At 41.1% G+C, this 72089-nt stretch overlaps 1 protein-coding gene across 1 annotated transcript; it reads left to right on the top strand.

Moving 5' to 3' along the window:
- Window positions 1–15601: 15601 nt before the first annotated feature.
- On the top strand, window positions 15602–53021 carry LOC149467535 (uncharacterized). The gene is made up of 15 exons (XM_089671497.1): window positions 15602–15732; window positions 15835–15902; window positions 17021–17074; window positions 21393–21449; window positions 22783–22833; window positions 25979–26044; window positions 31072–31119; window positions 31548–31589; window positions 32165–32212; window positions 36621–36671; window positions 40541–40597; window positions 44372–44443; window positions 46040–46075; window positions 50691–50764; window positions 52834–53021. Exons 1-14 carry the CDS (start codon window positions 15639–15641, stop codon window positions 50724–50726), a joined length of 780 nt encoding a protein of 259 aa, XP_089527623.1. The 5' UTR covers window positions 15602–15638; the 3' UTR covers window positions 50727–50764; window positions 52834–53021.
- Window positions 53022–72089: the final 19068 nt, after the last annotated feature.

Genomic DNA, 72089 nt, shown 5'->3' on the forward strand with positions numbered 1-72089 from the left:
GCTGCCAGGTCCACAGTGTGTCATGGGTCCCTGTAACGCCTCCCATTGCTGCTGTCTCCATCGCCACACTCTGCCATGTGCCACTTTCAGGTGTCCTCACACTCCTGCTGGATTCCATTTCGTCATAGGATGCTGGCAGATTACGGGCGTCTCCCATTGCTGCGGCCAGGCCCCTAATGTGCCATGGGCCCCTGTACCGCCTCCTCATGCTGCTGCCAGGTCCACAGTGTCATGCCATTTGCCACTTTCAGGTCTCCTCACACTCCTGCTGGATTCTATTTTGTCATAGGATGCTGGCAGATTACGGGCGTCTCCCATTGCTGCGGCCAGGCCCCTAATGTGCCATGGGCCCCAGTACCGCCTCCTCATGCTGCTGCCAGGTCCACAGTGTGTCATGCCATGTGCCACTTTCAGGTCTCCTCACACTCCTGCTGGATTCCATTTTGTCATAGGATGCTGGTAGATTACGGGCGTCTTCCATTGCTGCGGCCAGGCCCCTAATGTGCCATGGGCCCCTGTACCGCCTCCTCACGCTGCTGCCAGGTCCACAGTGTGTCATGGGTCCCTGTACCGCCTCCCATTGCTGCTGTCTCCATCGCCACACTCTGCCATGTGCCACTTTCAGGTGTCCTCACACTCCTGCTGGATTCCATTTTGTCATAGGATGCTGGCAGATTACGGGCGTCTCCCATTGCTGCGGCCAGGCCCCTAATGTGCCATGGGCCCCTGTACCGCCTCCTCATGCTGCTGCCAGGTTCACAGTGTGTCATGCCATGTGCCACTTTCAGGTGTCCTCACACTCCTGCTGGATTCCATTTTGTCATAGGATGCTGGCAGATTGCGGGCGTCTCCTATTGCTGCGGCCAGGCCCCTAATGTGCCATGGGCCCCTGTACCGCCTCCTCATGCTGCTGCCAGGTCCACAGTGTGTCATGCCATGTGCCACTTTCAGGTGTCCTCACACTCCTGCTGGATTCCATTTTGTCATAGGATGCTGGCAGATTACGGGCGTCTCCCATTGCTGCGGCCAGGCCCCTAATGTGCCATGGGCCCCTTTACCGCCTCCTCATGCTGCTGCCAGGTCCACAGTGTGTCATGCCATGGGCCACTTTCAGGTGTCCTCACACTCCTGCTGGATTCCATTTTGTCATAGGATGCTGGCAGATTACGGGCGTCTCCCATTGCTGCGGCCAGGCCCCTAATGTGCCATGGGCCCCTGTACCGCCTCCTCATGCTGCTGCCAGGTCCACAGTGTGTCATGCCATGTGCCACTTTCAGGTGTCCTCACACTCCTGCTGGATTCCATTTTGTCATAGGATGCTCTCAGATTACGGGCGTCTCCCATTGCTTCGGCCAGGCCCCTAATGTGCCATGGGCCCCTGTACCGCCTCCTCACGCTGCTGCCAGGTCCACAGTGTGTCATGGGTCCCTGTACCGCCTCCCATTGCTGCTGTCTCCATCGCCACACTCTGCCATGTGCCACTTTCAGGTGTCCTCACACTCCTGCTGGATTCCATTTTGTCATAGGATGCTGGCAGATTACGGGCGTCTCCCATTGCTGCGGCCAGGCCCCTAATGTGCCATGGGCCCCTGTACCGCCTCCTCATGCTGCTGCCAGGTCCACAGTGTGTCATGCCATGGGCCACTTTCAGGTGTCCTCACACTCCTGCTGGATTCCATTTTGTCATAGGATGCTGGCAGATTACGGGCGTCTCCCATTGCTGCGGCCAGGCCCCTAATGTGCCATGGGCCCCTGTACCGCCTCCTCATGCTGCTGCCAGGTCCACAGTGTGTCATGCCATGTGCCACTTTCAGGTGTCCTCACACTCCTGCTGGATTCCATTTTGTCATAGGATGCTGGCAGATTACGGGCGTCTCCCATTGCTTCGGCCAGGCCCCTAATGTGCCATGGGCCCCTGTACCGCCTCCTCACGCTGCTGCCAGGTCCACAGTGTGTCATGGGTCCCTGTACCGCCTCCCATTGCTGCTGTCTCCATCGCCACACTCTGCCATGTGCCACTTTCAGGTGTCCTCACACTCCTGCTGGATTCCATTTTGTCATAAGATGCTGGCAGATTACGGGCCTCACATTGCTGCGGCCAGGCCCCTAATGTGCCATGGGCCCCTGTACCGCCTCCTCACGCTGCTGCCAGGTCCACAGTGTGTCATGGGTCCCTGTACCGCCTCCCATTGCTGCTGTCTCCATCGCCACACTCTGCCATGTGCCACTTTCAGGTGTCCTCACACTCCTGCTGGATTCCATTTTGTCATAGGATGCTGGCAGATTACGGGCGTCTCCCATTGCTGCGGCCAGGCCCCTAATGTGCCATGGGCCCCTGTACCGCCTCCTCATGCTGCTGCCAGGTTCACAGTGTGTCATGCCATGTGCCACTTTCAGGTGTCCTCACACTCCTGCTGGATTCCATTTTGTCATAGGATGCTGGCAGATTGCGGGCGTCTCCTATTGCTGCGGCCAGGCCCCTAATGTGCCATGGGCCCCTGTACCGCCTCCTCATGCTGCTGCCAGGTCCACAGTGTGTCATGCCATGTGCCACTTTCAGGTGTCCTCACACTCCTGCTGGATTCCATTTTGTCATAGGATGCTGGCAGATTACGGGCGTCTCCCATTGCTGCGGCCAGGCCCCTAATGTGCCATGGGCCCCTTTACCGCCTCCTCATGCTGCTGCCAGGTCCACAGTGTGTCATGCCATGGGCCACTTTCAGGTGTCCTCACACTCCTGCTGGATTCCATTTTGTCATAGGATGCTGGCAGATTACGGGCGTCTCCCATTGCTGCGGCCAGGCCCCTAATGTGCCATGGGCCCCTGTACCGCCTCATGCTGCTGCCAGGTCCACAGTGTGTCATGCCATGTGCCACTTTCAGGTGTCCTCACACTCCTGCTGGATTCCATTTTGTCATAGGATGCTGGCAGATTACGGGCGTCTCCCATTGCTTCGGCCAGGCCCCTAATGTGCCATGGGCCCCTGTACCGCCTCCTCACGCTGCTGCCAGGTCCACAGTGTGTCATGGGTCCCTGTACCGCCTCCCATTGCTGCTGTCTCCATCGCCACACTCTGCCATGTGCCACTTTCAGGTGTCCTCACACTCCTGCTGGATTCCATTTTGTCATAGGATGCTGGCAGATTACGGGCGTCTCCCATTGCTGCGGCCAGGCCCCTAATGTGCCATGGGCCCCTGTACCGCCTCCTCATGCTGCTGCCAGGTCCACAGTGTGTCATGCCATGGGCCACTTTCAGGTGTCCTCACACTCCTGCTGGATTCCATTTTGTCATAGGATGCTGGCAGATTACGGGCGTCTCCCATTGCTGCGGCCAGGCCCCTAATGTGCCATGGGCCCCTGTACCGCCTCCTCATGCTGCTGCCAGGTCCACAGTGTGTCATGCCATGTGCCACTTTCAGGTGTCCTCACACTCCTGCTGGATTCCATTTTGTCATAGGATGCTGGCAGATTACGGGCGTCTCCCATTGCTTCGGCCAGGCCCCTAATGTGCCATGGGCCCCTGTACCGCCTCCTCACGCTGCTGCCAGGTCCAGAGTGTGTCATGGGTCCCTGTACCACCTCCCATTGCTGCTGTCTCCATCGCCACACTCTGCCATGTGCCACTTTCAGGTGTCCTCACACTCCTGCTGGATTCCATTTTGTCATAAGATGCTGGCAGATTACGGGCCTCACATTGCTGCGGCCAGGCCCCTAATGTGCCATGGGCCCCTGTACCGCCTCCTCACGCTGCTGCCAGGTCCACAGTGTGTCATGGGTCCCTGTACCGCCTCCCATTGCTGCTGTCTCCATCGCCACACTCTGCCATGTGCCACTTTCAGGTGTCCTCACACTCCTGCTGGATTCCATTTTGTCATAGGATGCTGGCAGATTACGGGCGTCTCCCATTGCTGCGGCCAGGCCCCTAATGTGCCATGGGCCCCTGTACCACCTCCTCACGCTGCTGCAAGGTCCACAGTGTCTCATGGGTCCCTGTACCGCCTCCCATTGCTGCTGTCTCCAACGCCACACTCTGCCATGTGCCACTTTCAGGTCTCCTCACACTCCTGCTGGGTTCCATTTTGTCATAGGATGCTGGCAGATTACAGGCCTCAAATTGCTGCGGCCAGGCCCCTAATCTGCCATGGGCCCCCGTACCGCCTCCTCACGCTACTGCCAGGTCCACAGTGTCATGCCATGTGCCACTTTCAGGTCTCCTCACACTCCTGCTGGGTTCCATTTTGTCATAGGATGCTGGCAGATTACGTGCCTCCCATTGCTGCGGCCAGGCCCCTAATCTGCCATGGGCCCCTGTACCGCCTCCTCATGCTGCTGCCAGGTCCACAGTGTGTCATGCCATGGGCCACTTTCAGGTGTCCTCACACTCCTGCTGGATTCCATTTTGTCATAGGATGCTGGCAGATTACGGGCGTCTCCCATTGCTGCGGCCAGGCCCCTAATGTGCCATGGGCCCCTGTACCGCCTCCTCATGCTGCTGCCAGGTCCACAGTGTGTCATGCCATGTGCCACTTTCAGGTGTCCTCACACTCCTGCTGGATTCCATTTTGTCATAGGATGCTGGCAGATTATGGGCGTCTCCCATTGCTTCGGCCAGGCCCCTAATGTGCCATGGGCCCCTGTACCGCCTCCTCACGCTGCTGCCAGGTCCACAGTGTGTCATGGGTCCCTGTACCGCCTCCCATTGCTGCTGTCTCCATCGCCACACTCTGCCATGTGCCACTTTCAGGTGTCCTCACACTCCTGCTGGATTCCATTTTGTCATAGGATGCTGGCAGATTACGGGCCTCACATTGCTGCGGCCAGGCCCCTAATGTGCCATGGGCCCCTGTACCGCCTCCTCACGCTGCTGCCAGGTCCACAGTGTGTCATGGGTCCCTGTACCGCCTCCCATTGCTGCTGTCTCCATCGCCACACTCTGCCATGTGCCACTTTCAGGTGTCCTCACACTCCTGCTGGATTCCATTTCGTCATAGGATGCTGGCAGATTACGGGCGTCTCCCATTGCTGCGGCCAGGCCCCTAATGTGCCATGGGCCCCTGTACCGCCTCCTCACGCTGCTGCAAGGTCCACAGTGTCTCATGGGTCCCTGTACCGCCTCCCATTGCTGCTGTCTCCAACGCCACACTCTGCCATGTGCCACTTTCAGGTCTCCTCACACTCCTGCTGGGTTCCATTTTGTCATAGGATGCTGGCAGATTACAGGCCTCACATTGCTGCGGCCAGGCCCCTAATCTGCCATGGGCCCCCGTACCGCCTCCTCACGCTACTGCCAGGTCCACAGTGTCATGCCATGTGCCACTTTCAGGTCTCCTCACACTCCTGCTGGGTTCCATTTTGTCATAGGATGCTGGCAGATTACGTGCCTCCCATTGCTGCGGCCAGGCCCCTAATCTGCCATGGGCCCCTGTACCGCCTCCTCACGCTGCTGCCAGGTCCACAGTGTGTCATGGGTCCCTGTACCGCCTCCCATTGCTGCTGTCTCCATCACCACACTCTGCCATGTGCCACTTTCAGGTCTCCTCACACTCCTGCTGTATTCCATTTTGTCATAGGATGCTGGCAGATTACGGGCCTCACATTGCTGCGGCCAGGCCCCTAATCTGCCATGGGCCCCTGTACCGCCTCCTCATGCTGCTGCCAGGTCCACAGTGTGTCATGCCATGTGCCACTTTCAGGAGTCCTCACACTGCTGCTGGGTTCCATTTTGTCATAGGATGCTGGCAGATTACGGGCCTCACATTGCTGCGGCCAGGCCCCTAATCTGCCATGGGCCCCTGTACCGCCCCCTCATGCTGCTGCAAGGTCCACAGTGTGTCATGGGTCCCTGTACCGCCTCCCATTGCTGCTGTCTCCATCGCCACACTCTGCCATGTGCCACTTTCAGGTCTACTCACACTCCTGCTGGGTTCCATTTTGTCATAGGATGCTGGCAGATTACGGGCCTCCCATAGCTGCTGCCAGGCCCCTAATCTGCCATGGGCCCCTGTACCACCTCCTCACGCTGCTGCCAGGTCCACAGTGTCTCATGGGTCCCTGTACGGCCTCCCATTGCTGCTGTCTCCATCGCCACACTCTGCCATGTGCCACTTTCAGGTCTCCTCACACTGCTGGTGTGTTCCATTTTGTCATAGGGTGCTGGCAGATTACGGGCCTCCCATAGCTGCTGCCAGGCCCCTTATCTGCCATGGGCCCCTGTACCGCCTCCTCATGCTGCTGCCAGGTCCACAGTGTGTCATGCCATGTGCCACTTTCAGGTGTCCTCACACTGCTGCTGGGTTCCATTTTGTCATAGGGTGCTGGCAGATTACGGGCCTCACATTGCTGCGGCCAGGCCCCTAATCTGCCATGGGCCCCTGTACCGCCTCCTCATGCTGCTGCCAGGTCCACAGTGTGTCATGCCATGTGCCACTTTCAGGTGTCCTCACACTGCTGCTGGGTTCCATTTTGTCATAGGGTGCTGGCAGATTACGGGCCTCACATTGCTGCGGCCAGGCCCCTAATCTGCCATGGGCCCCTGTACTGCCTCCTCACGCTGCTGCCAGGTCCACAGTGTCTCATGGGTCCCTGTACGGTCTCCCATTGCTGCTGTCTCCATCGCCACACTCTGCCATGTGCCACTTTCAGGTGTCCTCACACTGCTGCTGGGTTCCATTTTGTCATAGGGTGCTGGCAGATTACGGGCCTCACATTGCTGCGGCCAGGCCCCTAATCTGCCATGGGCCCCTGTACCGACTCCTCATGCTGTGACGTTGCAACAAGGTGGAATTCAACCCTACATATGTTAGACCGCCTTTATGATCAGCGAAAGGCCATCACCGATTTCCTGATGTTACAAGCGGATAAAGGTACTCCCCTGTGTAACTTAGATGTCAGCCATTGGCAGCTCATGCGTGACACCTGCCGCTTGCTCAGGCCCTTTGAGGAGGCCACGCTATTCGTGAGTCGGCAGGACTATGGGATGAACGACGTCATTCCTCTGTTGCACGTCCTGGAACAAATGCTGTTAACAATGGCTGGTCAGGGTGCGGTAGACGTGGCGCACAGATCTCAACGCCACATGACCCCTGTGGGGGCAGGAAAGGAAGAAGAGGAGGAGGTAGAGGAGGACATTTGTGCTCAGGAATTTTTGAGTGAAATGGGTGGTTTTTCCACTCAGCGGACAGGAGTGGAGGAGCAGGAGCATCTGGTAGAGGAGGAGACAGAGGACCCAGACGCACCGTGGCAGTATGCTGTGGAGATGGAGGCAGGGAGTCCCTCGCATTCCTTGGCACAAATGGCCCATAGCATGCTCGGTTGATTGCGTAGCGACAGCCGAATAATAACCATCAGACAGAGGGATGACTTTTGGCTGTCCACCTTGTTGGACCCTCGCTACCGTTCAAAAATGGTGGCCTTTTTAACACCTGCTGAGAGGGAGGCCAAAATTACGTACTATAAAAACCACCTATGTAGTCAGTTGGTCTCTGCCTTTCTGCGCCAACGTCCATCCTCAGACACTGTGGGCCCTGTGCGCTCGCGTTCCGCTGCCATGGCAGCAGGGGAGGGGTGGGGTGGTAGGAGCAGTGGCAGCTCCACCAGCAGCGTGGGTCCCTGTACGGCCTCCCATTGCTGCTGTCTCCATCGCCACACTCTGCCATGTGCCACTTTCAGGTCTCCTCACACTGCTGCTGGGTTCCATTTTGTCATAGGGTGCTGTATGGCCTCCCATTGCTGCTGCCTCCACCGCCACACTGTGGCTCCACACTCTGGTTTTGGCCCCGTGACTGGCTAAATGAGTGAAGTGTGCGGTGATTCTAAGATCGACGGCACTCATCTGCATGTCATACTGACTGACAGTATTATTTCTCTTCACCAGCAGACTCCAAGGGCATTTAAATTAAAGGTACAGTGTTCTGCAGTAATATAAAGGCTCTCTGAAGCCTAGAAACACCCTTTTATAAGTTAAAATCGCAGCGAATATATTCGACTCGAATCAAATTTTTTTCACGAATTCGCCGAATCAGTCGAATCGAATTTTTGAATACTTCGCTCATCTCTAATCGTAAACTCAAAGTTAGTCATAAATTTAAGCCAAAATGTATTCTGCTACATGTTTTTGGTAAAAAATCCCATGCATTAGCGGGCAAACTGGCGCTATATGGGAGGGGCGCTAACACTATCGGAAGTCACCAGTGACACTAATACAGTGATCAGTAAAAATCTGTTCACTGATCAGTGACACTGTTGACAGGGCAGTGAAGGGGTTAACTCGGGGGGGGGGGGGATCAAGGGGTTAGACGGGATCACTGGTGTATTAGCGGGAAATCTGGCGTTATCTGGGAGGGGCACTAACACTATCGGAAGTCGCCAGCGACACTGATACAGTGATCAGTAAAAATCGGTTCACTGATCAGTGACACTGGTGACAGAACAGTGAAGGGGTTAACTGGGGGGGGAGAGATTAAAGGGTTAAATGGGATTACTGGTGTACTAGCGGGCAAACTGGCGCTATCTGGGAGGGGCGCTAACACTATCGGAAAGTCGCCAGTGACACTGATACAGTGATCAGTAAAAATCGGTTCACTGATCAGTGACACTGGTGACAGGGCAGTGAAGGGGTTAACTGGGGGGGGGGGGGGGGCGATAAAGGGGTTAAACGGGATTACTGGTGTACTGGCGGGCAAACTGGCGCTATCTGGGAGGGGCGCTAACACTATCGGAAGTCGCCAGCGACACTGATACAGTGATCAGTAAAAATCGATTCACTGATCAGTGACACTGGTGACAGGGCAGTGAAGGGGTTAACTGGGGGGGGGCGATCAGGGGGTTAAATGTGACCTAGGTGTGTTCTAACTGTAAATGTGTAGTGTTTTACTCACGTTTACTGTGTCTTCTTCTCTGTCTGGAACGGAATGTGTCCAGGCAGAGAAGAATGACATCATATCCTGTCCTGTGTAAATGTCAACACAGGACAGGATAGGACAGGGACTGATCATCTGATTTCAGCCAGACATCACTGGCTGAAATCTATTGATTGATCCCTCCGGGATCGAATGGTGTCACCCGCGGGTCGGCGGGAGCGCACGCGCGCCCCCCTGCCGGCGAAAACGTCGGGAGCGCGGAACCCATTTTAAAACGTGGTTTTGCGCCCCAGTGCCGCCCTGCACACGTATATATACAGTGGCAGGGCGGCAAGCGGTTAAACAAACGTTTTCCAGATGTCAGTTTCCATCGTTCAGTGTCCCATGTACATGGGGCCTAACAGTGTAGATAATCTTCTTTTCACTGAAATCAAGCAGTCTTGGATTACCTGTCGTCATTACGAGCTACTGCCACCGCTCCTGGCCTATTTCCATACGTTGACACTGTAAAGATGCCACACCACCTTTCTGAAGCCGGATGTCAACTGACAAATTTCTAATGTTTGCTTCAGTGTAAATCCTGCATTGTGCATCAAAGTTTGCAGCCTAGTTCTCTGCCTAGGGACTGTAAAGGTGCCACACAATGTTTCTGCAGCTGGGTTTCAGTCGTTTCAGCAAATTCCTAATTTTGCTGCAGGTTGAATCTTATGCTGTGTGTTAAAGTTTGCAGCCTAGTCCTGTGCTCCAGCACTGTAAAGGTGGCACACAAAGTTTCCATAGCTGGACCTCAGATGCCAAATTTCTAATGTTGACGGTGTCAAAAGAGCAAAAGTTTGTGTCAGTAGGGTAGAAGATTGTGTCAGTAGAGCAGTGCTGTCAGAAAGGCAGTGGATGATGTCAGTAGGGCAGTGGATGGAGTCGATAGGGCAGTGGATGGTGTCAGTAGATTTGTATTATTTTATTATTTTTATAATTTTATTTTTTTAACCACTTCAATACCGGGCATTTTTACCCCCTTCCTGCCCAGGCCAATTTTCAGGTTTCAGCTCTCTCACACTTTGAATGACAATTGCGCGGTCATGCAAGTCTGTACCCAAACTAAAATGTTATCATTTTGTTCACACAACTAGAGCTTTCTTTTGTTGGCATTTAATCACCACTGGGGCTTTTATTTTTTGCTAAATTAACAAAAAAAGACTGAAATTTTTGTTAAAAAACCCACGTGTTTCTTTGTTTCTGTTATAAACGTTTACAAATAAATAATTGTTCTTCAAAAATTTAGGCCAAGATCTATTTTGCTACATTTCTTTGGTGAAAATAACCCAAATCAGTATTTATTATTTAGTTTGTAGGAAAGTTATAGAGTTTAAAAACTATGGTATATACAGTATATCTGAAAATTGATCAATCCTGAAGTACTGACGGCCAATCTAATTTCTTGAGGCCAAAACATGCCAGAACAGTACAGATGTTCCCAAAATGACCCCTTTTTGCAAAGTAGACAGTCCGACGTATTTCATAAGAGGCATGGCGAGTTTTTTGAAGTTGTAATTTTTTTGTCATAATTTATTTTATTATTATTTATTTATTTATTTTTTTAATTACATTTTTTCTCTTTTTTTAAGATTTTCTTTTCATATTATACTATGATCAAAGTAGTATAATGTTACCTTAGTAACATTGCGCTACTTTGGGGAAGTGATCAGTATTTATTTATTTTTTTATTCCTTATAGCAAATAATTTCTTTGCAATAAGCAAGCATTTAACTGAATGAAATTGATTCATTCAGGTTTTTTTGCTGTGATTAGCTGTGATTGACTATGGCTAATCACCTGACACAGATGGGCTGTGATTGGTCCAGCCTGTGCATGTGATCACTGTTTACAGCTAGACAGACTTGTATACAATGAATGGCATGAAAGGAAGCCATCCATTGTTTACAATTGTCATGTGACCTTCTGTGATTGGTCACAGCAGGTCACATGGTACTGGCAACAGACCGATACATAGGCCTGTCATCGGCTATGTCCGAGGTACAGAGCCAGTGACAAATCTTGCCACAGCGTGGTCCTGCAGGCACGCGCAAGGCACGATCCGGGAAGGACGTCATATAACACCCACCCGGATCGAAAAGAGTTCCGCCCGGCCGTCATTTTCCTATTGGTCGGGCGGGAAGTGGTTAATTATGTTTTTTGATTTGGTAAAATATCAGGGGTCCAAACAGACCCCCAATTTCTCAGAAGGGGAGTGCTCTGTGCTGAGCAGCTTCCTGTTCATTCATAAACTGAAGCATAATAAACACAGTTTACTATACATCAGTTATGAATGAGCACACTGAGTGATTGTTACTGATATAAATGACATATTTACTGTCCCTTTCCCCTGATCCTCATCCTGAAAAGATTCCCCACAGCAGCCGGCAGGAGAAGAGAAGAGGGAAGCTGGCAGGGATGTGGGGGGACAGAAGGCAGGGGAGTACACTGGGAGGTCCAGACAGCAGAAAAAAGAGTAACAGGGATAGGAAAGGTGAGGGTATCATTTACTGGAACCGACCCTCTGGATTTTCCTCCTGCAACAACTGAAGAAGAAGAGAAGGAGAAGATGGCATTCAGCTACTGCAGGAGGGAAATACAGGGGATTGATTCTTGAAATGCCACCCCCCCATCCTGTCCAGATTCTAGGGAGAGCCAAGGAAAAAAGCGACAGGTAGATTGCAATTCACAGATGCTGACCCTCACTTTAATGGATAAAAGACACTGCTGGCCGGATGTTGTAGTGAACCAAGAATTGCCTGAGCACCAGGAAGCAGTGATCTCTGTAGAATGCAGTGCCAGACTGGGAGTGACATCATACGCCGGTGGAATACAAGTGGACATACTTACGCATTTCAAAGCTGCCTAACTCCTTTCTCAAGCCTCTGCTGTATACTGGACTGGCAATAATTATACTAGAGGGAAACTACTAATCTTTGGTATCCCCCAAAAAATAACTATATAGGGAAACATCAGAACATAAAGAAATCAAAACAGTGAAAATAAATTAAATACAAAGTGATTTAAATAAATGAATAAACAGTTAAACCACTGGGTTATTTCACGCTCCCTAGAAACTAATCTATATTAAAATATGCACCTAAAAACATAATTAAGGAATAGGCTATGGACCTCAAATGGATAAAAAGGAACTCCACAATGTTTACATCTTCCACCTTTTTAATAATATTGCCCTTATATTTTACCAAGCTACCATTTTATTTAATTATATTTTTTATCCATTTGAGGTCCATAGCCCATTTTTTATTATGTTTTTTAGTGGATATTTTGTATATAGATTAGTCTTTATGGAGCATGAACCAACCTAGAAGTTTAACTGTTTATTTATTTAAATCACTGTGTATTTAATTTATTTTATTTTAATTTTATTTATTTCATATTTTATTTACACTGTCTCCCTATACAGTATGTGCAACTATTTTGGGATACCAAGTATTTTTATGTTGCTTTAATATTTTTTTATTTATTTATTACAGGTCCTTATATAGTGCTGTCAATGTACACAGCACTTTACATATATATTGTACAGTCCCTGCTCTTAAGAAGCTTGCAATCTAGGGTCCGTAACTCACATTCATACACATACTAGGACCAAATTAACTACCTGCCGACCGCAGATAGCCGAATGACGGCTGCACTGCGGCCGGCCAGTTCTGAGTGGACGTCGTATGACGTCCTCCCAGAACGCGCTCTCCTGCCAGGGGGCGCGCACCCGGCGATCTCCTACGGACACAGCTGATCACGTGATGTGGTAAAAGGCCAATCACAGTGGCCTTTTACCACGTGATCAGCGGTGTCCAATGACACGCTGATCAGAGGGAAATGCAAGTGCCGGTTCTCGGCTGCACTTTCCTCACGCTGTCAGATCCTGAGGAAAGTACTGCCGAGAACCGGCAGTTGTCAGAGCGGGGATCGGCACCGATCATCAGGGCACTGATGATCAGTGCCCTGATGATCGGTGCCCAGCAGTGCCACCCGCAAGGTCTGCCCACCTGTGCCCAGCAGTGTGCCCACTAGCTCCGCCCACCTGTGCCCAGCAGATCACCCACCTGTGCCCAGCAGTGCACCCACCTGTGCCACTCTGCAGTGTCACACACCTGTGCCCAGAAGTGCCACCCACCTGTGCCCACCAGTGCCACCCACCTGTGCCCACCCACCTGTGCCCACCAGTGCCACCCACCTGTGCCCACCCACCAGTGCTGCCCACCAGTGCCACCCACCAGTGCAGCCCAGCAGTGCTGCCAGTCAGTGCCACCAGTCAGTGCCCAGGGGTTGTGCCAGTTAGTGCCGCCAGTCAGTGCCCAGCAGTGATGCCAGTCAGTGCCGTCTATCAGTACCCATCATCAGTGTCACCTATCAGTGCCGCCTATCAGTGCTGCATATTAGTGCCGCCTATCCGTGACACCTCATTAGTGCTGTCTATCAGTGCCGCCTATCCGTGCCACCTCATTAGTGCTGCCTATCAGTACCCTTCAGTGCTGCCTATCAGTGCCCATCAGTGCCGCCTATCAGTGCCCATCAGTGCTGCCTCATCAACGCACATCAGTGAAGGAGAAAAAATACCTGTTTGAAAAATTTTATAATAGAAACAAAGAAACTTTTTTTTTTTTTTTTCAAATTTTTTGCATTTTTTTTTTTATAGCGCAAAAAGTAAAGCGCCCAGTGGCGATTAAATACCACCAAAAGAAAGCTCTATTTGTGAGAAAAAAATGATCAAAATTTCATATGGGTACAATGTTGCATGACCGCGCAATTGTCAATCAAAGTGCGGCAGCGCTGAAAGCTGAAAATTGGCCTGGTAAATAAGGGGGTATAAGTGCCTGGTAGGCAAGTGGTTAAGTGGGATCCAATTAACCTACCAGCATGTCTTTTGCATGTTGGAGAAAACTGAAGTACCTGAAGGAAACCCACGCAGGCACAAGGAGAACAAACAGTCAGATAGTGTCATGGTTGGGATTCAAACCAGGGACATTAGTGCTGCTAGGTGGAAGTGCTAACCACTTAGCCACTGTGCTACCCATACATGGAGCCACTGTGGTGCTCCTTGGGTGGAGCTGTAGCCAATGAGGTAATCACACCCACTTTACATGCTTGAGGTATCCTGTAAAGTGCAGTGAACAAGCATTTGCCCCCTTTCTGATTGTTTTATAAATATTTGTCACACTTAAGTGCAGTTTTTAACTGATGATTTCATTTATTAACGGGAAAAAAGCTGTCCAAAGCTGCCTGGCCCTATGTGAAAAAGTAATTGCCCCCTAAATCTAAATACTGGTTGTACCACCCTTGGCGGCAAGAAGTGCAATCACGCATTTGTGATAACTGGCAATGAGTCCATCTCTGTGGAGGAATTTTGGTACACTCTTCTTTGCAGATTTGTTTTAGTTCAGCCACACTGGAGGTTTTTCGAACATGAGTGGTCTGTTTAAGGTCATGCCATAGCATTTCAATTGGATTTAAGTCGGAACATTTACTAGGCCACTCCAAAACCTTAGTTTTGTTTTTTTTTGAGCCATTCAGAGGTGGACTGGCTGATGTGTTTCAGTCCTGGTGCATAACCCAAGTAAGCTTGAGGTCACAAACTGATGGCCGGATATTCTGGTAAAGCGCATAATTTATGGTTTCATCAATTATGTGAAGTCATCTAGGTTCTGAAGCTGAAAAGCAGCCCCAGATCATCACACTACCAATAAGTCTGACTTTTGGTTTGATGTTCTTTTTATAAACTGCTGTGTCAGTTTTACGCCAAATGTAATGGGATGCACAACTTCCAAAAAGTTCATCTTTGTCTCATCAGTCCACAAAATATGTTCCCAAAAGTCCCTTATTTGATTATAAGGGAAGGATTTATAGGATTTGGGCTGTTTGATATACTGGTTACTCTTTTATCATAGAGAGTCCATTCGTGCATGTTTTATTATTTTATCTAAATCTAAACTTCAGTGGTGTTGCCCTCTGTCTCTATTATTGTGTTATCTATATGTACTAGTGGGATCCATCTAAGTCCATACTCCAGTGAGGTTCTGCAGCCAAGGCAAGTGGACTTATACCTTATTAGGTTTCAGGTCAAAGTTTGATCTATTACTCATTTTTGCACTACTCTTGCTAGTTGTTTTAATAAGCACCTCTAGTCCTACTTGAGAACCTGACTGGGGGGGGGGGGGGGGGCGGTGAGGTGCATTGTTGATCATGACTATTTAAAGAATGCAGGATAGTAGGATGTCCCTAAAACTGTCCATATGCTTTTTTTGTAAATATACACTACATAATATTTACTATAAACATTTATCTGAGTACTTACTCTGCAACCTTCTGTTGGTGGTTACCTTATGGTAAAAGCAAAATGTATTTTCCCCATAAAATGTAGAAACTAAGCCTGGTTGAATTAAAAGGAATAGTGCCAAGAGAAATGGTTTAGCCCATTTCAGAAAATTATCAACACTTAACATTTTTTAAATGTATTATCATAAAATACAAATAACTAGTAAATAGGTCATGATGTACAGATGTGCATAGAAATGAGATGATAGGAAGTCATGTTGTCTTTAATGTTTACATTTAGTGTTGGCAAGCGCCTCTTGTTTTCTTAACTGCTGCCAACAGATTTGATTGGATGTTTCCTGCTCATGAACATTTTTTAATATCTAAGACACGTGTCAGTGTGTGTGGCACTATGCCATGTGTTCAATGATGTCACTGATTTTAACAAATTTAAAAGAGGACCTGAGATGTACAGGCAACCACCCACTGAGTTGAAATCAACAATCAGTACAATGAAGGTCATCCTGCTTTTTGCACTGTTTGGTGTGAGCTTCTGTCAGGGTAAGCATTATTAATCATTAAATGTTTGCACTATATTGGACACTTTTTGGGAGGTCTTTGGGTAATATTAATCTATGTTTATGTTATGTTATTGCATTGTAGATAGTGAATGTACAGTAAAGCCTCTTCCTGAACCAAATGATGTAAACTGTTTGGCACAAGCAGTAAAGGTAAAGTGATAATTAACAAGAAAATTATTTTTCAGATTTTTTTTATTTGCTTAATTTGTCATCAAGACAAGGTAGAGCCTATTGTTTTTAATTCAGTTCAATAGGAATCTGGGTAATGCATTATATGGGTAAGTGGCATCCAATACAACTGCTCAAAACTAAATCATGCTATTATGTCACCCCTAATTTTATTTTAAGATTTTAATATAGAATGGATAATAGAGCCCAGATATCCTATGGTATAGAACTGTCCTTGGTTACACACATGTTTTGTTGACTTAAAAAAAAAAATACGACATCTTGTATTACATTTTTGTCATCAACAAATATACTGTATCTTTAATTTTAACTAAAAAGGCAATGCCATGCTGAATTTGTTTTATAAAAAAAGTCCTCACTTTTACAAGGTTACTGTACTAAAGGAATAGAGAGGCTGTTCACTTAGCAGAGTAAAGAAGGAAAAAGTGTGTTCACATTTAAAACACAGGATTGTTACTTAAGGCAGCCCATACACTGATCTTTTTTGTTCAACCAGGGGGTTGAACAAAAAAAAAGATCAGATTCCTCCATGCAAACACTCAATGTGGTGCTATTACTGTATGTTCTGGCACTGAACGCTCGGGAAAAACCCAACAAGCTGGTTGTATACAAGTTGATTGATAGATCAACTTGTGTACAACCAGCTAGCCCATACATGGATCAACATTTGGCCAGTCCCTGTCAAAGCTGTCTAAGTGTGATTGAAGTGAACACGGTCAGGTTTATTTACTAAAGCTGGAGTGTGCAAAATCAGGCTCACTTCTGCATAGAAACAAATTAAATTCTAACCTCAGCTTGTTCAATTAAGCTTTGGTAATAAAACCTGTAAGTTGATTGGTTTCTATGCCGAAGTGAGCCCGATTTTGCACTCTTCAGCCTCCAGCTTTAGTAAATAAACCTCAATGTCATTGTTTTGCTAAGCTTTACTTCACACAGTCTTTATTCCTTTACTAAATCAACTCCATTCAGTTCATAAGTTCCTTTTGCCAAACAAACTATCATTATCCTGTAATATTACAATTCATTTCTTTGTTAATAGTGTGATATATTCATCACTAAGATATGTTGTTCATTTTCAGGAACTTGGAACATTTTACCAAGATTTTGTCGACATGTGCTGTGCAGCAAGTGAGGTAAATTTTATTTGTGACTACAACAACGTGTTATAAAATAAACCTATTTTGGGAGCACTGTTTATAAAGGGCCACAAGGCAAATATAATGCCTGTGGAGCATCTTATTTCTCCAGGTCATGGCATACCTAGTAGTAGTAAGTCATAGTAAGTCATATTCACCTCCAGCTAACTACTACTAGGTATACAAATTGTGATTATTTTTCCCATGAAGAGGTTTTTGTAAAACAGTGGAAAGAGCTGGATGAGAATGACAAGTGAAGCTTAAATGTGAGTTAAGGAGATGTTATCCTTGGTAACATGAATGTTACTAATTCTAAATTATAATTTTCACTGTCTTCAGCTCACTTGAGATTATCCTATTAACTGCAAGACAGTAAACTAAATCATTTTAAAAAAAGAAAGAAATAAAGATATATCTCAATAAGTATACAGGAGGCACAGTGGCTTAGTGGTTAGCACATCTGCAGTGCAGTAGATGGGTCATGGGTTCAATTCCCGACCATGGCGCCTCCTGCATGGAGTTTGTATGTTCTCCCTGTGCTTGCGTGGGTTTCCTCCGAGTACTCTGGTTTCTTCCCACACTCCAAAGACATGCCGGTAGGTTAATTGGCTCCTGTCTAAAATTGTCCTAGTTTCATCCCTGGCCATGCAGGATCTCCTGCATGGTAGGGTTTGGGGAAAGACCTGGCAACCTACCCTGTAAAAATAATTGCTAAGAGAATTCATTGGAAAAAGTTGCTTATGAGTGACAGTCCATGCAATTGCCAAGGGTCGGTTACAACTGGATGGATAGATAGAAATATCATACAATGTTTCAAAATCTTCTTTTTTGCTGTCGATGTACCAATAGGGAGATTTCTCTTTAATTTCCATCCTGGAGATGCAACAGGAAGAGAGAGGAAATCTGCATAATATGGGGAAATTTTCTTCTTAGACAGTTGTTACAGAAACAGGTGTCCCCTCATTGCAAGATTTCCTCTCTTGTCCAGAGAACTCTTGTCCTGGTGATGGCTGTAACATTTTGCATTTTCCATCACCTTAAATCCTGCGAAAATGGTCATCAGGACAAACAGGGAAGGTAGAACTTTTTAGCAGGGACACAGACAGCAAAAAAAAACATACTGTATATATCGGCTAATGACAGCACCAAACAAACAGCGAAAGCTTTTATTGATAAATCTGGTTCATAGCAGAAAAAAAACACCACATTTCAAGGGTCAAAAAGACTCCCCCATCATCAGGTCCTTTGCTGCGGTTGCTAATACTGGGATAACCTGCCTTCTGAAACTGTTCCAAACAGAAAACCACAGATTTGTATATCTGCGAGTTCATTAAAGCAGAGCCAAAATTCCTGAGCCCTGATGAAGGGGAAGTCTGATAGGCCCCTGAAATCAATTTGTTTTTTCTGCTATAAATTGATTATTGGATGTTTGTTTGGGCCCTATACAGAAAATTCTTAACCTTTAACAATATTTACATAGTACAGAAAATAATAATACAAAAAATCATAATGTTCAGAAGGCTGAGTTGGTGGAGAGCAGATTTAAAAATAAAGGTCATAGGGTTTTTAATGTTTGCAATTAATCTTGGCAAGCACCGCTTGTTTTCTTAGATGTCTATTTAACAAGGTGCAATCTGGCCAAACACATCATGGCTATTCTCTGTGTATACATCTCTCAGAGGAGAGCATATTTAGGAGAGCATATTTATTAACAATTGCACTTCTCTTCTCTGAGATAAGAAGTGAATGGAATATTCAGTGAGTGGCAGTAATGTGTATTGAAAGTAAAGAAAAAATACTCCTCAATAAAAATTAAAATAAGCAGGGAAAGCAGGAAAAATAACAGCTAAAAATAAAATTAATTGTTAAAAAAGGACTTACTGGGCAGGGGCTAAGCATGAAAATGTGTTTTTATTTATATCAAGACATTACTATAACATTTGTAACCAATTGTATATATTGCTTTACAAATACACTCTGGTACAAGTGTCACTGAAATGTCTTGATATAAATAAAAACACAAGTATCCACATATGGTCCCTCTCCAATTAGACTTTTATAATTGTTATTTTTATTGTCCACATACAGAATGGGAATATACTGAGGTCTAGTGTGAAAATATACCAACACGAGACCTCAGAAAATATAAAGGACTTGCATGAGGAAATGTTTTTAGGGGGTAAAGGTCTCCGAGTTTTATAAGCCATAAGGGGCATGGCGATATATGGCACCCTCAAAAACTGCCATGTATATTCATCTGCTGTATATTCATAGTTGTATATGTACACACATAGATCTATTTATATAACCTGAATGAGAAGGGTGACTAGACATGTGCGATTCGTTTAATTACAAATTGAAATTTCAAATAATTTTTTGTTATTCGAAAATTTGGATGCATCACAATCGTGAAGAATTTCAATGAATCTAAATAAAAATATAACAAAAGAGTCATCCAAATTCAAATATGAATTCAAAATTTTAAATTTTAAAATTAATTTGAGTTCAAAATGAAACATGGAAACATTGCAATACAGTAAGGTATAAAAGTGAAATAAGATGATGATTTCTACTTTATAGAATAGAACAGAAAATAATAGAGTAGAATAGAACAGCATAGAATAGCATAAAACAGAATAGAATAAAAAATAAAACAATAGAATAGAAAACAATATAGTAGAACATAACAGATTAGAGTATAATAGAACATAAAAGAATAGAGAAAAAAAGAATAGAATAGAAAATAAAAGAACAGAATAGATTAGAATATAATAGAATGAATATAGCTGTCTTCCAAAATTCTAATTTTGAAATTCAAATTTCAAATCAATTGAAAATATTGAAAAAATTCTGAATATAAGAAACAAATTCTGAAAATGAATCATTCTAACATAACGAATATGACAAAACAAAATGATTAGGTTAACGAATGAATATGAAATGAAATAAAATTTCCACATGGTGACATTTATCTGCTTCTTCATCACATCATGACTGTTTCTCTCTTCTCTTTCCCTGCTATTGCCACCTCTGAGGTGGAGAAGCAGGGAGGGAGGTGATTACTCTCTTTCCGCTGCAATGGGACAGAGAACAACATCTCCACTCCTCATCACAGCCACATAAACTGATGCACAGTGGAGATAAGTGATAGTCGTTATTGTGACATATATTGGGTTCATAAATGGACAATTTAATTACTGCCAACAGATCTGATTAAGTTTTCTGAAAGCATTTTGTTGTCTAGGACACTTTAGGGTAGATTTACTAAAACTGAAGCATTCAGAATCTGGTGCAGCTGTACATGGTAGCCAATCAGTTTCTAACGTCAGTTTGTTCAATTAAGCTTTGGCGATAAAACCTGGAAGCTGATTGGTTTCTATGCAGAGCTGCACCAGATTTTATACTCTCCAGTTTTATTAAATAACCCTCTTTTTTTTTTTAAAAAAATCTCTTTTTCAAATTCTTAATTAGTTGAAAAGAGGATTCAACAAAGGTATATAACAATACTGTAAAGAACACAAATACAAATGTGTATAAAGGCTGTCTGCCCAAACTACCAGAATGGGTAAGAACAGTTATTCAAGAGAGATATGTACAATGATCAAGTGAGCATTGGATATATCCTGTCAAAGATAACAATATTTGTGAGGTATATGTAACAAATTGAGACCTATAAAGACAAAAGAAAAAGGATGGTGGAGTTGAGATAGGGTTTCCAGGAAACAGCATGTCCCAGAGAAGGGGTAAACTAAACTGAAGGTCTCTTAACTCCGGTGAACAATACAGTGTGACTGGATGAAATACCTCTGTAGGTCGTAGGCTATAGAGCTGGGAGGACCAGAAAGTTAAAATGATTGCAAAGTGTGGGAAATGATTCACCCCTTCAGTATTGGGGCGGTTGCCAAAATAATAACTGAGAAGGGGTGGAAGAGGAGTACATAGCAAGGGGTCAGCTGAAGAAGAGCCTCATTACTTCCTGAATAGAGGAAAATTGGCTATCAATCAAGGTATAAGTAGGGATTCAGCCTTTAGGGTTCTTTTTAAATTTTGGTTTGTCATGAAGGTTTAGGCCAATGGCCTTAGAACATCCAGGCAGACACATGCACAGAAACCAGCTGTCATCTGCCTAAAGGCTTTCATTAAAGTGTTAGTGATTTTTTGAGATTGCTTTAAGTGATTTTATTTTTAATAGGGCAGTTAAAATAACTGTATAAAATTAATTTTATTCAAACCGTGTGCTATATATTATATGATTAATGACAATAGATGCATCCACTTTCCTTTTAGTAAGTCTGACTTGTGTTTTTTTTTTCAGGAAAAAATAGACGATGATAAAATAAGAGCTACAGCAAAACAGTTCGTTATAACGTTGGTATGCGATACTAATTTTAAGACTTTAAAATGACATTAGAGGCTTAATTTTTTTAATAACACATCATACTTACCTGCTCTCTGCAGTGGTTTTGCACAGAGCAGCCCACATCCTCCTCTTCTCGGGTCCCCCAGTGGAGCCCCTAGCCCCTCCCTCCTGTTGGGTGCCCCCCACAGCAAGCAGCTTGCTATGGGGGTACTCACTGCTCCATGTGTCCATTCACACACGGAGCTGCTGCTTGGCCCCACCCCCTCTCTTCTCATTGGCTCACTGGCTGTTATTGACAGCAGAGGGAACCAATAGCTCCCACTGCTGTCTCAGCCAATGAGGAGAGGGAGTCCAGGGATTGCTGAGACTCCAGTGTACATCGCTGGATCGAGAGAGAGCTTAGGTGAGTATTAGGGGGTGCTGGGGGAGCTGCTGCACAGAGAAGGTTTTTTACCTTCATGCATAAAATGCATGAAGATAAGAAGCATTGAGCCTTTACAACAAAGCATTGATTAGCTGTTCAAGAATATATTTTTTCTCTTTTTATGGCCAACATGAACATAGGTAATATTTACTAAAGTCTATTCAGTAAAAGAACATAGACCCCTCTGGAAGATTACAAAGGTAGAGTTGGTGATGTGTAGGATGGAGGAGGTTTTCACCAGAAAAGGAATCAGCACATGGGACACATCCTACTGACTGTAAGTTATGTCCCTTGTGGTGAATTTTCTTTTTGAGTTTGAATACCCTTAGGCTTTAAACTAATTGTATAGGGAAATTGTTTTACATTATAAACATATATTCTTACCTGTTCCGTGCAAAGGGTTTGAACAGAGCATTCCCATCCTCCTCTTCTGGGGTCCCCTGACAGTGCTCCCCCCTTCTGAGCACCCCCATAGCAAGCCGCTTGCTGTGGGGGCACTCATGCAGGCTTGATCCTGAGCTGCACTCTGTGTGTCCATTGATGCGCACAAAGTGACTCAGCCTCACCTCTGCTCTCTGCTCAATGGCTACTGACTCCATGGACAGAAGGGAGGGAGAGAGTGGAGGGAGCCGCTGCTCTCAGGTACAGAGCTGGATCAAGATCAGGCTCAGGTAAGTATAATTGAGGCTGGAAGAAGGAGTTGAACACATTTTTTTTTACCTTAATACAGAAAATGCATTAAGGTAAAAAAAACCTTCTACCTTTAGAACCACTTTAATGGTATAGCTTATAGACATGGAAAAAAAAACAAATCACAAAAATGAATGGAATTCCCTCATCCACCATCTTCCTTTAAGTATATTATTATTATTATTATTATTGTTATTATCTCTATTTATGTACTTTATACTCTCTTTGCAGAACTGTCTCGGCTGCCAAATTGATAGATATCTTGGTGAAGAGGAAACTTTTGTAAGTCTCTCTACATCAATCTATTTTTTAAATCTCATTTCAATATAGCATATGCAATGTGTTTCCAGCTCATGAGCCACATTAAAATATGATAAATGGCAGAAAACCAAATGATTTCAGCAGTCTTTATTCAATAAAGCTGTAAAGAATCATCCAATCATGCACAAGGCAAAAAATCTTAATTTAATTTTCAAATGCTTCTCCTCATGATTTAGTATTCAAACATGAGCATTTTTTGCTCCATGAGAAAAATCAACCCCAGTAAACCAGTTCAATGAGCAATGAAGATGCACAAAGAGCAGTAATTATGCTAACCAATCACATTTTGACTTTCACAAAATTACAGCATTCAGAGTAAACAAACACAATCACTGATTGTCAGTTGGTCACTGTGTTTTGCTGTTTGCATTTATAAATACAAACAATGGCAACATTTTTTTTATAAATATTGGTAAGATATTGATAGAGATAAGAGAATGATAAATGACAGAAATTAAATAACTTCTGATTATCACCATGGGTACACAGAGGGAAAATATAAAAAATATGCAAACAGAGTGGTACGTGTATGTATGTATGTATATCTGTATATCTATCTATGTACTGTGTATATGCTATATATACTGTATGTATATACATATATATATATATATATATATATATATATATATATTCTGTTTATATTTATTACCTGTTACCATGAATTGAAAATAATATTTAATAGTAAATGATAACGTACTGCAATGTACAATTCAATGGATAAAACACATTTAAATCAAATATCAAATATTATAATCATAATACATAAGAGCATAAGTGATAGTCTGGTGATAAAAGCAAACCTCCTCATCCTGCATGCTCCATTAGTGCAATCACCACCAATATTAAACAGGCTGCTGACCTTCAATCCAGACCTCAAAATGTAAGGCCTCATACACACTGCTGCTGCTATTTGTGAGTTTAGGAGCTTTTGATATTTTTTTGCCAAAGTCTCTAAACTCAACTCAACAAAACCTTATGTGCTCGTGCACAGATAGGCTTTTATCAGAGTTTAGCAGCAGCAGCATTTAGGGGCAGTTAAACATCCCTCTCCTGGACACAGAAGAAGGAACAGAAGAGGAACATTTTTTGTCAAAACACACAAAATGCAGCAAAAAAGTGTGTAAATGTGTATAAACACTCCTAAACACTATCTGTGTTTAGCGCTTGGGCATTTATTCATTTCAAAGGCAAGCAGTTTGGCCAATGAAATGAACAAACACCCAAGTGCCAAACACAGCTAAACGTATGTTAAACGCAGTTAGACACGGTACCGCATTTACATACATTTTTATGTTTTTCAGCAGCCAGGAGAGCTCGGTGTCCAAGGGAGCTTAAGTGTGCATGTACCCTAAAAGAGGGCAAAAGTACTTGTATCTCTTTAAGGGAAAGTAAGGAAACCAATACAGTCTTTTCAGTGATCCATCGGAGCCATCCAAAGTTCAGACATTGATATGAGCCAAGTGCAGCACACATAAAACAGAAGAATCTGACATATTGCTCTCCATTGGTTTTTTTTATTTTGAAGAAAGTAGAGGGTTAAAAACACTCACAGGAGCATAATGTACAAGAACATAACAGAAAGAGGCATCAGCACTGATTCCTCCACCTCTCGGTACAGCAGTGTGCAGCTCACCACTCTTACTGTTCTCCAGCAGCACACAATTAGCTTGGTGACATCATCGGCCTTACAGTCCAAATCCTTTGACACGTATCGTCCAATCACCGGACTTTTTCAGAAATGTGATTTATTGAAAAATGTGCAAAATCCACAAACTTTATATGTGATAAATCCAGGGAATCTCTTGAACTATCGCAGTCTTTGCTCAGGTAAAGCATATATAGTACTGAAACAGATCATTTCCTTTTACAATATAATGGAAGGATGTGTGCGCAGGTGTTACATGTTGCATTTAACATTTAAAAGCATGTTTTTTTCTAAAATACCAAACATGTCTATACTTACCTGGTCTGTGCAGTGATTTTGCACAATTCAGCCCTGATCCTCTTCTTTTTGGGTCCCCTCTGCACTTCCTGACTCCTCCTTCTCAAGCAGTGCCCCCAGGAAAAGCCACTCACCCTGGGGGCACCTATGTGTGCTCGTCCCCGAGCTGCTGCTCTATGCATCCATAAGACACATAGAGCCACGGTTCTGCTCTGCCACCCACTCTCTCTTCATTGGCTGTGATTGACAGCAGCGGGAGCCAATGGACTGTCTCATTCAATGAGGAGGAAGAGTCTCCAGACAACAGTGGCCGTCAAGAACATCGCTGGATTGGAGGGGGCTCAGGTAAGGATTAGGGGGCTGGGGGGCGCTACACACAGAAGGCTTTTGCCTTCATGCATAGAATGCACAAAGGTAAAAACCTTGAGCCTATAGAACAACTTTAAGATGGAGATGATCTGTTTCAATTTCTACACGTACTTTACGCGAGGAAGGACCATGACCAGTTCAAAACTGTTGTACAGATTGCATGGATGTATCATATGTGAAGTTAGTGGATTTTGAATTGATTTAAATAAATCACCTGAGGTGCTGCAGAACAAGTATCATAGAGTATAGTCTACATATGGGAGCAAATAGTATACCTCATGTATTGTGTGCATACGTAAGGACTGGATTGGAGGTCAGAGTTCCCAGCAATATATATATACAGTATAATTTATAGTATATATATGATAGAAGCTATTTTGCTCTCAAATACATATATATCAAAGTTCACTAGCTTTCATAGTTACTAAATGTCCACATAACAAAAATAAAGGCTTCTAAAAAGTGTGCGCGTCCAGGATCATCAACCATCAAAGCTATTAATGCTGTAAAGATAGGTTTTGAACCTGTTACTGTGATAGTGTAGACATTGTGGTCACTTTCTAAACTCATAAAGAAAAAAAAAGCCAAAGCTCAAAATTTAAATGAGCACTGAACACACAACAGCGATGCAGAAAATGTTTTTATCTATTTTTTAAAATATAAGATAATTTTTTGGAAATGTTAACTTGTTTCTTCTTTGTAAGTCATTTGTAGTCTGTAAAATTACACCTTATACAGAGGAATGAAGTGATGTATGCATGCATACATAAACCTGTTACATTTTGTTTATAGCAAACTCTTATAGATAAGATTGGAGATAAAGGAACCGACATAGTTGTACTTGTTCACCAGATTCTGGTAAGTTTGCTTCTTCACTCAGTTCATTTCTGTTTGTTCATATCAGTAGACCAGAGATATATGAGGCTGATTTGAGAATGTTCACCCAATCAATTGTTGAATAGTCACTTCAATTGCTCAGTCATGTGCAGACAAAATAAATGAACAGGGAATTTATTTCCTATAATTAGGTCATTGAAGTGAATGGTCATACAACTTATAGTGTGAACATTCTCAATTCCTTTAGTGAATCAGCCTCAGTGAATCAGGCCATTGTGGTCAAACGAGTGATCGCAGCAGATATTTGTTATTACAAAAAAGATAACCCTGTAAAGCACATGCCAAGGCAATTCATCTTTCCCTGATCCAGTTGTAATTATCTGAAATGAACTATATGACTATATATCATGTAATCCCATTGGTCTATAAAGTAAGAGTTACTTATTCTTCAGGGACATTTCTAAAAAAATAAAACAAACTAAATTGGAATGGATGTATAAACCCTTTCTCACTGATGGATATGATACATGAGAAAATTATGTTGCAAAAAATGTGAACCAAATAACTTATTCTTCTATTAATAACCAGTCGCTATAAATAAATATAACCCCCCCTAAGTGATATACAGTAACAAAATAATAATTACAGCACTGATTCAATAAATATTCTTTAGTGTGAAAATTTAGGCACAATAAACCATTCAATACATATTTTGATCAAATAAAGCCCTTCAAACCATACAGTAAAATATTTTAAACCAGAATTAATTTAAACTAAATAATTCAAATAAAGCAATCAAATGGTGTAATGAAAAAAAAATCTTATCACCAATATTATTTATTCTTCCACGTGTGGAAAATCTTTGATTCAAGGTGAACACCACCACTAATATGGAAAAATGCACTTCCCAAAAGTGCATGCCTATCTCAATACAAGATTAGGTAAACATAGCTTGTATTAATTCCAAAGATCTTCCAAAGAGGTGCAGTTCGCTTTTAGGTTTCACCTCCATTGCTGTCCTTTCCCCATTCAGTGGTTAGGTTTTTTAGCCAGCAAAAAAATAATAAAAAAAATCAGGGCTCCATAGTGTATTATCGTAAACATTCACATTTATTTGACACAAGTAATCAAGGTACTCACAAACACTGTTTATGCATAAACTTAAAATCAAGCATATAGATGTGATGGAAAAGATATACAGTGAAGCCGCTGGCTGCCAGCCACACCAATCCTTCAGATCAAAGAAACAGCAAAAATGACAGGACACGGTTCTTACTCCTAGCATCAGGCTCTGCCCCCACATGTTTCGTCTATTCTGACTTCATCAAGGGGGATGTCCAAATGCTGGAAAACCTACTATATATACTATATATACCCTGTCCTAATCTCTGCAAGATGGATCCCTATACACAGCAATCAGTGGTAACTAGCAGTGTAAATGTACTTTCTCACACATTTGGACCACCTTAAGCTGTGTTCCACAAGAAGAGACAATATTGCAAACCTTAAATTGAATCTTAAACAAACATATTAACTCTCTCAATCCCTGTAGGATGGATCTCTCTACATAGCAGTTAGAAGTGATCAGCAGTGTCAATCCACTTTCTCTGATATCCAAACCACCAACAGCCATGTTACATCAAATCAAACAATGTTACAAATCCTACATTAAATAATAAACAAACATTTTAACCCTCCCATAGCTGTGTTCTGCATTAAAATGTCACTCCCCCTGATACAAAGGATGCACCAACATGTATAACACTAATACAAAATGAAATAACCAACAATTCTATACAATACATCAGCACATTTGTTGCATTTTTGTAAGGTGGCAAAGGTGACATTCATCGAACATTCACTGGTGGTGAATAGTTTACTGCACATTAAAACTATTTCACTAGGATTATTCACCTGCAGTGAACTATTGTTTAATTTCATCTTCACTGCTTTATAAATATGTCTTTAAGTGTAAATGCTGTCCCCCCTAAAATGAGAAAATACACTGCAAAATACCTCTTGCCAAAGACAGCTTGCTCATCGGACCTGCAGGGAAGCAGTGAATGGAGTAAGTCATTTATGAATAGGCCAGGATCTCTATAGTGCCATGGTCCTAAGAATAAGAGAAGGTGGCCAGGTGTTTTTAAGGAGTGACTTAGTTGATTTCTTCTAAGATTGCTTTCTGCTATAGGAAAAGCTAATTGTTTAGTTACTAACGGAACAGAGACTTAGCTTAGTGAATACGGTAAGCTGTTTGACTTTAATCATCTAGTGACATGCAGGCAAAAACCCTCATTGTCTATTTCCTTTGCAAATGAATGAGCATTCAAAGCGAACAAAGCTTCACCTAGTTTACCAAGTCTAACCATACATGGCTTTATGTATCTCATTCAGTTCCACAGTCTGAAGTAGAAAAATTAGTCTATTGCCCCATCCAAGCTAAACATAGTGGTTCAGGGCATCTACACTGCTGGCTATTGTATTCACCAACCACACAACCTGCAGCTGTCTGAATACCTGAACAGTAACTGCATCTAGTAGGATGCAGACACTGTCTGGCTGATATTTTTTTTTACCTGTCCCATTTAAATTTTAGATTGAGTGTCAATTGACTGCAATGCTTTACTCGCTGGTGCACCTAAATCCACTAATAATCAACTACAATATGTACAAAATTCTGCAGCTAGAATCCTGACTAGGTCTGGTACAAGTGACCATATTATCCCTATCCTGGCGTCCTTGCACTGGCTACCATTCAGGTTTTGCACAGACTTTAAGATCCTCTTGCTCAGCTATAAGACTCTTCATGGCTTGGCACCCCATTATTTCTCTGAACTTTTATCTACTTACTCCCCTCTTATAACCTCCGCTCCTCACATTCTGGTCTTCTGTGTATCCCCCCTACTCACCTACACTCGATGGGAGACAGAGCCTTCTCCTGTTATGCTCCAAAACTCTGGAATTCCCTTCCAGAGAGTCGTCTTCTATAAAATCAAATCTAAAAACTTTTTTTCTTTAAACAAGCTTTCACTTAATTGTCCTTTTTTCCCCTTTGGTTTATACTGTGTATTTCCTGTATTTTCTTTGTAAAATGCTTTGAGAAGCTACCTTTAACTTCTTGCCGGCCAGCCACTTTTAAAACGTACTTTTGCAAAACAGGTAGGGGGCGCACGCGAGGCGCACCACCGCCCTACGTGCCATGCCGATCACGGCCGCGGATGTCAGTCGCCAGGTCACGGCCGGTCATTGCCGGCTGTGTCCCGGCGATTAGCGGCAATCAATTACAGAGAGCATAGCTGCAGTAGCTCTGCTTTCTGTCAGTTCCCTGTCAGCTCCTGACATGCTGATCCGGAAAGAAGAGTTTATCTCTCCGGATCACCGTGTTCCCGTGCAGTACACACCCCTGCCCCCTAGTAAAACACTCCCCTCACACAGTTAACCCTTTCAGTGAATAAAAAAGTTAACCCCTTCCTCCCCAGTGCCATTAGTACAGTGTCAGTGGTTTTTTTTTTTTTTGTGCACTGATCACTGTATTGGTATCACTGGGGATGTCAGTGACCCCAAGTCAGTTCCCCCCCAGTGTCAATATGTCCGCCGCAGTCCCGCAGTCCTGCCATAATTTGCTGATCGCTGCCATAAGTCACTGATCGCCGCCATAAGTTGCTGATTGCCGCCATTATTAGTATAAAAAAAATTAAAAATCCCAGTATCTTTCCCGCCATTTGTAAACGCTATAACTTTCACGTAAACCAATTCATTTAACGTATTGGGGTTTTCTTTAGCAAAGATATGTCGCAGAATGCATTTTGGCTGGAATTTATGACGAAATTTGATTTTTACATTTTTTTTACTGGACATGTTGTATAGCAAAAAGTCCAAATATTGTTTTTTTTTCTCAAAATTGTCAGCCTTTTTTTTTATAGCTCAAAAAATAAAAAAAACGCACAGGCAATCAAATACCACTGTAAGAAAGCTCTATTTATGTGAAAAAAAGGACATAAATTTTATTTATGTACCGTATTGCATGACCGCGCAATTGTCTGTTAAACTAGTACAGCGCTGTATAGCAAAAAAATGGCGTAAATTGCAGTATCTATACCATAGTTTGTAGACGCTATAACTTTCACACAAAGCAATCAATATACACTTATTGGGATTTTTTTTTACCAAAAACATGGAGCAGAATACATTTTGGCCTAAATTTATAACTAACTTTGAGTTTACTATATATTTTTTATAGATGAAAGTAAAAAATAGTTTTTCTTCAAAATTTTTGGTCTTTTTTTGTTTATAGCGTGAAAAATAAAAAGCGCACAGGTGATCAAATACCACCGAAAGAAAGCTCTATTTGTGTAAAAAAATGGACGTAAATTTCGTTTGGGTGCAGCATTGCATGACCGTGCAATTATCAGTTGAATTAGCGCAGCGCCAAGTAGCAAAAAGAGGCCTGGTCATTAAGGGGGGTAAATCCTCAGGAGGGCAAGTGGTTAAAGGCGCTATGTACAATTAAGATTTTATTATTATTGACTTTTGATGACCTGGGTGGTGCTTTCAGGGACACTTATGGCTTGATTTTGGCCATTTCAGCAGGAATCATCTGAAATTCCTCTTGTGTATGGGCAACTTAAGCAAAGTAAACGCTTAATTTTCAAAGTAAATATTCCATAATTAAATCAAAACCATTGCCTTGCTTGTCTTCTAATATAAAGAGAACCTGTCCCAAGAAATTAAGGGCTACAGCTGAGACTAATGAGTAAGAGTCATGTAAGTGACATACACTTAGAAAGGGGGACAAATCAAAGATTGAGGTACAAAGCCAATGAGAAAGTTATGTCCCCAGGGAAGAAAATTCTTTGTGCTTTAATCTTCATTCACAGGTGCGCTAAGATCAGTAGTCTATGGATGGGCTGTGTGTTTATGCGGCTTGAACCACCAAGTGGTATGTGCAGGCAGCCTATTGAAGCCTATGGGGACAGGGGACAGATCTTACTATAATACTTTTTGTAAAGAAATATAATTATCTTTTTTTTTTACTTTTGTTGTTTTAGGGAATTTTTGGATTAGACGAAACCAAGGCAAAACTTGTGTGCACATTGGTAAGGCCAAAACTGTATATTGACAATTGGGACTATTTATTTTGTTTATTATGTTAAATATGATAATATTTTCCAATGCATTGCTCAGTAAATACATTAATATTAGGTAATGAATAAGGGCTTTTCTGTTTTAAACAATATGGTATATTATTAAATTGAAATAATAGTGACTATAACATAAATCAACATTTGAGAACATCACAACCTATGGAAGAAGAAATAGGTTGCCCTGCTCATCTAAAACATACTGTATCATTTATTAAATACAACAATATGAAAAAACAATATGCTTTCTCGTATCATATTAAATAAATAGTGTTTACCTATGCATGCCTGTGTTTACTGTATTGTGTGAAGATTTACATGATTTCTTTATGCATAACTTTAATTACTCATATATACTAATTACAAATAATATCCTCCAATAGTCCAAATTGATCCCTGCCAATTGCTCGGTGAAAGCCCTTACGGTATGTATATAAAATATCATCTGTAAAATAGAAATGGCAGAAGCAATAGACTGTATTATGTTGTTTAGATTTATTGATTGCTATGAGACCAGAATCTAAACTTTTAGATATCATTTGGGCATTTGTCTAATACTAAACACAGCCTAAGATTATTATTGAAGAGACTTTTTTTTCACAGAGGTTAATGAACATTAATATACATCTTCATGCTAATTTAATTAAGCTGAACTCCATTCAGACATAACAAACCCTGTTTCATCCAGTTATGCACTCCATAAAATCCATAAATGATTTTTGACAGTGGCTGCAGAATAGTTAAAGGTTGGTGACCCAAGCTGTTGAGAAAAGCCAGGTCTGCTAGGTTTGCCTTCATCTCAAAACTTCAAGAATATGACAAATGTTTTGACAGGGGAAAAGATGTATAGATTTATTTGGAGTTTGTCTCTAAAGCGTGCCATAAAGTATTTAAAGAAATATATGTAGGTATAAACAGTTTTGCTATTGTTTGTGTTTATTCAATTAATGTTTGTCATGTGAATGTGAATTGTTAAGTGAACTGCTGTATTTCATTTCAGGATATTATTTCAGGGGGCATACTAGATCTGAAAGACCTTTTTTGTAAGGTAATATGGTATACTATCTGTAACTGCATTTTTGTTTTATATAAAAAGAAAATGTTATTGTTTAAAATATCTAAACTCAGTAACATTATACACCCCTTTCAGCATAAATATCATAACTCATGGACTCATTTTCTTGCAGTATTTCTTCTATCTCATTTTCTTCCCAAAACATTTGTGTGTCCCTAAATCCCATGCTGCATTTTTTATAAAAACAAACACAAAAGGGAATTCAATAGCAGATGGAGATATTGTCAAACCTACCAGCAATGGCCACAACATATTTAAAGCCCTGCAACATCAGCATAGAAATCTTTCCAACAAAATTCCCAGAGAATTAGGGAAGCTGTCTGTTAAATGTTAATTCATAGAGTCCAGTGCTACTATAAATATAAAAAAGTATATATGTTCAATTCATATATATGCAATAATAAAAAATTGTCCCATGCGCTTAAACCTTTTGTGTCAACCAATGTTAATAAATAAATAAAAAATAGCATATGTAAAACAAACATTAAAACTCAATAAAAAATACAATAGATCAGTACACAAAATCCAACTTCAGGACTCATTATGCTTCAAGTATAAATATTTCCAGGTGTACCACCCTCTATGCTCACACCACACTCACCAGAATCCTCCTTTCACTCTTTTCCACCTCGAATGTTAATAGATACTTTTTCCCTTTAAAAGGTAGTAGCTACAGTATCCACCAGACAAGGTGATCAGACTAAGCTCAAAATAAATACAAAAGGATCACAGTACTTTCTGTATGAATTTCCTTTTATTAAAAACAATAAAAATACACTCACTTGTATGTGTACACAATTCCGGAGTACTGTGGCAAAATAGTGTGCCTGTCTCCTTAAGGAAACAATGCAGATCATGAGCAGCACCACTGAGCCTGGTGCCTGCTCACTTCCTCTTTCACTTCTGGTCTGAGGTGATGATGTCACTGGCCCCGCCCCATCAATGTTTCATCACTTATACAAGTGCCTTTCTTAAAGGATTGGCCACCAGTGCTTCATTCCAGCTGCCCACTGCACATGCGCCAGTCCTCCCCCCAGTCTTCCTGGAATCTGACTGTGTCCCAGAAGACTGCGGTGAGGGAGGGGGGAAGGAGCACTTCCGCTCAGATCGCTTAGGTGATCCGAGCAGAAGTGGGAGTGGGTACCTGTCAAAATCAGGTACCTGCTTCCCCCCTTCCAAAAAAGATTGCCAAATGTGAAAGGGGAGGATGAGTAGGCCTTAAAGCTGAACCACCCCTTTTGGGTGGAGTTCCCCTTTAAGTCCACATATTACAATAAGTAAATATTAAACCAATAAAATGTCTAATAAAACCTAATTTAAATTCATCAGCATTAATCCCCATTGAGAATATAACACAACACCATCTAGCGTTCAAAAATAAATATTACCAATATCAAAAATTATTGATAAAACTGTGAAAACCAAACTCTGCATTTAACCCTTTTAGCAGTATTGTTTGTAATTAAAAAATGCACCTCAATTCCTTTTGGCTTACTTGTTTTATTTCTCATAACCTATATAGATATTATATGTGTGTTCTTTTATTCTCTTTGTTTATATCCTTTCTGTGTGACCTGCATATTGTAAAACACACAGACACTGAATGCCATAGACCACCCTCTCCGTATGAATACAAAAGGGATAACAGGCACATGGTGTGGCAGGCCATGTATGTTTGATGAGTTCTAAATGGGCAGGGGTGAAGGTAGTCCAGTAGGTACTAAGGGCAAGCTGCATAGGAGCGAAGCATAACTCTGCAGAAGGGAAACAAAGAAACATAGCGCCTCTAAGTGTGTACTGTGAAGGTATTTAATAGAAAGATAAGTAGTAACTCACATCTTAGAATTTAAAAACAGGCTCATGGGTAAGAGGGTGAGACGTCTGTAGCCAGATGTTGTTGTGTGTCTGATCTAGAGAGGAGATCGATTGAGTCCGTCAGCAGGTGGTGCTGTGCATGTGCAACATGGATGGTAAGCCTGGTGGAATATCCAAGGTGTCTGCCAGCAGATGGTGCTGTGCATATGCAGCATGGATGGTGGAGCCTGGCAGAGTCTCCAAGATGTCCGGGATCAGCACATGTGGCGTCTGACGTCATCAAAATGTGACGCGTTTCTGAGCATGTGCAGGACGAGAGGAGTCCAGGCGCGATCTTTCATCAGGCAGCCTGATCTTACCCCTGTGCCTGTTTTTAAATTCTAAGATGTGAGTTACTACTTATCTTTCTATTAAATACCTTCACAGTACACACTTAGAGGCGCTGTGTTTCTTTTTTTCACCCTCTCCGTGTGGCCAAACATGTAAATGTCAGGGAGTAACACAGTTCTGAATTATTTATTGAATAATGAAGTTAGCAGAATTCAACCTGAATGAGCTTACATATTCCCAAGACAAACCCAGAAAAATCTAATTGTTCATTGTGTTGGGAAAAAAATGTGTTTTGCTACTCAATACAGTTTTTTTTATTGTTATTTAAATAATGTTTAGAAGGGCTATATTTAGAGAAACACATCTTTTAAACATCTAAGGTCACACCAGTGCTGAGGAGAACCTGTGATAGTCTTCAGGTCAATTTCTGTGTTTCTTGGCCAAGCCTGTACAGGGGTCTTCCACATCTCTCCTGGCTGAGATTAAGCCCTTCTCCTGGTGTTAAAATGTATCTAAACTCAAGACCAAAAATGTAATATATTGTGGCTTCACCCTAGATGTGGTAGCTTCATTAATTTTAATTTTCTTTTTTTTCATGTGGTGCTCCTTCCAGTAGTAAAATTCCTGTACTATGGTGATAGTTCTCAATCACTATACTGTACTAAAAAATAGAAATAACAGGGAATACTGCTACTCTGGCATAAACCAACAATCCAATGAGAGGCATGTTCACCAAGCAAAACCAGAATGATCTAATTGTTCATTGTGTTAGCAAAAATGTGTTTTTCACTACAGCATACAGTCTGTGGTTTTATAAAACTGCTTTATACTGTGTGCGGGATTTTTTTTTTTTTTTTTGAATAATCAAAACATTTATAGAAACAAGTATCTTAACTATTTAAGGTAGCATCAGTGTTTAGGAGCTGGCACCACATAGGGTCTACTGATAATCTTCATGATCTTTGACATTCTTCAGATCGATCTCTGTGTTCCTATGGAGCACCTTGTGCCCAACCTATATATGGGGCTTCCACGTCTGGTGTTAAAATGTATTTAAACCCAAGAAAACAAAAATTTCAGCTTGCCAGTCCTTAGATATGACGACTGCAATCATATTCATTTCCCAGGCTTTTTTCCTTTTATTTTCACCTGGTGATCCTTCTACTACTACACTTCTTGTCCCAGGGTGACAATTGTTTCGCACTATACTGTATATATGGAGAGCAGTGTTTTCACTTTGGGTTGCTCATTGCTGAACAGGACGACACTTCCCCTTCACCTTACCTACTTAGCATAGAGGGGAAATGTTCTGTAGTCCACAGCATTTCGGTGAAGCAAAAGCAGAGTACACAGGAAGTTACATTCTCACTGGATTTCTAAAGGACCAACAGGTATTCGTCAATGAGTGCAGCATTATTAAAGATGTAAATCATGGAGAAAGGTGCATATATTTGACAGATGTATTAAATATGTGTTTCTTTTTTATTTTGCACATTCATACACTTTTGTTGAGAAAAATAAACCCCATTCTCCTGGGTGAATAATGTACAATGCGGGATTTTAACAAACTTTTTCTGCTTTGGGAGAAAAAGCTGTTTGTTTCACAATCTGGTTCATTATAATGACCTGGTGCACTTCCAGTGGTCTAATGAGGAAAGCTGCAGTGTCTGCACCCCTTCAGAAGCATTTAGCCCTTGGGAAGTATATCACCAAAACTTAAATTTCCATTACAGCCTAAAATGTGGCTTAGTCAGAAAATCACACAAGAAGTAAATTACATTTTCAGTTTTTAATAACATTAAATTGCAATATGTGGAGCAGATGAATATGATATAATATTTTTTTTTCTTTGCCTTTTTCTCATTGAAAGTACAGTTATCCTTTAAGTCCTACCCTTATAGCTAAACTGTCAAATGACACAGATGTACTGGGAGATGAAGGATAAAATCTTAATTTAGAGTGATGTCAAGGCCGCGTGTACAGCCTAGGCACAAGATCCAAAGGGTTCCACAGAGACAAAAGGATAGATGTAAAGACTGACACTGGTGCCTAAAGGCATGCGTTGATATCTGCATTTTAGCAAGAACATCTGTGGCCAGGTTAGGTTGACTTTAACAATGATTTACTCTATAAATTCCGGCAAACAAAACAGAAAGCTTATAATCAGTATTTTGAATGCCATAATGCCTGTGTTGTATAAAATATGAATGTACATTCATTGTTTTCTGTTTTATAGTTAAAGTATGGGAGTGCAGCTGATGCTGCTGCTAAAGTAACAGAAATAGCGGTAAGAAACTTTCATAATGTAGATGCAAAGTATTGTAGATTGCCAACCAATCACCATTTATTTCTTAACTGATGGGAGTAAGTTGAAATATCATAGATGTGGATACATTTTGTGTATCCAGTCTGCTGTACTTGCACTGTTTTCTTGAATAAACCCACAGGGCTTGGCAATTATACACTGTTCAAATGTATTCAATTCCAAATCTGCCATGGTAAATGACAACTGCAGAACAAATGTTTTAATTCTGAACACTTGCTGTAATACAGGTGAAACTCGAAAAATTAGAATATCGCGTAAAAGTTCATTTGTTTCAGTAATGCAACTTAAAAGGTGAAACTAATATATGAGATAGACTCATTACATGCAAATCAAGATAGTTCAAGCCGTGATTTGTCATAATTGTGATGATTATGGCTTACAGCTCATGAAAACCAGAAATTCCACAATCTCAGAAAATTAGAATATTACATGCAATCAATAAAACAAGGATTGTACATAGAACAATATCGGACCTCTGAAAAGTATAAGCATGCATATGCACTCAGTACTTGGTTTGAGCCCCTTTTGCAGCAATTACTGCCTCAATGCGGCGTGGCATGGACGCTATCAGCCTGTGGCACTGCTGAGGTGTTATGGAAGACCAGGATGCTTCAATAGCGGCCTTCAGCTCTTCTGCATTGTTCGGTCTCATGTCTCTCATCTTTCTCTTGGCAATGCCCCATAGATTATCTATGGGGTTCAGGTCAGGCGAGTTTGCTGGCCAATCAAGCACAGTGATCCCATGGTCATTGAACCAGGTTTTGGTGCTTTTGGCAGTGTGGGCAAGTGCCAAGTCCTGCTGGAAAATGAAGTCAGCATCCCCATAAAGCTCGTCTGCAGAAGGAAGCATGAAGTGCTCCAAAATCTCCTGGTAGGCAGCTGCATTGACCTTGGACTTAATGAAGCACAGTGGACCAACACCAGCAGATGACATGGCTCCCCAAATCAACACAGACTATGGAAACTTCACACTGGACTTGAAGCATCTTGCAGTGTGTGCCTCTCCATTTTTCCTCCATACTCTGGGTCCTTGGTTTCCAAATGAGATGCAAAAGTTGCTCTCATCAGAAAAGAGGACTTTGGACCACTGAGCAACAGACCAGGTCTGTTTTTATTTAGCCCAAGTAAGACGCTTCTGACATTGTTTGTTGTTCAGGAGCGACTTGACAAGAGGAATACGACATTTGAAGCCCATGTCCAGTATCCGTCTCTGTGTGTGGTGGCTCTTGATACACTGACTCCACTCCTTGTGAAAGTCCCCAACACTTTTGAATGGCTTTTTCCTGACAATCCTCTCCAGGCTGCGGTCATCCCTGCTGCTTGTGCACCTTTTTCTTCCACACTTTTCCCTACCACATAGCTTTCTATTAATGTGCTTTGATACAGCACTTTGGGAACATCCAACTTCTTTTGCAATTACCTTTTGAGGCTTTCCGCCCTTACGGAGGGTGTCAATGATGGTTTTCTGCACAACTGCCAGGTCAGCAGTCTTTCCCATGATTGTGATTCCTACTGAACCAGACTGGGAGACCATTTAAAGACTCAGGAACCCTTTGCAGGTGTTATGGCTTAATTAGATGATTAGAGTGGGACACTTTGAGCCGAGAATATTGCACCTTTTCACAATATTCTAATTTTCTGAGATTGTGGATTTGGGGTTTTCATGAGCTGTAAGCCATAATCATCACAATTATGACAAATCACAGCTTGAACTATCTTGCTTTGCATGTAATGAGTCTATCTCATATATTAGATTCACCTTTTAAGTTGCATTACTGAAATAAATGAACTTTTGCACGATATTCTAATTTTTTGAGTTTCACCTGTATATTCCAAAACATCTTAAAAACACTTTGATATAAGTTAACAATTGAGAAAGCATTATGTCCATTCTGATATCAGTAAAACCAGTTCTAATTGGCTGCTATGTGTGCCTTCATGTTGCTAAAATATTACATGAAACAAAATCAGTAGGAAGCATTGAGATGAACACTGTAGAAAATGGCAGATTTGTATTAGGTAATATGGAGAGGATGGCTAATTCTCAGCATTACAGTGTAGTTTTCAAATGCAACTAAAAGTGTATTAAACAATGTTTATCAAACATGTGAACAAAGTATTTTTGCTGATGCATTGGACAGATTGTCTCTGCAGGTGGGAAGGATCACTGTTCAGAAAGAGGCATCAACTGCTGTCTCTTCTCGAACATCAGTCCCAAAACCCAATTGGCAGACACGCTGTGACCAATGTCATGAGATTGGCGATGTGACTATTTGCTAGATGGGCCCAGATATTACAGCAACAAGTATTTTCTTCTGCAATTTGCTGAATATTTTATATATTTTCTTGCTTTTCTGTTTCATCACACTTAGTTTTTTTGGACCGCTTAAAAAAATTAAAAGAACACTTTTTAATCCGAGCATAGCATCAAGTCAATTAAACTCCTGGGATATTGATCTGGTTAGTTAAGTAGCAGAGGGGGTCGTTAATCTATTTCAGCTGCTTTGGTGTTAATGAAAATAACAACAGGTGCACTAGATGAGCAACAATGAGACGATCCCCAAAACAGGAATGGTTTTACAGGTGGAGGCCACTGACATTTTTTTCCCTACTCATCTTTTCTGACTGTTTTTCACTAGTTTTGCATTTGGCTAGGGTCAGTGTCACTACTGGCAGCATGGGGCGATACCTGGACCCTACAGAGTTTGCACAGGCAGTCCAGCTCCTCCAGGATGGCACATCAATATGTGCCATTGCCAGAAGGTTTGCTGTGTGTCCCAGCACAGTCTCAAGAGCATGGAGGAGATTCCAGGAGACAGGCAGTTACTCTAGGAGAGCTGGACAGGGCCGTAGAAGGTCCTAAACCCATCAGCACGACTGGTATCTGCTCCTCTGTGCAAGAAGGAACAGGATGAGCACTGCCAGAGTGTGAATGGCTTTGACTAAACAATCAGAAACAGACTTCATGAGGGTGAACATGTGACAGACGTGAAAGGTTCTGGAGAAGCCGTGGAGAACATTATGCTGCCTGTAACATTGTTCAGCATGACCATTTTGGTGGTGGGTCAGTGATGGTCTGGGGAGGCATAACCATGGAGGGACGCACAGACCTCTACAGGCTAGACAATGGAACCCTGACTGCCATTAGGTATCGGGATGAAATCCTTCTCAGACCCTACACTGGTGCAATGGGTCCTTGGTTCCTCCTGGTGCACAATGCCCGGCCTCATGTAGCAAGAGCATGCAGGCAATTCCTGGAGGATGAAGTAATTGATATAATTGAATGACCCCCAAGCTCTCTTGACCCAATTCCAATAGAACACCTCTGGGATATCATGTTTTGGTCCATCCGACATCGCCAGGTTGCACCTCAGACTGTACAGGAGCTCAGTGATGCCCTGAACCAGATCAGGGAAGAAATACCCCAGGACACCATCTGTTCTCTCATCAGGAGCATACCCTGACATTGTCAGGCATGCATACAAGCACGTGGGGGCCATACAAACTACTGAGTTCCATTTTGAGTTGCTGCAATGAAATTTCAGCAAAATGGACTAGCCTGCTGAATCCTTTTTTCACTTTGATTTTCTGGGTGTCTTTGAATTCAGTCTTCTGTAGGTTGATAATTTTTATTTCCATTAAACGATAGGGCATCCTTACATTCCTAAGACATTGCTCAGTCCCTATCACTATAGATATCCAATAGATATCCAGCATGATATTTTTCCCCATTGAGATCTGATGTGTTTTTAAAGTGTTCCTTTAATTTTTTTTGAGCAGTATATATATATATATATAGATCTAAACTCCTTTTTACCTTTTTTAAACAGAAAAAAGCTGGATGTGCCGTTGATAAGGTGGTTGGAACGGACAAAGATCAAACACTGGTAAGAATGTTCTTCAAAATGCATTTAAATGAATGTTTATCCTTACAGTCAATCCTTGAAACATTTCTAACAGGTTGTGTTGCAATTAAACTGTGGATTAAACAAATAAAGTATATAAACGATGATCATTTTCTCAGGCTTTATAATAACTGCAGTAACAAAATTCAGCTTAAAGTGACTTTTAAAGATTAACCAAAGGTGAACTTTTTTTTTTTTTTTTTTTTTTAGTTTTGAATACAGTGGAGAGGGACTAGAACTTGTTAGGTTTTTATTGTTGTCTATTGTTTAATGCCCCTGTCACTGAGATTCCCTCTCCCTATTTGTCCTGTTTACTGTTATCATTGAAAGTGAAAGTAAAATAAAATGCCAAATTTTGGGTTGACACCAGAACAGGAACAGAGGGGAACTCTTCGAATGTAGACACTAGTTCTTGTGACCCTGGTGACACTCCAGGATTCCCTCACCTTAGAGACATTTCCTCTCACTTCCTGTTTTGGCTATGGGATAGGAAGTGAAGGGAAATCTCCCCAAGAGACACATACTGTATGGCAAAAAAACTGACAGAGGTTATAATCCTCGCTTACTCTATTCAAAATGAAAAAAAAAAAAACCTATAGTTCTTCTTTAAGCAAAAGCTGCTTAAAGAGATCTGTGATTGCAAAGAAGAAAGCAAATTACTTACCTATCCTGCTACTTGTGAGTATTGAACACTGCTTCGATGCAGAGAAACCCCGGGGTGAAGTTCCTTCTGAAACAGACACTTCTGGCAGTGTCCATCTGCTGTGACTTCCACTGCATTTAGTGATCTTCCCACCATCCCCTCATCATTACTGTATCCCGAACTGCAACCCTTGACAGGTATACACTGATCATTAGTACCCTCTGTGTATCAAGGTTTCCAAACAATAACTTTTTTAAAGAATATGTGGCAAAATCTGTTTTATATCTGACTTCAGTTGCTAAAACATTGCATTGTTAATAATAGATTTTTTCTTTACAAGTGTATGTACCCCTAAAAATGCCTAAAGTATCTCCTGAGATACATATGGACCTGGTTGATAAGCTGAGCTCTAAATTGAGGAAATTATGTTTGTTAGATTATTCTAAAGAGCCAAGACAAGATTTATACTTCAACCTGCAACCCTAAACCAACTATCTTACTCACTTAGTGCAGCTGACTGACTAGCCTTAGTATCATACCAATAAGACCTGACCTCATAGCCACACAAGTCACACTGAGGCTAGGAGTGGAGAAGATGAACAAGACAGTTTCCCAGGCAGTACACCTAAAACTGATATTAGAATTGAAAGGATCCAACGCTGCACTAATTAAATTCACGAGTTATAAATGGGCATAAATACATCCGCCACTTTAAAAAAAAATGTTATACATTCCAATATGACAAGGTAATCAAAATATTCCACAGAAATAAATAAATGCATAAATAAATAGTCCTCAGTGGCTGCATTAATGACTGTTCCTGGTTCACCACACCAATTCCTCAGTGAGTGCACCTGTCTTCATGCACCTTCATCACCTTTTGTGATAGAACCACCACCACCAGCCTCTCACCTTAAGATATGGACCTACTAGATTATTGATTATATAGCGCTTGTCCCTTTAAGGGTAGTGGAGATTTAGCTTCTGTTGAATTAGGAATGTCCTCTTGTTCTCTTTTGAATTTCCTGACATCATGCCCAGAATATAATAAAATATCATAGTGTTTTCCGTATATAACAAATTTATTTAAACGAAAAGCTAGAAAGACACTCACATTAAAATGTGCACTGGACTGGTGCACGACATAGTAAAAGCATTCCAGCACATAGATCCCCTCTGGGATATGGAATCCGTATCTTGTGAGCAAGCGCTCCCACAGGCAGATATCTCACATACTCATTCCCTTGGTAGTACATCGCTTGCTCCGTGTCTCTACATTCTCCTCGTTTGTCACATGATCTGGAACACTACATCATTGGCTCCTAGCCCTTATACATTACGCCATGAGCGTGGCTTCATCAGAAGGTTTGGAGCCGGATTTTGTCTATACCAACTGTTTATACGTATCTATGGCAACACTCTCATCGTCCACTTGTAAGCCTTACTCATCCTTAATTACTGAGTGAATATAAATAGCATGTATAGATATAGCAATATTTACTCTGTGCAGCGATACATCGCTCAACAGCCTGAAATCCTAACTAGTGTATATTTAAAGAACCCGCTAATGGTTACAAAATGTGGTTCCCGTTTACAATATATATTATAACATATGGTAATCTAAAATGTATATTTAATAAATCATGTAAAAATTATGTATATGCATAATAAATCCATATAATTTACAGAATCAAAGAATCTCTCTAAGATAAAGCACTCAATCAACATTGAGTTCTTTCGGTACCAGGGTTTCATAAATCCATTTGGATTTTGCCTTACTTAACCAGTTCCCGATCCCCATAGGAGAATGATGGCTGAGCGGGACTCTCGTCGGTCTGGGTGGGCTTCATATGATGTCCTCTCGGATCGCTGCCTTGCATGTGCCGCGGCGAGATCTGTTACTGTCAAAAAATTTGAAAATACTTGTGAGCTAAAATGTGATATTCCCTTATTGTGCAAAAACTGTTGCTAAATGATTAATTAAATAAACCTAATAAATATCCATAAATAGGTAGTGCAGCAACACTATACACATACTCATAAATTGTGCATAAAAAATATATATAAATATTACCATATATGTCGCGCTCTACAATGTGCATCTAAATATCAAAACCATATAAACAAATACACAAAATATTAAATAATAAATCGAAAATGCAATGAACAAAGAGTGCTAAAAAAGTGCTACAAACAGTGCAAAACTGTGTAACGTGCATATTAAATATACTATAGTCCACTCTGTGCTTGCAATCTTGTTAGTGTCAAACTCTGTGCCGTGGAACACTCTCGGTGCAAAATAATAGATGTCCGCTCACCTCCTGTCTTAAACAAACCTATTGTGTGGCTAATAATGCGCAAAATGTGGCCACAGTGTTTCATTAAAAAAATAATAATTTTTATATATATATATATATATATATATATATATATATATATAGTTAAAAAAAGAGAAAAAAGTAATTAAATAAATAATTAAAAAAAAAAAATTTTTTTTTTCAACACGGTCACCAGTCAGTGTCTCTGATCGCCGCCACACCAGTTATATGATAACGCTGTACTGCTTAGTGAAAGTATTTGAAAAATAATATTGTGAAAATTAGTTTTTTAGAATATCTTCATTTTCAAAAATTATGACAAACAATTACAACTTCAAAAAACTTGCCATGACTCTTACTAAACACCGCAGACTGTCTACTTTCCAAAAAGGGGTAATTTTTGGGATATCTGTACTGTCCTGACATTTTTGGGCCTTAAGAAATGAGATCAGTGCAGTCAGTACATGAGGATTGACCAATTTTCAGATATATGCCATAGTTTACGGACTTTATAATTTCCTACAGACTAAATAATATACACTAATTTTGGTTATTTTCACCAAAGAATTGTAACAAAACACATTAGGCATACACTTATAAAGAACAAGAAAACTTGAGTTTTTTTCAAAATTTTTGGTCTTCTTTTGTTTATTGAAATACTACCAAAAAAGCTAAACTAAAATATACAACAAAGATATAAAGCAATAAACACATTAAATAATGCTACTTTGTATTAACCTCTAACAGTCTGTGTGGTTTTAGGATTTCACTAATTTATTTGTTTTATTTTTTAAGGAAACATTTCTGGGATCACTTAGCAAACAAGTACTTCAGGGTCTGATTGAGAAAGTACTCCTTATTGCTGCGGTAAAATGTTCTGTTGGTTCATGATTTATGTATGCATTCCTCATTCTGCTGTATACAGCTAATATTACATTAGGCAAATTAGGAGTAAAGCAACCAGGAATCAAAAAACACTTTTTGTTTTTTCATTTTCCAGAATAAAAATTCCGCCTAACTACTTTACAGCTGAAGAAAAATAAAAACTTGTAACCTCTATGTAGCACTCCGCCCTTAGGAGTTGCTGAAGATTTGGGTCCTCCTATAGTCCTGCACAGCCAGGCAGCATGCATTTTCTCAGAAATGCACTCCATAGACATTAAACAGTCCTTAAACTTATTGTTTAGGGTAGAGGGATGCATGGGATGCCCAAGGAACAGTAAACTGGGGACAATTTCCTGGCAACTATGTACAAGAGCAGGATAGGAAATTTTCTTCTGGGAGAGCTCTCCAGCCTCTCCTGGTGTACTGCCCCAGACCCTAGATGAATCCTCTTCTCATCCACCTATCTGGAGGAAATCCCTGGGCAAGGGGATCCGAAGCTGCCACTTTGAGCCCTGGTTCACACTAATGCGGTGTAGGAAATGCAGTGAATCCTGTTTGTTTCCTGCACTGCATTGCAATTGTACGGTATCCAAGCGAACTGTTACGAGTGTCAATGTTAAACAACACCCCGAAACAGATCACAAAACACAGAGTGATTACCAGAATTCGTATCGCATGGGTGTGAACTCTCATGCGATGCAAATCAGTTGCGGGAAAAAAAGGGTCCTGCGTCTTTTTGGTGCAGATGCGATTTGAGCCATACAAAATGTATGGCTCAAATCGCACCGCAGACATTGCATGTGATTTTCACAGGAATGCGGAGCGGTTCCTGTGCAAATCACATCTGATCTGCCGCACCGCATTAGTGTGAACTAGGGCTAAATGTTAACAGTCCCAGATGAGGGCTAGTCAGGTTTCACACCAGAGTGCCCTCTCCCCCTCTCTGGCCCAGGGGGTGTAGGATTACTCACTTATTCCGATCCTGTGAGCTAATAGGGTTGGTGGCTGCTTTCAGGCCTTCTGCTGGGCTGGCTCCTTCCCTGGCTCCAAAGGTGTTCCTTCTTTCAAGGTCCCAGCCTGTAGGTAGGCCCCTTCCCACTGGGCTCCCTCCCAGGCTCCTACATCTCAGCCTTCTCTCACATCTTCCACCCGAACTATTCTCCTGCTGAGCAGGCTCACTCACACTTAAAGGCTGCCCTAGCCCCATGTCAAGCCTCCTGCTTGGGGATTGGCCAGTGTCCTATAAGTGTGCAGGCCAGCTCCTCCTCATCCCACCCACTGCTTACAGAACCTTCTCTAAGTTTCTAGAGCAGGGGGAGGTATCAGGGAACTGACCTGCAAAGCCCTCAGCTCTGGCCTAAAACTGACCCTCTGACTCAGCCCAGGCTACTACTCAGCCTTTCTTGCTGAAAAAAAGTAGCTAGCGCCCCCTAGCTAACCAGAAGGGTGCTACATTTATGTGATGTTTCTTTACAGCTGCAAAAATGTAACAGCATGAATACCTAAACAATATTCCACTGTTTAAATAGCTTTATCTTAGTGTGTTAATTATTTTATCTTATCCTATCTTTATTATAGAAAACCAAACTGATTGCTGATATTGTATGTACAGTGGTAAGTTTGAAATGCATTCCTTAGTAAATACGGCTTTGCATAAGCTATTTATTTTAAGCAGTATTATTTTTGAGATTCTGCATTGTAAGTATAATCTGCTTTAGGTTTGGATAAATCATATCTAAAAGTATAAACATTTCTTTAAGTACAGTTTATCTACAGCAACAGTCTATGATCAAAGACAGAGTTCACTCTAACAATAAGTCTAGGTTCACACCTATGCAGGTTGCGTTTGAGGCGTTTCTGCATTGCGTTTTGCCTTTTTGCACTTACATGTTTTACTTTTTTGCCACGTGTTTGATGCGTTTTGCTTTTGTTTTCTTTTTTATAATTTTTCTTGTTGCTAGACAGATTTTAAACACAAAACGCATCAAAAACGCATAAAAAATGTGGCAAAAATGCAATACATGCTTTTCCACAGTGTTCCCATTGAAGTCTATGGAACCAAAAATGCTAAATTTTGCATTCAAAAAAGTCCCTGACCCTTTCCAATAAAAAAATGCAGAGATTTGAACCTGTCCCATAGGAGATCATGTTAAATGGACTGTACTGCATTTCTGCAAATCTCTGCAAAAACGCAGGTGTAAACAGAGGCGTCCCTAGGGTTGGTGTCACCCAGTGCAGTAACACTTGGTGACACCCCCTCCGACGATCCCCGCAGAATGGATCGGATCTGCGGATTGAGTAGAATGGATCGGACTCCGATCCATTATGCTCAATCCGCAGATCCGATCCACCCTGCGGGGAACGTTGGCTTTCTTTACAACTTACCTTTACTTGGAGCAGGTCCGGTGTCACCCCATATAGGTTGCATGCCGACGACCTCCGCAGGATTGTTTGGATCTGAGGACTAAGCATAATGGATCGGAGTCCAATCCATTATTCTCCCCAATCCGCAGATCTGATCCATTCTGCGGGGATCGTCGGCTTGCTTTACAACTCACCTTTTCGTGGAGCGGGTCCGGTGTCACCCCGTGCGGTCGGTGTAAACCGATGCGGGCTGCACCTCCCGCACCTGCCTTGGGATGCCACTGGGTGTAACCTAGGGTAAGGGTTTGTTCACACCATGGTGCACATACGTCAGTTTTTCTGCATGCGTTCTGCAAGGGCACAGCAAAATCAATTGTTCTCTATGTGCCCTGCTCACACCATTACACTAGTATCACGTACAGATTGTTTCTGCTCAGGGATCCAACATGTATAAAACTCATTGAAGCATTCATGAAAATTGATGTAAACTGATGTCTCTGCAAGTGAAATTTTCAGTTTCCATCAGTTTTTCTGCACTATAGTGTGAGGGAGGCCTAATAGCATCATTGTTAATGAGGGTGAAAAAATAATTATGTCCAACCTTTATGTTGATTATCACACTCCATTGCTCCTAAAGAACTAGTCTGGTCTAAACCAAATTTTCTCTAAGACTCTTTAGACATAGTTTTATCTAAATCTAAGCTGTCAACAATTCTAATTTCTAAAGTTGTTCTATCCACTAATGCACAAATACAGTGATGTCCTAAACAAGACCCCTCTCAAGGTTTTATTCTGTGTCTGCCCTGCTTTAGGGTCATGAAAACAGTACAGAATTAAAGCCTAAGGCTACTTTCACACTGAGGAGTTTTTGAAGTGTTTTTGCATTAAAGAAGCGCCTGAAAAGCTCAAGGAAACTGCTTCCCTATGTATGTGAATGTATATCTATGTATGTTTTCACACTGAGGTGTTGCACTTGTGCTGCGGTGTAAAAACTCCTGCTTGCAGCATCTTTGGGGCATGTTTGGTGCGTTAAAAAACACACCCCATATATGCCTCTTCCCATTGAAATCAATGGAAAATGCTGGGAAAACGCCTAAAAACCAAAGCCTCTGAGAAGCGTTTTTTGGTGCACTTTTAAGTTGCGTGTCCTTTAAAAAATGCTCAGAAAACGCGGCAAAAGTGCAGTTAAAACGCCTGCATCTTTTTGCTGTGTTTTTGCAGCCGACCACTGTGAAAGTAGCCTGACTCCAGCTTTCTCTCACTTTAAAATAGTTACATTGGATCAAGCAGGTCTCGCTGTCAGCTCTGTATAAACTGTATGTCGCATCAACTACATACAGTATACAGCCCCATGTTTTAGCAGCACCTGAGATAGCGCTGCTCAGCCATTCACATGAAGCTTAATGATTTCTAAATGAATAGAAGGTTTCTTCTGATTGGCTGAGCTGGATAGGCAGGGAGATGATGTCATGATCTCCATCTCAGCCAATCAGAGGAAGCTTTGCACTCATTCGGAAAACACAAAGCATCCTGTGGATGGCTGAGCAGTGTTCCAGTTCTAGGAATGGGATGAAAAGTCCCAGTCCTGCTGCCCGAACACAGCTCTGTATACTGTATGAATCTGATACTACATACAGCTTATTCAGGACTCTCAGCGGGTTCATATATTATTGAAGGTAATGGTTCTTTTGGACCAGCCTGGTCCAATTGAACTATTTTAAAGTGATAGAGTTTGGCTTTAATTTACATAATGACAGAGTACAATATATACATTTAGATAAATTGTACATGCATGTTTAACCCCTTGCCAATGATGTATGGCATATGTCGGTAGCAGCAGGGGGTTTTGTGCACACGTCCACACCTAATCTTTCATATTTTACCAAACGATTGGCTAATATATTGCATTTGTGTGCACTAAAATAAAGTGGTTGTAAAGGTTAATTTTTCTTTTCTTAAAATAATGAAGATGTTATACTTCTTTTCTCTTTGCAATGGTTTTGCACAGAGTGGCTCTGAACCTCCTTTTTTGGAGTCTTCTGCTGGTGCTCTCGGCTCCTCCTCCCTTCAGAGTGCCCCCCATAGCAAGCCACTTGCTATTGGGGCACATGTGTGGGCTCAAGCCAGGCTGTGTACATCTATAGATGCACACAATGTGCCCCACCCCCCATTTCCTCTTCAAAGGATGTGATTGACAGCAGCAGCAGCCAATGGCTTCTGCCTCTGAGTCCTGTGAGGAGAGAGAGAGCAGGACTACTGCTCTCAGGCCCAAAGCTGGATCAAGAAAAGACTCAAGGAAGTATTTAGAAAGGGCTGGGAGAAGTTGATTATGGACTTTTTTTAGCTTAATGCAGAGAATGCACTAAGGTGAAAAAAACCTTTAGACTTTAACTTTAGTGTATTTTTTACTGAAAATTTGCATTTAATAAACCTTTGTAATGATGTGACATAAAAAATGAAACTACCACCATTTTATTCTCCAGGCTCTCTGTTTATAGACAATATATTTTCAGGCTTAAAATGATTTTAATGTGTAAAAACAATGCAATATCAGCTCAGGCAGTGGGTTAAAGGAAACAAACTTATCAAATACAAGCTTATCAAATACAAACGTTATCAGCTCCTGCAAATTTGGTTCAGAGTAGGAAAAACAAAACCCCTTGGGAAACTGTTGCTATTTTATTTCCACAGAGGAGGAAAAAAAAGTCTTTCTTGACATGCCAAGGGCAGTTGGATCAAATCCATGGACCAAATTACTGCTCTACTGACCTTAGTCTTTATGACTTCAGTAGTTGCAAAAAAATCATTCATTCCTTTTTTAAATTCCATTTTCTGTGTCATTATTAATCATGCAGTAAAGCATTCTACAGCTTACACCCTTACTGTAAAGAAATTCTTTCTAAACTGATGATAAAATCTCCTTTCTTCCATACACAGCGGATGTCCCCTTGTACTCTGTACAGTCCTCATAATAAAAAGTCAATTCACCAAATTGTTGTATTGGCTTTTGACATATTTAAATATTTTAATTAAATTACCTCTAACATGTCTTTTCCAAACCAAAGATACTCAAGTTTCCAATCTTTCACTGTAAGAATTTCCATGCCTTTTAGGGCTCTCACATTGATGGCCGGGGAGGGAAGTAAAAAGAGATGGTAGAACCATCATTCAATAACTCCCCCCACCACCCACCTAAATTCAAACATTGCAGCCAAATGCGGGCTGTACACATGGCATGGCTGTGTCAATTGTAACTCAGCTCGCAGAGTTTGACAGGTGGCAATGCCTGTGAAACTCACCTCTGAAGTCAGTTTGAGCTCACTGCAATTGTGGGCCCAATGCTTGGCTTGTGATTGCTGTGCAGTTTTTTAAAATCAAAATCACCCTTGATATTAAAAAAAAAAAAAGAAGCAGAAATCCAAAAAATGGCAGGATTGTCTGTCAAATGCTGCTATGCCACCCTCTGAAAAGTAATCCACTGCATATTGCTGTTCAGAGGGCATTCCGCACTGCCACCAGTGTGAACGACCTCTTTTCTGTATTGCTACCTGCCTCTGTATCCAAAGGTTCTTGTCTTTATTAAATCATAATACTTAAAATGTCACCATAAAGTATAGCTACGGCCTTAATCCATAAAAGGCAATGCTTTTTCCTGTGGTTCAATCAGGCATCACATAGTCTTCCATTTTTGCACTGCAGTCTGAAACTTAAAAATACAGTATCTATATTTTATGTAAATTTCAATAGTCCAAATATTGCAATGCAAACGTGACATGAAGCAATATGGTTCCTTACTTTTTTAAGTTACTGTGTATATATGTATATATATATATATTTATATATATTTATTTATTTTGTTCCCAAGATCAACCCACTTGATCCACTAGGTCTTGGTCGTTAGGGTGGATGGAAACAGCTCATGACATTAATTACCTTGTGGTAAGTTGAATATTATATATATTTTGTTTGATACTTCTTTGATGCATCTACCAGGATTTTACTTCAAGAAAATAAAACAGAAGGGCTTATAATGAAACTTTATTTTAGGAAAAGCTTACCCTCACGTTCCAGCAATAAATGTGATATGTTAATGTGTTGCTAACTGCACACAAATGTCAGCAACTCCGTGCAAATAAGTTTTTATTGAATATGACACCTTCAGGCACAAGACTTGTATGCCTAAGATAGTGTTAATGATCAAAACTGAGCTGTCTGTTGATTTATGATATTTCTCCCAGGCAGCTGAGTTCCAGCCTGACACTAGTGTTCGCTCTCTCTACCCAGTACTGTCAGGCATAGTATACCACCAAGGGCTGTCCTGAGCTTGATGTTTTACGACCTAAAAGCTGCTAAAGTTTTCTAAACTGAGAAACTGTTCAAGCAAAAAAAAAAGTTGTTCCTCTATTAACCACTTGAAGATCAATGGTCTCTCAGCTAATGAGGAGGCACAGACCACAAAAAGCAGCCGCTCTTGTACACATCGTTGGATCGCGACCGGGCTCAGGTAAATATTGGGGAGGCTGTGGGGGAAGCTGCATACTGAAAAAACCTTCAGCCTTTAGAACCGCTTTAAAGCACTTTGTAGTAGAATTTCCACTCATTATTCCGTTGGAGTTTGTGAGTTCAGTGCTATTTACTATGCCACCCAAAAATATATTTTGGACATGTCGTTAGCAGAGGTAAAGCTGACATCCATGCTACTTAAAATCTAAATGGCTAAAGGGGTAAGGAAGCTAGTGGCATCAGTAATTGTGCGCAGACTGACATATGCAGCACATGTTAGCATTTCCCTCTTTTATCCAGACAGTTGAATAATCTCATACTTCCACAACAATCACCTTTAACGAGTACATCACACATTTGCAGTTGCAGGAAAGCCACCAGACTATGACATTGTGACATGGAATCAAGATGGGTTCCAAGGGAAGAGACAGCTGAATCCTGAAAACATAAAATCCTTCATTCCTTTGGGTGATGCCAGTGTCACAGGAGTGTTGGATTTTGGTGGGAGGATTGCAATTTGGCAAATGAGTTCCCTTACTCGGTGTAAATCAGATTTGGTTTCTAATCAGTGTGGCACAGATGATGAGAAAATGAATAAAGTCTGGGAAATGGCTCATGGTATGGAGGTGGAGAAGACATCTTTGGGTGAAAGGAAGAGAAGCAGGCAGAGCAACTTGCTTGATGCAAAAAAGAATGGGTAGATTTAAGGCCTGTAAAATTCTATATGGGTGGAGAAGGTGACAAAAATCTGATGAGTGAGTTGTGGTCAGCATAGGAAAACCACAGCAGAGTAGTATAATAACTGAGCAGAGATGGATGATGGATGAGGGTACTAAATACCTCTGATTTTCATCTTGGATCCCATCAGTGATGCCATTGACCATAACAATTTTCAGTTTCCTGCCTTTTCCTGCCTTTTATAAGTTTTTCTGGTGCACAACATAACAAACACTATCACATTTGTGGTCATCAATACCACATTCAGCATCAAAAAAGGCATAGACGTCATTACCATCATAAGTAATGACTCAATAATTGACTGGATCTGTAGGCTGGGTAAATTGTCACAGTTTGCCATACAAGTGCTCTGATGAGCAACCTTCACTGTCTTTTCTGAGAAGGTATTTACTACAACGGCATCATAATATGAAAGTGCACTAAGTTTTAGAAGATTGAAATTAAAGAAAGTTTTGGATTCAAAATTCATGAACTGCAAATATTTCAATATTATCTGAAATGAATTAATACAGTGCTATGAGACTAAGAAGTCATTTTTCACTATATATGCTATATTGTTAACATGACCTCTGCTTTTAAATGCATTGAATTTCACCTAATTACTGATCAAAACACTACCCAAAGTTACATCTTTAAATCTGAATAATCTTCTTGTCAAATTTTTGTGTGCAGATAAGAGATACACATAAAATATTCGTCATGCTGCAGTACTGAATGCATTATATTTAGTTGTTTATTAATATGGCTAATTTAAATTTATTTTCTAGGTGCATTTTGAACTTCAAAACGTAGTGAATAGGACAGCATGCATGAAAAATACAAAAAAAATATAAAATTAAATCATGAAATATACCTTTTTGATTATTTTTCTGATTTTCTTACATTTCCTTTATATGTGCCACAAAACTCCTAACTGTAACTAAAATCTCTAATCAATAAACTTCCTTCAAATTAATGGCTTGTGTGCAGTTGTGTTATTTTTATCCAGAATATTTAGAATATTATGTAAAGTATACAGTTTAATAATTGGGAAGGCTAACTTCTAAGGCTTTCATTAAAATGTATTGTACTACATTCTGAACATGTTATCTGAAGAACATTTAAATTACCTTGATTTTAAATGTAAAAATGAAAATCTTGCCTAACATATCTGATATAATTTAGTAGGGATGATACCAATATCAGTATTGTCATAAGTACTCATGAAAATGCTCCTAATACCCCAAACCAATGCTTTGCAGTGCGATTTGCATCCATACAAAATGAATGGGCACAAATCGCACTGCAAAGATTGGCATGCAATTTGAACAGGAATGCGGTGCCATTCCTAATCGAATCTCATGTTGTTTCCCCAACGCTCCTGCTGCAAATCGCACTGCAAAGTATCGGTACTTGGTATCAGCGAGTACTTGACCAAAAGTACTTAGTAGGAATAAATACACTAGCAGTATATAACCCAGTTATATAGGGAGAGTTTACATACATATCATTTGTATGCTGTATCCTTACAATGATTTTCCATAGCCAGTACTGAATTACTAGAGATAGCAACAGATAATATCCTATGGTACCAAGTGCGATTTGTACATTTCTGCTTAGTCTCTATAGGCACTGGACACAGAAGCAAAGCATCCCTGGCCTCCAAAACTTTCCCAATGAACCCCTTGCTGTTCAGTGGAGTAAGAGAAGGAGAAGAAGCACCTCTAAGTGCAGCACACCACTTTATTAAGGTTGAAAGGTAGAAACACCCACATGGTTGAGGTTGATATAAGCATTAAAAAACCGTAGTAGGTTGTAACATCGATCAGATGGGTGTACAGGGTGAAGAGCTGTCATCAGAATGGAGGATGGTGTAGTCAGCGTGCCGCTGGAGCAGTGTGGTGGCTGGAGGGGAACAGCTGAGGAGCCGGCCGGCGTGCACGTCCTCCCTTCAGAGCTGGGTGGAACGCAAGCTGGAACGCAGCGGCGGCGTGGCCGTGATGGCGTCAGATACCCAGAATGCACTGCAACACATTTTGGAGCATGCGCTGGCCTGCGAAGGTGGAAGTGCACTCCTTTATCAAGCAGAGGGAGGTGGAAGAAGGATGTTGTCTTTATACGGAAATAGGAGGCTAATTGACACTTCAATTAACCAGTCAAATGGGTACACATGTGATTAAACAAGTGATTGAACCATTGCTGTAAGATGATTATTAGATTAGAATGTAAATGGATGGAAAGTCACGGAGAAAAAAAGGGAGAAATTTACAAAAGAAGAAAAAAATGAAAAAAGAGGGAGAAAAAATTGTAGAAATTAAATGTGGAAGATGAATGGATGGGAACAGTGAACAAATGAAAAAAGTAAACAAGATGGGTGAAAAAATGAAATAAACTAAAAAGGAAAAGGATGGTAAAAATAAAATCAAAAAGAAAAATAAGAAAAATAAATAAATAGAAAAATAAAAATAAAATGAAAAATAAATAAAAATAAAAATAACAAAGGAGAAAGATGATGTGATTAAAAAGCAGGGGGGGGGGGTTACGTGTGAGAGTGTGCACACTGTAAGAAAACTAAGATATTGTGTAAATTGGCAAATCTGAGATAATAATGTTGAAAAAATTATTGTTGAAAAAATGATTATTGAAAAAATTTAAAAAATTAATACTTGAAAATATTGAAAACATTTAAATTAATAAGAGTAAGTCAATTGATGAGCTAGAATTAACCACATGCTTAGAAAAAATAGATTTAAAAAAAAATTTATAAAAATGAAAATAAAAATAAGGGGATCGCCTTGCAAAAGTGATACATCAACGTGGGATAACAGTGGTACATTTAGTAAATAATGAATAGTAAATAACAAGTAACAGTGGTATGACAAATAGCCCATATGGTTGAAAATGGTGTGATGATAATTGGATTATAGTGATTAAGGACTTAATAGAGGTGGTGGGCATAGTAATTATAACCGATGGAATAAAATTAAACATTAAAAATTAAGAGAGCAATAAAAAGCAAGAAAGAATAAGAAGCAAAAGAAAATATAGTATAGTAAATGAAATTGTAAAAGGGTTTATAGTATGGTGTTGATGTCTAATTCCTCATTAAGCCCCCCTGGGGAGAGTGTGTCTAGTATAAATATCCAATAAGTTTCTTGTGAGCAGAGTTTATTAAAGCGTTCAGACTCTGAAAGACTTTTGGGGATAGATTCTAAAATCCAGACTTGTAGGCCGTCAGTGGATTTATGATGGTATTCCAGGAAGTGACGGGGGACACTGTGTTTGTCCTTACCATCTTCTATGAGGCGTCTGCACTCTCCAAATCTGGCATGGAGGGGTCTGATGGTACGCCCCACATATAAGAGGCCGCAGGGACATCCATTTACATTCTAATCTAATTATCATCCTACAACAATTGTTCAATCACTTGTTTAATCACATGTGTACCCATTTGACTGGTTAATTGAAGTGTCAATTAGCCTCCTATTTCCGTATAAAGACAACATCATTCTTCCACCTCCCCCTGCTTGATAAAGGAGCGCACTTCCGCCTTCGCAGGCCAGCGCATGCTCTGAAACGTGTCGCAGTGCATTCTGGGTATCTGACGTCATCACGGCCACGCCGTCGCTGCGTTCCAGCTTGCGTTCCACCCAGCTCTGAAGGGAGGACGTGCACGCCGGCCGGCTCCTCAGCTGTTCCCCTCCAGCCACCACACTGCTCCAGCGGCAGGCTGACTACACCCTCCTCCATTCTGATGACAGCTCTTCACCCTGTACACCCATCTGACCGATGTTACAACCTATTACGGTTTTTTAATGCTTATATCAACCTCAACCATGTGAGTGTTTCTACCTTTCAACCTTAATAAAGTGGTATGCTGCACTTAGAGGCGCTTCTTCTCCTTCTCTCACCCTACAGAGTCTGCTACAGCACTTTTTGGAAGCATTGCCGTTATTGCCATACGGGCCAACCCAAGCTCATCCACAACACCACCAGCACCCCACACCAGGATAGCCCAGGACTTTGTACAGTTTTTGCGCTGATCATCCCTTTCATCTCTTCTGACTTGTTCAGTGGAGTAAACTTGGCCTTGACACTTCAGAGTGTTGGCAGGCCTCGGAAATATCTGCCATTGCCCCTATTTAAGTTCATGTACAAGCATAAAAACATTGTATGACAAAACTGGTATATATACTGTGTGTGTGTGTGTGTGTGTGTATATATATATATATATAAACATTTTCTGTAATGTATTTATCTTTCCTGCCTTCCCAGTATAGAAACACATTGATTCTGATTTACTACAGGAGTTGAAAAAAAAAATATATATATATATATAAAAAAATATTAATTTCTGTCATCCAGCTGTGATACTCAGCCTAATGCCCAGGTCAGGCATCTAGATGGCAAGTGTTTATTCTGCTTTTTATTTATTAACGTGAACTCGTGCTTTATTACTATTATGAAGTGACTCCCAGCAGCTGCAATAAGAAAATCCCTCGATAATATGCACAAATCATATGCATGCCACCAATGCAGTGCTGTCAAGTGAACAATGCTCAAACTCAAACCTTATCAAAGTGATATAAAACAATGGTCAAGAAAGCATCATGACAAGCTGTAGACATCCTCCTAACAACAACAACCATCCTATCAGACAACTGGATGAGAATTTTACTAATTGCAATGACATTCTAAAAAACAAAAGTGGCCAAAACTCTAAACAACTTAGATGTAATCAAGCAATCCACATTTAAAAGAGATCTGCATGATTGGGATAAAGAGAAATATTTGATCTTACAAACAGACTGGGAAGAAGTCACTCTAGACCAGGGGCATTAATCTCAGTTTCATTTTCAGGCCTCATCAGCATTATGGTTGCCAGTTGTATCTCTAAGACTAAATGTCCAGAGCACGTCACCCCCACCATCAGAAGTTAAAAGTCCCCCACACTCCCTTACATTACAGTGCACCCTCCTTACCTTGTGCTGTTGGGAAGAAGCTGTGGGAAGAGCTGGGAAGCAGAAAGCGCAGGGTTTGGAGGAGGACCAGAGGAGGGATGCAGTCAGCTGCGGGAGTCTGCTAAATGTTGAGACCAGGGGGGCAGAGATGAGGGGTTGCCTTGGCTGCACAGAGAAGCGCAGGATCTGGCAGAGGATTTCTGTCCCCCTCTCTGCTGCCGCAGCTGCAGGGAATGTGGGAGGGCCATTGGAAATGGCCTAAGAGGCCAGATTTGGCCTTCAGGCTTTGCATTTGACACATGTGCACTAGACAAAGGAGCTTTAGGTCCCTATCCCAATCAGGAGGAGATAAAAAGTCAAAAGATACCGATAGTGAAACACCAGTAAAATCAGTGAGTATTATAGAAGAAAAGAACCTCAAAACAGGAAAAAGTCAAATTTACCAATTTAGAAAGAAAGGGAAGTCAGAAGAAAAGGGCCTAGAAAAGGAGAAAGGATCAGGGAATTAAAAGGGCAGAACATGCAGCCAAAGGAGATAGAACACATGGAAGGTCTTCAAGTCATTAATACAATAGATTAAAAAGTGGTGAAAGTGGTAATTTGATACCTGGTGGTAGAATCTGAAGTACAGAGGAGGGCCTCCCTTGCAGCTCTGGCTCAGGGGCCCTGATAGAGGTGCCTGGTAGGACATCTGCGGATGTATGTTGACGTGCCTCAGGAATGCAGGAGCAGCTGGTGGATGGCACACTGGCAGAGGTCCACGGAGCCCAGGACGTCGTTGACATCACGCCGCCGGCGCCATGTGGAGGCCTTTCAACTTTTGCAGCCTCAGAGTGACCCTTGTACCAGCTCCAGAGAGGGGGAATTACTTACTCCATACATCTCTGCAAGGATATCTCTGGCCTGTGGGACCTCATCTTCACCACATGAGGGTGCTTCATCTCCACATTCTCCAGCTCCTATCGATATTCTGACCAGAAAGACAGGGGAATCTTCAGGATATTTTTTACACATGCGTATTACCAATACGCTTCTGGTTAGTGCGCATTTCTACCATTTGCACTGGAAAACAGCCAGCACTATTACAGGACTGCATTTTATTTATGATTTTAATTTTATAATTTTTTATGTCTGGTTTTACTTCTATATCATAATTGTTGCTTACATTAGGGCAATATCACACAGCGCTGCATTTTTTATCAGTATTTATTACTATACTATTTAGTCTATAGGAAAGTTATAGAGTCCTCAAACTATGGTATACAGTGGGGCAAAAAAGTATTTAGTCAGCCACCAATTGTGCAAGTTCTCCCACTTAAAAAGATGAGAGAGGCCTGTAAATGGCATCATAGATAGACCTCAACTATGAGAGACAAAATGAGAAAACAAATCCAGACAATCACATTGGCTGATTTGGAAAGAATTTATTTGCAAATTATGGTGGAAAATAAGTGTTTGGTCAATATCAAAAGTTCATCTCAATACTTTGTTATATATCCTTTGTTGGCAATGACAAGGTCAAACGTTTCCTGTAAGTCTTCACAAGGTTGGCACACACTGTTGCTGGTATGTTGGCCCATTATCCATGCAGATCTCCTCTAGAGCAGTGATGTTTTGGGGCTGTCGCTGGGCAACACGGACTTTCAACTCCCTCCAAAGGTTTTCTATAGGGTTGAGATCTGGAGACTGGCTAGGCCACTCCAGGACCTTGAAATGCTTCTTACGAAGCCACTCCTTCGTTGCCCGGGTGGTATGTTTGGGATCATTGTCGTGTTGGAAGACCCAGCCATGTTTCATCTTCAATGCCCTTGCTGATGGAAGGTGGTTTGCACTCAAAATCTCACGATACATGGCCCCATTCATTCTGTCCTGTACATGGATCAGTCGTCCTGGTCCCTTTGCGGAGAAACAGCCCCAAAGCATGATGTTGCCACCCCCATGCTTCACAGTAGGTATCGTGTTCTTTGGGTGCAATTCAGCATTCTCTCTCCTCCAAACATGACGAATTGTGTTTCTACCAAACAGTTCTATTTTGGTTTCATCTGACCATATGACATTCTCCCAATCCTCTTCTGGATCATCCAAATGCTCTCTAGCAAACTTCAGATGGGCCCGGACATGTACTGGCTTAAGCAGGGGGACACGTCTGGCACTGCAGGATCTGAGTCCCTGGCAGCGTAGTGTGTTACTGACGGTAGCCTTTGTTACGTTGGTCCCAGCTCCCTGCAGGTCATTCAATATGTCCCCCCGTGTGGTCCTGGGATTTTTGCTCACCGTTTTTGTGATCATTTTGACCCCACGGGGTGAGATATTGCGTGGAGCCCCAAGATCGAGGGAGATTATCAGTGGTCTTGTATGTCTTCCATTTTCTAGTTATTGCTCCCACAGTTGATTTGTTCACACCAAGCTGCTTGCCTATTGCAGATTCAGTCTTCCCAGCCTGGTGCAGTTCTACAATTTTGTTTCTGGTGTCCTTCGACAGCTCTTTAGTCTTCACCGTAGTGGTGTTTGGAGTGTGAATGTTTGAGGTTGTGGACAGGTGTCTTTTATACTGATAACAAGTTCAAACAGGTGCCATTGATACAGGTAATGAGTGCAGGACAGAGAAGCCTCTTAAAGAAGAAGGTACAGGTCTCTGAGAGCCAGAAATCTTGCTTCTTTGTAGGTGACCAAATACTTATTTTCCACCATAATTTGCAAATAAATTCTTTCCAAATCAGCCAATGTGATTGTCTGGATTTGTTTTCTCATTTTGTCCCTCATAGTTGAGGTCTACCTATGATGTTAATTACAGGCCTCTCTCATCTTTTTAAGTGGGAGAACTTGCACAATTGGTGGCTGACTAAATACTTTTTTGCCCCACTGTATATCTGAAAAAGTACTGACGGCCAATCTAAATTCTTGAGGCCCAGAAATGTCATCACAATACAGATATCCCCCATATGATCCTTTTTGCAAAGTAGAGAGTCCAAGATATTTAGTTATACTCATGGCAACTTTTTTGAAGTTGTAATTTTTTTTCCATAATTTTTTGGAAAATGAAAAAAAAAAGTTTCACAATTTTTTTTTTTACATACTGTTACCAGTGCAATACAGCATCATCATATAACTGATGTGACAGTGACCAGGGACCCCAAAATATGTGTACCTCCAAAAAAAAAAAAAACTGGATAGTGTATTATTCTCAATGCATCAATGATCAAAACCATATATACATATGTGAAAAATTGTGAAAACACAATATAAAAACACAATGTGAAAACATGTGAAATAGTGAGGCACTCCGTGTACACTCCAATATAAACACTTCTCCGTGAACACTTCTATGTGGCTAGAGTGAATACTCTTACCCTAAATATGTGATCAAAAAGCCTTCTAAGAGAAATAATTCAATTGGCCATCAATCCTTAGGTATCCCATACTTCCAAACATGACATATTGCTTCCCAGAGCCATCCATAGGTAATCACTCATAGAAAAAAGATAACCATATAGTGTAGTATGTCACATAAATTAAATTCAGGCTTTATTAGTTGTGCTTACATTAAAATAGTATAAAATCACATAAAAACCGCTTATATTCCCATTCCCATCTCAGGAGCAGCTTCCAGGAACGCCAATAACGATATTCCCTCAATTAAGATGGCCGCTCTGCCACTTCCGGTCACCATGCAACGTCCAACGTCACGTCCCTTGACACGTTTCATCACTTCCTGACTCCCTCATAAGGGGTGTGTTCATCGGATCAGCGGCCATATTTATCTGTATTTTCTAATGACCAACGCATCTCAATCCGCCATTTTTAACCAGGGCTAAGCGTACCTCTTCCTCTAATACCAATAACCAGCCTTTCCCCATCATACAATTTAATTACATTATTAACAAATATGAATATATTCTGTAGTATCTTCCTACCAAATACTTACTATACAAAATAAGCAGATACCTTATGCGGGGGAATTATTATGCATAAAATACTAAATCCACGTAACAGGAATCTCTCTGCAAAATAATATTAAGTATAAGGTGCTCAATTGAGAAATTCATAATACAGGGAATGAAATTCATATATATAATAACTTATAAATATTAGATCACACCATCAGCAACACCACGCAAGCCAGAGTACTAGGTGTCATTCTAGACTCCAATCTGTCTTTCCAGCCCCAGATCCAATCGCTGACAAATTCATGCAGACTCCACCTCCGCAACATCTCCAAAATACGCACATTCCTAACTCCAGAAACTACAAAGCAACTCAATCACTCCCTTATCATCTCCCGACTTGACTATTGCAACTCCCTCCTCGCCGGCTTACCCCAACACAGGCTATCTCCGCTTCAGGCTATCCTGAATTCTGCGGCAAGACTCATCCACCTTACCAACCGCTCTGTATCCGCCACCCCGTATCCGCCACCCCCCTCTGCCAATCCCTCCACTGGCTTCCGATTGCCCAACGCATAAAATTCAAAATATTGACATTAACGTACAAAGCTGTTCATAACACTGCCCCAAACTACATCACCGACCTGATATCCATCTACCACCCGAAACACACTCTCCGCTCCTCACAAGACCTCCTTCTCTCCAGTTCCCTGGTCTCCTCCTCCCATGCCCGTCTCCAGGACTTCTCCAGGGCTTCCCCCATCCTCTGGAACTCACTACCCCAATCCATCAGACTGTCACCTTCCCTCCTTACCTTCAGGCACACCCTGAAAAATCATCTCTTCAGAGAAGCCTACCCGCCCTCACCTAATTGCTCATCTCCTCTGCTCTTCCCACCACTCCATCCCCCACAGCTATTTCCTCCTGTACCACTCTCCCCTCCCTCCTAGAATGTAAGCTCCAAGGAGCAGGGCCCTCGAACCCCTCGTGTATTGTATTGTATTGTTACTGTACTGTCTCGTGTATTGTCTGCCATTATAATGTACAGCGCTGAGCAAACCGTTGGCGCTATATAAATCCTGTATAATAATAATAATAATCAAAGATTATGTAAAAAAGAGGAACCTAAATCCATAAATGAATCAATCCGCCATCTAGTGGTAAAATATAAATACAGCATTTCATATGTAATTCCTTATCCCAATTCTACCAAAATACTTCTACTTTATATACCATAATCACAAATCTCCAGACTCTAATAAGTCCAGAGTCCTACACTTTTATTAATATCTAAATTTTATTAAAATAAATAAAATAAAAATGATTATAAAATAGTTAAATAACATTATCTTTACATGCTAATATATAAACCCTCCTAGATCTAACTACATTAAAAGATTATATTATATTATTCTATTATATCATTCTATAATTTTTTAAAAATTTTAATATTTTAATATTATTACCTAAAATAATTATAATCAATATCCCTTCTTAATTATACCTAAAGGAGATCTTTCAGATATTTGAAATAAAACAATTTAAATCTAGGTTTGCATTCAGGCCTTTCAGTTTTAATGTCTGCAATTGTAAAATAAAAAAGTCTAATTTTTAGAAATATCTTGAGTTTTATTTCCACCCCTCCAATCAGGGATGTATTTTGTTTTTTTATGCTGCCCTAGGCAAGACTAAAATTGGGCACCCCCCCCCCCAAGACTAAAATCGGACTCCCCCACCATCTGAATTTGTCCCACACCAGCCACGGTATACCATTTGGTGTCAAATTATGGTACCTAAAAATCTCCATAGGCAACATTTTAAAAGCCTTTACAAGTTACCAGTTTAGAGTTACACAGGATGTCTGGTGCTAGAATTTTTACTCTCACTCTGACATTCATGGCAGTACCTCACAGGTGTGGTGCGATCTTTATTTACATATGTATGAGGGACCTATGTGCGCGTGAGCATAGGGGAACGAGGGTGTTTTAATTTTTTTTTGCTATTTTATTATTTCTTTTTTTAATTTTTTTTTTGTACCTTTAACTTTTTTTTAATCAACTTCATTTCTATTACAAGGGATGAACATGGGCCATGGAACATGGAACATTGTGATAGCATGGGCCATGACAGTTCCTGTTTATGGAGAGATCTGGGGTCTATTAGACCCAAAATCTCTCCTCTGGCCTCACAATGCATGCGATCAGACACAGATCATTCTGATTGTATGCATTGGGACTGCATGGTAGAACCTGGTAAAGGCGTCAGTGACAGGAGGGGGAGGGACGCCCTTCCATCGCCTGTAAAAGTAATCCAGTGGCTTGTCAGCCCCAGATTACTTTAATCTTGTGAAAAGCGAGAGAGAGAGAGAGAGAGAGAGAGAGAGAGAGGAGAAGAGAGAGAGGAGAAGAGAGAGAGGGGGGAGAAGAGAGAGAGGGAGAGGGCGAAGAGAGAGAGGGAGAGAGGGGGGGGAAGAGAGAGAAGGGGGAGAAGAGAGAGAGGGGGGGGGGAGAGAGAAGGGAGGAGAAGAGGCAGAGAGGGGGGAAAGAGAGAGGGGGGGAGAGAGAGGGGGAGGAGAAGAGAGAGAGTGGGGGAGGAGAAGAGAGAGGGGGGGAGGAGAAGAGAGAGAAGGGGAGGAGAAGGGAGAGAGAGGGGGGAGGAGAAGAGAGAGAGGGGGGAGAGAAGAGAGAGAGGGGGGAAGAGAGAGGGGGGGAGGAAGAAGATAGGGGGGAGAAGAGAGAGGGGGAAGAGGGAGAGAGAGGGGGAAGAGAGAGAGAGGGAGAGAAGAGAGAGCGGGTGGGGAGAGAGAGAGGGGGGCAGAGAGGAGAAGAGAGAAAGTGGAAAAAGAGAGAGGGGGAGCACGAGGGAGACTATTTGACAAGTAAAGGAGCACTTATCTGGGGTCCGTGGTGTCTGTGGCTGCACTAATACCTGACATGCAGCGATAGTCTCCTCTCCTGCACGCCCTCTTCACGGTCAGCTGACCACAAGGCTCCGCCCTCCGGCCCTATGCAGTGAATGGATTAGACGGCCGGCTGGCTTCAGAGAGGCCGGGTGGGCGGAGCATAGCTGTGATGATCAGTCCGGACCTGGGCTTCCTGCCGGATCTTAACCTCCCTAGCGGTATGATTATGGCAATATTTTTTTCATGGAAATATGTTGTTTTTTATTGTAGGCCTGTAATTTTTAGGAATAACTGAAATCTGTCCGAACAAGAGTCTAGTAAACATCCCGGGTATGATAAAATTTGAAACACAAAATCATAAATTATAATACAATAAATAATCATAAAAATAATATAATAATAAATGTAATTCAATAACATAATCAAACCAAAAACACTGAAATTTGAAATATAGCGCCAAGTTCGCACATCACTGAGCTCAGTCGCAAAATCGTTTTCAGTGTCTGATGACGAATTTCCCCACAAATCATTATCACTCAATTCTGCAAGTGGTTCTAATTCACTATCGCTGTTCTCTAGCTGGTCTAAAACCGCTTTTGACCTAAAGGGACGCTTTTTGGACACCATGGACGTTTCTCAGTTTCAAAGCAGAAAGAACGGTAAAAATGCAGGCAGGGCACAGGACAGAGCACTCGGGACAAAATGTATGTGAAATGGTTTGATACAGTAATGTTTTACTATGTGATTTTAGTGTATTTAGTGAATGTCACTTTTTAACACTTTTAAATTTCCCACCGGTTCCGTCCCCCGTACGTCCCGACGTCGCAGAGAATGGAACCTGGAAGACAGATGCCGGCATCAACCGGAGGAGATTGCCGGGGATGCTGCAGGGGGGACATTGTGGGAGCGAAGGACAAGGTTAATGCAAGAGGGAATCCCAGAGCAACACTGCAGGGTAATCCCGAGTGTAGCTCGGGGTTACCGCTTTTGGTACTGAAAGTTAACCCCGAGCTATACTTGGGAATACCACCAGGGAGGTTAAGAAAGTCAGTGGGTGCAGCAGGGAATCAGCACTCCGGGAAGGCACAGAGAGGGTAAGACAGCCGGCTTGCCATTAATTCAGGATGGCATAAGCCGAGCCCACCTTCCCCTGCTCAAGACTTGCTGAGCCCGCCCCCCTGCCTAACCCCTGCCTCCCGCACGAGCCCTGCCGAGGTCTCCCGACCTGCCAAGCCCTGGTCTCTTGTCCCGTCTGCCCGGGGGCAGTGCTGCCCCCCTGAAAACTGATGCCCTAGGCAAACGCCTTGTTTGCCTCATGGCAGATACACCCCTGCCTCCAATGTGCTTCAATTTTATCTATTCCACAGAATTTCAGTAGCCTAGGGTCACAGTTATGGAAATCCCTAAAATGCCTACATAGGCTATGATCCTTTTTATCTTTTTTAATATTGGCTACATGCTCCCTAAGCCTTTTATAAAGGGGTCTCGTAATTCTCCCCACATACTGAAGCCGGCATGGGCACTCTAGCAGATATGTAACATTTGTAATAGAACAAGTGATGAATTGATTAATAGTAAACACTTTACCAGTAGTACAAGAGGTAAAGTCCTGTATTACTCTTGTTTTTATACCCATTACTTTACATATATTGCACTTTTTACACAGATAAAAACCTTTAAAATCAAACAGCTGAGTTTTTCTTTTTCTGGGAGGAGAAATCACACTCTTAACCAACTTCTTACAAAGGTTCCTGGTTTTTCTATATACGAAAGGTGGTTTGTCCGGTAATATGGACCCCAAAATGTTATCCTTTTTAACAATCAGACAATATTTTTTAATAATTTACTCTATGTCCTTATATTGGCAACTAAACTGAGAAATGAAAGCATATTCCCCATTCTTATCCTTCTTTAATATTTTATTCCTATTTTGTTTGATCTTACCTTCCCCCATATAACCTTTACTGATTTAAAATCTAATATTTTCCTATTTCCCAGGGTCATAACCCTTCTGGACAAATCTCTCTTTAATAACATATGATTGTTCAATGTAATCACTTAATCTTGAGCAGTTCCTCATAATCCGAGTAAATTGACCCTTGGGTATACCCTGGATCCATTGGGGATGGTGACAGCTACAGGTCGGGATTTACCGATGATTCTCCTCTATATGTTTTAAAAATATGTGTAAGGAATCCAGGGATCCTTCCCAGAACATCATAATGTCATCTATGAACCGTCTCCAAATTTTTAGGCCTGTCCACTCTCTCCCAAAAATTTCAGTATGTTCCCATTTAGATAGGAAAATATTGGCCAAGCTGGGCGCAAATTTAGCACCCATTGCCACACCCTTTTTCTGTTCGTAATATTCACCATCATACCACAAATCTTTGCTTTATATGTAATTCCGTGTAATTCTTCAGTGCCCATTTGATTGCTCCAATTCCGTCATCATGTTTTATACTAGTGTAAAGTGAATTAACATCTATAGTAACCAAAATGGTCTCTTATGAAACCGTCATATTCTCAATTAGATTAATGATAACCTGTCCATCTTTGAGATAAGCTGGCATTAATATAACTACTGGTTGCAAGAAAAAAATCAATATATTCACCTGTTCTCGAGTGTATAGATCCTATACCATTAGTAATAGGTCTTCAGGGGGTTTAGTTAAATTCTTATGGATTTTAGGTAAATAATAAATAATAAGTATTTTACAATACGAAGGGATAAGATATCTGGCCTCTTTATAATTCACAATTTTCTGATCCTTGGCTGTCTCAATAAGATTCTGAAGTTGTTCTTATATACATTGGTAGGATTCCTTTTAACTTTAATATATGTTTCACCATCACTAAGAATGGTGCTCATTCCTTCCCCATAAAGCATTACTATACAATACCACCCCCCCCCCCCTTTATTGGTTGGTCTAATAACAACATTTTTCTTTTCTTTCAGTAATGTTAGACCTTGATGAAAAAACTCATCCTCTTTTTGTTTTCTAATATGGAGATCTTTGAGATCTCCAATCACCATTCGCTTAAATACCTCTATATTTTGATTCAACGTAATAACAGGGTTGAAGGTAGATTTATTTCTAAATCCACTGTGTGTATAAATACCGGAAATTGTGGTTTTGTTGGCAGATTTGGTTTGACCAGGTAGGGAAGCAAAATATTTCTTTATTTAATTTTCTGATATATTTATTCACATCTATGTATGCATCGAATGTATTTAAATTAGATTTAGGTGCAAATTTTAGAACCCTATCTAACACTTCAATTTCTTTAGTTGTTAAAGGAATAGAACTCAGATTATAAATACCTTCTCCTATGTCTCCTTTATTTTCCTTTTGTTCTCGTTCCCTTTAGCTATCTCTTTTTCGTAATACCCTGGACTTTGCTTGTAGGGTCCTTCCCCCTCCTCCCCTCTTTGGGCAGGTCCCTTCTCCATATCTCCCCTGTATTGTTTCTGATAATGATTTTGATATTCCCTTGGTAATCCCCTCCCCCAACCTTGTTGGTAATAGGGAGCTCTGAGTGGGGGCCCTGGAGGTCTTCCCCTGTAATCCCTAATAGACGCTTCCTAAAATTTCCATTATTCCTATTTCCTCTAGGACTATCTCCATAATGGGGGGGGGGGGTTATTCCTCCACCCATCCAAAGGTTGGAACCTATTATGCACAGGGACATTAAACTGTTGCTTATAGGGGCTATAAGGTTAACATTTACCCCTTCCTTTGTTTTTATATGGAGAACCATAAAATCCTGGTCCCATTGTATGAGTAGGGGGCTTTCTATTATCCTCCATTTTATCCACTGATTGAGCTATAAAATTGTGGTGTTTATTTTTATTCACTTGCGGGGATTTAACTGGTGATGATTCGGTAGAGGGGCAGTTATTAGAGACAATATCCTGCCATTTGTAAATTGTATTCGATTGATAATCACCCATATCACAAACATATTTTTTATGTTTCTTTTTCTTAATCTCTAGATCTTTTTTATCCAATTGATCATGTAGTTTTTTCAACAAATCATTATATTCCTTCCTATCCTTACATACCTCAACTTTATTTTTCAGCTCAACCATTTTTGTTTCCACTATATGTAATTTATTTTTCTTTCTTTCTAAGAGCATATTGAGAAGTTGTCTCTCACATGTATGGAAAAAACCTTTCCATTCCTTATTCGAATCCTCATCCATAAGACCATCGTTGGGACCTAAGTCCCACCTTAGACGTCTAGGTATAATATCCTCTGTGAGATATTTTTAGAGTTAGAGTGCCCATGCCGGCTTCAATATGTGGGGAGAACTATGAGACCCCTTTATAAAAGGCTTAGGGAACATGTAGCCAATATTAAAAAAGGTAAAAAGGATCATAGCCTATCTAGGCATTTTAAGGATTTCCATAACTATGACCCTAGGCTACTGAAATTCTGTGGAATAGATAAAATTGAAGCACATTGGAGGGGTGGCGATAAAACTCAAGATATTTCTAAAAATGAGACTTTTTTGATTTTCCAATTGGAGACAATAAAACCGAAAGGCCTGAATGCAGACCTAGATTTAAATTGTTTTATTTCAAATATCTGAATTAAATAGATCTCCTTTAGGTATAATTAAGAAGGGATATTGATTATAATTATTTTAGGTAATAATATTAAAATATTTTAATATTTAAAAAATTATAGTATGCTATAATAGAATAATATAATATAATATTTTAATGTAGTTACATCTAGGAGGGTTTATATATTAGCATGTAAAGATAATTTTATTGGACTATTTTATAATAATGTTTATTTTATTTGATTTAATAAAATTTAGATATTAATAAAAGTGTAGGACTCTGGACTTATTAGAGTCTGGAGATTTGTTATTATGGTGTATAAAAGTAGTAGTATTTTGGTAGAATTGGGATAAGGAATTACATATGAAATGCTGTATTTATATTTTAACACTAGATGGCGGATTGATTCATTTATGGATTTAGGTTCCTCTTTTATACATAATCTTTGAACTAATAATTATAAGTTATTATATATATGAATTTCATTCCCTGTATTATGAATTTCTCAATTGAGCACCTTATACTTAATATTATTTTGCAGAGAGATTCCTGTTATGTGGATTTAGTATATTCACTATTTTATGCATAATAATTAAGTCCCCTGCATAAGGTATCTGCTTATTTAGTATAGTAAGTATTTGGTAGGAAGATACTACAGAATATATTCATATTTGTTAATAATGTAATTAAATTGTATGATGGGGAAAGGCTGGTTATCGGTATTAGAGGAAGAGGTACGCTTAGCCCTAGTTAAAAAAGGCGGATTGAGATGCGTTGGTTATTAGAAAATACAGATAAATATGGCTGCTGATCCGATGAACACACCCCTTATGAGGAAGTCAGGAAGTGATGAAACGCGCCAAGGGACGTGACGTCGGACGTTGCATGGTGACCGGAAGTGGCGGAGCGGCCATCTTAATTGAGGGAATATTGTTATTGACATTCCTGGAAGCTGCTCCTGAGATGGGAATGGGAATATAAGCGGTTTTTATGTGATTTTATATTATTTTAATGTAAGCACAACTAATAAAGCCTGAATTTAATTTATGTGACACACTACATATACTATCTTTTTTCTATGAGTGATTACATATGGATGGCTCTGGGAAGCAATATGTCATGTTTGGAAGTATGGGATACCTAAGGATTGGTGGCCAATTGAATTATTTCTCTTAGAAGGCTTTTTGATCACATATTTAGGGTAAGAATATTCACTCTAGCCACATAGAAGTGTTCACGGAGAAGTGTTTATATTGGAGTGTACACGGAGTGCCTCACTATTTCACGTGTTTTCACGTTGTGTTTTTATAGTGTGTTTTCACAATTTTTCACATATGTATATATGGTTTTGATCATTGATGCATTGAAGATAATACACTATCCAGTTTTTATGTTTTTTTTTGGAGGTACACAGCGATATTGGATCATATTTTGGGATTATCACATTGAAGATTATATTTGGAAGGATTCACTGACACTAAAGAGGATTCATGATTTATTTTTTGGACTTTCAGGGGTGAAAGTGTAACTCAAGTGTCAAAATATAAGGTATTAATTTTATTCACATTTTTGTTTTTTGGACACCGATTTTTTTTATCCAGTATGTAGTGATCAGGGACACTGACTGGTGACAGTACGAAAAACAAATCAATATTTAAAAAAAAAAATTATTTATTTTTTTTATTTTGTATTACTTGTAAAAATACTTGTAAAAATACTTGTAAAACACTGTAACACTGTACTACTCTGGGGAACTGATCAGTATTTTTTTTACACATTATGATTGCAAGCAACTTAACTGAATGAAATAGATTCATTCAATTTTTTTTGTTGTGATTAGCTGTGATTGGCCACAGCTAATTACATGACACACATGGGCTTTGATTGGCCCAGACTGTACCATGTGATTACTGTGACCAATCACAGCTAGCAACACAATTGTATACAATGGATGGCATGAAAGGAAGCCATCCATTGTTTACAATTGTCATGTGAGCTGCTGTGATTGGTCACAGTGGTCACATGGTACTAGCAATAAGCTGGTTGACAGATCTGTCATTGACTGTGTTCGAGGAACACAGCCAGTGACAGATCTGGCAGATCACACCACAGCTCGGCACTGAGGGCACTTGCGAGGCACGAACTGGGAATATGATGCCCACCCGGATCGACGAGAGTCCCACTCGGCCATCATTTTGCTATTGGCTGGGCGGGAATTGGTTTAAGTAGGGAAGTAAAATGTGCCCACACTTTATTTTATCCCAAAAACTTAAAAAAATTTTGAAGATCCACTTGGACAGTCGATAGTGATGATGCCATATTTGAAATCTAATGTGAAAGATACAAGGGATGTATTATTCTAGATAGATCAAAGATCAGTCTAAGTATTTATTAGTGGGATCAATGTACAAAGTCTATTTACATTGATTCCATATGCATGTGGTTTAACCACTTGAGCTCCAGAGGATTTACCCCCCTTAATGACCAGGCCTCTTTTTGCTACTTGGCGCTGCACTAATTCAACTGATAATTGTGCGGTCATGTAATGCTGCACCTAAACAAAATTTACGTCCTTTTTTTCACACAAATAGAGCTTTCTTTCGGTGGTATTTGACCACCTGTGCGCTTTTTATTTTTTACGCTATAAACAAAAAAAGACCAAATATTTTGAAGAAAAACAATATTTTTTACTTTCAGCTATAAAAAATATATAGTAAACTCAAAGTTGGTTATAAATTTAGGCCAAAATGTATTCTGCTACATGTTTTTGGTAAAAAAAATCCCAATAAGTGTATATTGATTGCTTTGTGTGAAAGTTATAGCGTCTACAAACTATGGTATAGATACTGCAATTTACGACATTTTTTTGCTATACAGCGCTGCGCTAGTTTAACGGACAATTGCGCGGTCATGCAATATTGTACATAAATGAAATTTATGTCATTTTTTTAACACAAATAGAGCATTCTTTTGGTGGTATTTGATCACCTGTGCACTTTTTATTTTTGGCGCTATAACCAGAAAAAAATTTTTGAAGAAAAATTTTTTTTTTGAAAAAAACAATATTTTCTCATTTTAATCATAAAAAATATCTAAAAAAACTAAAATGTCATCATATATTTAGGCCAAAATGTATTCTGCTACATGTTTTTGGTTAAAAAAATCCCAATAAGTGTATATTGATTGCTTTTTGTGAAAGTTATAGCGTATACAAACTATGGTATAGATAATGGAATTTACACAGCTTTTACTTTCTGACTGCCCATCACATTTCTTGAGGTGCTAAAATACCAGAATAGTACAAACACCCTCAAATGACCCCTTTTCGGAAATTAGACACCCTAAGCTATCTGCTGAGAGGCATATTGAGTCCATGGAAGATTTATTTTTTTCCACAAGTTTCTGGAAAATGACAAAAACTTTTTTTTTCTTTTTTTTTTACACGAAGTTGTCATTTAAATGATTTCTTTCTCGCACAAGCCATGGGTATATGTGGAATTACACCCCAAAATACATTCTGCTACTTCTACTGAGTATGGGGATACCACATGTGTGAGACTTTTTGGGAGCCTAGCCACATACAGGAGCCTGAAATCCAATGACCACTTTGGAAGCCTGAAGGTGCGTAACTTCCTCATTACACTTCCTCACTACCTATCACAGTTTTAAAGGCCCTGACATGCCAGGATAGCCCCAAACCCCCCCAAATGACCTCTTTCTGGA

The sequence above is a fragment of the Staurois parvus genome, unplaced genomic scaffold, assembly GCF_062004578.1.
Source record: "Staurois parvus isolate SC_StPar_1 unplaced genomic scaffold, SC_StPar_1.0 ptg000106l, whole genome shotgun sequence".
NCBI classification, from domain to species: domain Eukaryota; kingdom Metazoa; phylum Chordata; class Amphibia; order Anura; family Ranidae; genus Staurois; species Staurois parvus.

Excerpts from the sequence above, each read along its gene's own strand:
- LOC149467535 (XM_089671497.1), top strand. The coding sequence starts at position 15,639 with ATGTACAGGCAACCACCCACTGAGTTGAAATCAACAATCAGTACAATG. Across the intron at positions 15,903-17,020 it reads GTTTGGCACAAGCAGTAAAG|GAACTTGGAACATTTTACCA; the intron begins GTAAAGTGATAA and ends GTTCATTTTCAG. Across the intron at positions 44,444-46,039 it reads AAGTACTCCTTATTGCTGCG|AAAACCAAACTGATTGCTGA; the intron begins GTAAAATGTTCT and ends TCTTTATTATAG.